General features: G+C 32.9%; 2 protein-coding genes across 2 annotated transcripts; both read left to right on the top strand.

Moving 5' to 3' along the window:
- The first annotated feature begins 5,710 nt into the window (after window positions 1–5,710).
- Window positions 5,711–16,511, top strand: LOC123526773 (uncharacterized). Its single transcript, XM_045306021.2, has 7 exons — window positions 5,711–5,877; window positions 6,747–6,903; window positions 10,489–10,703; window positions 13,092–13,389; window positions 14,445–14,636; window positions 15,727–15,942; window positions 16,450–16,511. Exons 1-7 carry the CDS (start codon window positions 5,857–5,859, stop codon window positions 16,509–16,511), a joined length of 1,161 nt encoding a protein of 386 aa, XP_045161956.2. The 5' UTR covers window positions 5,711–5,856.
- Window positions 16,512–19,822: 3,311 nt separating this feature from the next.
- Window positions 19,823–48,880, top strand: LOC123528169 (G-protein coupled receptor GRL101-like). The gene is made up of 18 exons (XM_045307907.2): window positions 19,823–19,985; window positions 20,218–20,481; window positions 21,782–21,916; window positions 23,598–23,711; window positions 23,831–23,950; window positions 24,612–24,800; window positions 27,743–27,915; window positions 31,879–31,988; window positions 32,679–32,782; window positions 34,620–34,751; window positions 35,587–35,721; window positions 37,000–37,116; window positions 38,794–39,333; window positions 39,776–40,820; window positions 43,183–43,712; window positions 44,930–44,978; window positions 46,648–46,886; window positions 47,228–48,880. The coding sequence occupies exons 1-16, from the start codon at window positions 19,856–19,858 to the stop codon at window positions 44,941–44,943; spliced, it is 3,852 nt and encodes a 1,283-aa protein (XP_045163842.2). The 5' UTR covers window positions 19,823–19,855; the 3' UTR covers window positions 44,944–44,978; window positions 46,648–46,886; window positions 47,228–48,880.
- Window positions 48,881–72,089: the final 23,209 nt, after the last annotated feature.

Below are 72,089 nucleotides of genomic sequence, written 5' to 3' on the forward strand. Positions count from 1 at the left end.
ATTATCATTTTTTTATCCCCCGCCGATGAAATCGGGAGGGGGGTATTGAAATGGCGTTGTCCGTCCGTCAGTCCGTCCGTCCGTCCGCAGCCATTTCTCAGTAACTACTTGGTAGAATTTCATGAAACTTGAAATAAACATGAACCAACATACTGCGATGATGCCCGTCAAGTTTTTTTTTTTGATTGGTCAATTTCCCTCAGAGTTTAAATGCCCTTGATTTAATAAAAAATGTCCGTCTGCAGCCATTTCTCAGTAACTAACAGGTAGAATTTCATCAAATTTGAAATAGACATGAACCAAGATACTGCGCTGATGCCCGTCAAGTTTTATTTTTGATAGGTCAATTTCCCTCAGAGTTATTGCCCTTGATTTAATGAAAAATGTCCGTCTGCAGCCATTTCTCAGTAACTAGCAGGTAGAATTTCATCAAACTTGAAATAGACATTAACCAAGATACTGCGACGATGCCCTTCAAGTTTTTTTTTGATTGGTCAATTTTCCATATAGTTATTGCCCTTTAATTGTTTAAAAATCCACAGATCTGTACATAACAAACCAACCAATTGGAAGAATTTCATTAAACTTCTTTCATTCTTTTCCATGAACATTTATTATAAACATGTGATGTTGTGTACCTACACCTGGTCACCCCCCTCACCCTCCCCCCCCCCCCCCCCCCCCCACAATTTTTTTTTTTTTTTTTTCATTTTCGTTTTCTATCAATATTTATAATCAACATGTAAACTGTTGTATATCCTCACCCACCCCCCCCCCCCGCCCCCACCCAAACAAACCATTCATTTTCTTTTAATTTGATTTTGACTAATGAAATTATTTGCTTCTTGGTAACATTCTTAACTTTTTGCTGGATATATTTTTTTGCCGTTCCTCAACTTTGACCCTTTCGGCGGGGGATTCCAATTCATCGAATTTGCTTGTTTAGATTAGATACTTGTACATGCTTCTGTTTCCTTAAATATACTTATAATGGAACATATGTGTCATATATATATATATATATATAGAGAGAGAGAGAGAGAGAGAGAGAGAGAGAGAGAGAGAGAGAGAGAGAGTTTCAAACTTGATAAGTTAGAGGGTCATTTTTATATCTGAGAGTCAAAAGTTGGTTCCGAAGTCGATTGTTGGGTCGAAAGCCGATTATCGGGTGTTTAGGACCCAACAACATATTTACCACTTTCCCAATGGTCTAGGGGGGTTACCCCTATTAAACTGACCTAATATGTTAGGAACTGATAAGTGGGTCTCTTTGATTTTAACCGATAGGTGGGTCAAAATTTTATATAGTAACTTAATGGGGACCCTTTAACTCACCAAGTATGAGTATATATATATATGGCACGTGCGTGTTCGTTTGTACTGCTAGGCGCTATGCCGTAATTGGTCTGGTATATTGTGGTGGTGATTTAGTTCGTATAAATTCTCTCTACTATATGATAATTTATAATGCGAACTTGTATCCTAGCGGATCTCACGTATTGGAAAGTCAACTGTTCTGAATATATATATATATCCCTTAATGCAAATTATCTATATATATATTCAATGTATCCTCGAGATCCAGTTAACTTTCAGAGAGAGAAAATATAGCTTCCCTGGTCTCAATCAGTTAAAAAGACTGAAATGTCACTACTGATTTGTGAGACATGAAAACAGAGATTTGAGTATATATATGCAAATGTTGAACCAGTACGAATGTGTAGTACAATTCGGGCTCGTATATAAAGCAGCATCGAAACGAATCTTATTGGGTTAGTGGACTTGCTGTGGCATGTGCGTGTTTGTTTGTACTGCTAGACGCTATGCCGTAATTGGTCTGGTTTATTGTGGTGGTGATTTAGTTCGTATAAATTCTCTCTCTCTCTCTCTCTCTCTCTCTCTCTATATATATATATATCATCTACGATTGAGTTTACATTAGCAACAGCATAGTTTTTTCCTATTGATAACATTAATGCCCATCAAAGATATATTTTCAAATACTCACAAAAAAGCTAGAATGAACCTTTCCATCTTTCCAACCCTTGTCTTGCAATCAGACTAGACTATCTTGTAGAGATCATCATGTTACTGTACTACCATACTAGTATATATAGTAATATAATGAGATTTTTAAAATACTTAGCTGTTAATACAAGCGTATGAAAGATTAAAATTTAGCAATTGATATTATGGCGGAATGGATTCTTTGGTTGGCTGTCAGACGTGTTCCTGATTATGTTAAACTCCTACTTAAATGCTGTGATTTTGTTTACAATTTTGTCAGGACTTGACGAGGAGGTAGAAAGTTGGGTTCTTATAGACGTAAGAGAAACACGTATAGTATCTGCGATTTTATTACAAACGTTTGGTCTGGACAAACCAGCAGTTCTACACAATGGTAAATTTATGCCTTGTAATGGTCTGGTATCGTCATCGTCTATTTCTGAGAACAAACGCTCAGCATGGTTATAATTTTACGTAAGAATTGAAACTGACGCAAAACGTGAAATGCCCTTACCTATACATATTGCTTACTCTCATTGATAACAAAGGGTACTCGCCTTTTTACCTTTTTCTAGTGATTTTGATTTTAATCCATAAATATAAAGGTGTAAAATGTCAGGTAAGAAATATTGCATTATTACTCCAATGTTGTTTTAATATACAGTGTCTTTATTTTAATCATTTAACCTTGTATTGAGCATAGTAATCAAACAATTTTTAAAGACAGCCCAGCAGTAAAAATGTCCACATATTTGGAAGAAAGAAATATGAGATATACTTACTTGATTATATTATGCACGCAAATATTTTATTTCATACCAAGTCCTGGCATGTGCTACTTATTACAGATACTGTTGCAAGAGTGACTCGAATTTATGTTGGACATGAACGCTGGAGTTTTCTATATGGAGGTGCCTTGCGATGTAGATTTTCTCTGTTTAAGACGAACAAAAGATGGACCTTACTGACACATTCTGATCAAGAGATATATTCCTGCTATAGGTGTGTCTTTGAAAACAGTTATTTTCGTTTGTTTTTGTTTTTTTTTTTTTGTTTTGTTTTTTTGTTGTTTTTTTTTGTTTGTTTGTTTTCGATTCTTTCTCCCGTCATCTCTCTGGGCAAACAGCCAGATTTTGAATTTTGAATAGCTTCATTATCAAATAAAAGGTCGTTGGTTCTTAATCGTGCCTAAACACCGACAATGAAAAAGCTCCAAGAACAAGTTATCTCCGAAATAATTAAAAGGTTCTTCCTATTATAATCTAAATTTGTGTTGGAGTGACGTAGGATATGTTTTAAGGGGCGTAGCTATATGAAATGGATATTTTACCTTGTAAAAAAACCCACCGAAACAAATAAATCTTTGAGTTGATGAATTTTGTTATAAAATAAACACCTGAAAACTGTAATCACTTGCTCATATTTGATAGTCAATGTTAGAAAATGATAGAATTCTATGCGATATCAATTTGATAACTTTCAATTGTGTACCATCATTTGCAGGTCTCAGTATGGAAGATATTTGACGATGGTATTCACTTCAAATAAAGCTCTTTATCGTCATTTATACAAAGATACATACATCCTAGTTCTCACGAACGAGAGAGAAGGTAATTATATACATAGTGAAACAACGAAGAAGGTAATTGGATACTGTGCTATTTCATTAAATACTTGAAAATTTCAGTTTCGGGTATGGAACTTGCGGAATAGTTAATCGCAGTGAAATTTAACTTGCAGATGACACATGGGAGTTTGTTAACCTTTATAAATAAAATCTGAAAAATAGATCCCTCGAAAACACCGAGAACAAGGCAAACATTGAAAATTGCAGACTCGGTTTGACTGAGTCTGTTCATGAGCAGTAATGGAAAATGCAACACTGCCCACGTCCCTAGCACTGGCTTAAGCAGTAAAACTGTTTTGTAAAATATTTCGACATGGCCATCCATAAAAGATAAACAGACAAACTCCAGATATGTTCCTAGAAGCATTTACATACGTTGATCTGAAAGCTTTTCCTGCTTTTTAGGGTTTGGGTCTTCGACTAGAAGTTATGGAATAAAAATAATGCTTCTGACCGTGAAAAGAACTTCTGATTTTCTTTTGCATTAATTTAGATATTTCTAATAATGCTGTACATAGATTTACTCCATAACGTACGTCAATGTTAATCCATTTTGTACAGGCATACCGTAAGTGGTATTTTCACGAACATTGAAGACTGTTATTTTTTGTACATGTAAACGAAATCTAACAAATGAGAAATAACTATTCAGCTGTCTTTCACGGTATATGTACTTGTATACTGTACATAAATTTCAATGTTTTCAAATTATATATACAGTTATATTCATATGTTTCCATAACATGTATTTCTCCTCAGTTAAGGATATAAAGAACTGTAACGAGGAACTGGGAATGGCCAATTTTGATATCGAAAATTCCCAGCTGACTGCATCAACATGGCAAGCCACGTTTCCACCAACACAGGCGCGTCCTTCGCTCTCTGGATGGTGTGCTGAGAACATAGATAAATGGCCATTCATACAAGTAACCGAACATTAACTTCTGATATTTGATACGTTGATATATTTAAGACTGAATAAGATTTTTTAATATTCACTTTTAAGTTTCAAATATTCAATGCAGATGTATTATTTTTCCATAATTATCTATATATCATTTTGACAGTGTTCCTTTCATCTGAATTTATCACTTTCTATGTTCAAACTATCTAAATTCCATAAATTAACATGGGCGGTGTTAATTAATGTGGGTTTCCATAGTAACATGAAGAAAATTAGTTATCAATGTCTAGAAACAAAACAATTTACAAGATTATATTTCATGACTTGAACATTTTACATGAGTATTTAGAAAACATAAATGTTTAAGATTGCGTCCCTATTAAATGGAAATAAACTATGATCATTTTGTCAAACGTGTGATTTTCTTTAGGTTCTGATTTTTCGAACCAGTCTATACTAGTAGCAAAAAAGAAGAAGCAAATGACCTTATGTTTTATTTACAGCATTTTGTAATTTAATTTTGAAGTTTCGAAAAATCAGGGTTTAATTAAATTAGAACAGTGTAGGAGATATTTTTGACACGAACATGCAGAACCATACCATAACACATTAAATATCTTATATCGATGTCATTAGGGTGTGTATTAACCCTTAGCCTGCTGGCGGCAGATGATTCTGCCTTTGCGACCAGTGCAGACCAAGATCAGCCTGCACATCCGTGCAGTCTGATCATGGTCTGCACTGTTCGCTATTCAGTCAGTAAATTTTCAATGAAAACCCCTTTGAGCAATAAGTGGTACTGTCTAAATTGAAAGATGGACCAGTCCATTATAGAAATATAGCAGGTTAAGGGTTAATTAAAAAAAAGTGACTGTAACCAGACTCTGAACAGCGTATTACTAATTCCAGCAAACGCAATAAATACAGTATTTATCAAACACAAATTTAATATTTTATATATCCAAAGATAATCAAACAAATTTAGTCATGATTACCAAGATAAATAATTGCAATAAAATGATTATATAAATTAATAGCCTCTAGAATCTCTGGCAAACATTTTATGGATAAATATTCTGTGTTAATGAATTCATTTGTTTCGAAGTTTGTTAATTTGTACGGAACGTAGTAAAATATCTAACCGTAATGGTTATTTATCTTGCAGATTGAATTCGAACGTCTTACAACAGTGAATGGCGTTATATTAACAAACTGGCATGGCGTGACCGAGACAATCGTTGATAATACATATTTGAAGACCGCAACTTCGGAAGGCACTTACTCTTTCAAACTGGAATTTGGTATCTCGCTAAATGATATGAAGGTTTATAATCAAAAGGTAAGCAGCAACAAAAACATAATATTTATCTATATTTTCCTGTATGTTTTGAAAAGTGAATACCGATTCATTTTCAGACCATTTTAAAATGTATACAAATATCGAGTTGTTCTAACTCTTGTTGTATATTTCTTTTCAACAAAAATGGCATGCATTTCATCTGTGTGACATGCCGATTACAGATATAGAGGATATTTGTTTGTTTCAGTGTAAGAATGTACTATGTAATATCTTTCACCTGTGAACACCAGAGGCAATATGTTTAAGTGTAGCATAACCACGCGTGAAAATGTAAGATAAGGTCTTCATGAGTGAAAGATAGTTTTGTTTTGCATGTAAAAGAAAAAATTTTCTTTTTATTTCATGTTTTGATTAAATTTACCCATTTTATAGTTTATTACCAATGACAAATATATTTGATATTTTTCACTGTGAATTCCAGATATATACGACAATTCAATTGAAAAAACATGTACGAAAATAGATCATACAACCGAACACATATACATAATTATAATTCCCAGAATTGCATGCGTTCAGTATTTTTGTTGTCATGACACCATTTTTAATGAAACCCTTATATGATGGAGCCCTTTACATCATGGAGATATCTTGAAATACAGGCTGCTGATCTCGTACTCTAAGTTCAAGTATACTTTTAATGTTTATTTATTTCTTGTAGGTCACAAGTATCTATTACCATCCTAAAGCGCAACGGTCTGTGTGGCAATGGTAAAATGCATAAAAAGGCGTGAATGACTACATAAATTTAACAATTTATATTGGAACAAACTGATACTTTAGACTTTCCACATAATTTTTATTGACAAAATAGTAATTGCTCGTATATTTTCATATTGTCTTTTTAGGCGTTTGTTATTGACAAATCAACGGATTTAGAAATACCACAGACATTTCTATTGAGTGAACCTATCACAGCGAGATATATTCGTTTATATCCTACATCGTTTGTGAACACGAGTGCCCCTTGCATGAGGTTTGAATTGCTAGGCTGCAGAACGACTGGTATGTACAATACACATCGTATTATGACTTGCATGTTAAAACATATATATTATCATTCATTATACTAGTATATATTGTTTAATCATGCTTTTAAAAGAATACACTCATGTATAATCTTAAAAGAAAAGAATTTTGAAAGTACGAGAAGTATTCCATAAGTAATGCAGCTTTCAAGTAACAGACAGAGGGTATTAAATCTCGGGTGGAAAAAAACTATACTTCGATATTGTGAGGTAATCGCTCGAAAACTGCTTAAGGAGGCAATACACTGGTGTAGTAGCGAATTGATACGTTGTTTTTGGTGCATTTTCTTAAACAGATTTTGAAAACATATTTATCATTCAAAATATTTTAAGAATAGAATAGTGTTGACACACACTTAATATAGAATAACTCACTGGACGTCTAGGCACACATAATTCCTCGGGACGTGTTACTCCCGTTTTAACGCCATTATAACATTGATACATTGATCTCACGTAGACCTACTTTATTTGGCACCATACGTGTGTGTGCCATGAAACCATACTCCTTAGGATGGCAATAGAATATAGCAGGACCATGTTTTAATATATCTAAATACTCTGGATCAGTTATACGCCACAGACGTATACTCTCTTTGTGAGGATTAAATACTTTATGATATGGGTCTACTATATATTATTTCTAAATTGATTATAGTGATCTAAAGGTGATATACTACAGACGCAAATTTATCAACAAACGTCACAGCATCATATGAAAAGTATACATTTTGTCAGACTTTGTCCCTACAGATGCGATCTTGGAACATCCACTGTTTCAATATTCCTAGCCGCTAGAGCCGATTAATTCATTTTTTAGAACTTTCCAATTAGATCAACTTAAATTAGAGAGAAAATACGTCTTTTCTTTTACGAATGTGAGCTTTTGTGACCGCTTGATGTCCGTCGTCCGTCGTGCGTCGTCAGTTGTGCGTCGTCCGTCGTGCGTCCCGTCAACAATTTTTAAGAAAATCTTCTTCTTGAAAACCACTGGGTACATTTACACCACACTTCGCCTAAATGATCCTTGCATTGCCCCCTTTCAAAGTTGTTCAAAGAATTGAATTCTACAAAGAACTCTGATTGCCTACTTGCCGTGGCAACCAAAACTGAAAAACCTTGAAATATCTTCTTGTCTAAAACCGCAAGGCGTAGTGCCTCCATATTTGGCATGTGACATCATCTAATGGTTTTCTATGAAGATTTTTCAAATTATGTTCCTGGAGTGAAAAGAGACTCCGCCCCGTGGGGTCCAAAGTTTTAAATAGAATTATATAGGGAAAAAAGCTTTAAAATCTTCTTGTCTGAACTACAAGACCTAGGCCTTTGATATTTGGTATGTAGCATTGCCCTGTGGTCCTCCACCAAGATCGTTCGAGTTATTACCCTGGGGTGAAAAGAGGACCTGCCCCGAGGGTCCCAAGTTTTACATAGACATATATAGGAAAAAAAACTTAAAACTCTTCTTGTCTGAAATTGCAAGGCCTATGCTTTTAATATTGCTATGTTGCATTGCCTAGTGGTCCTCTACCAAGATTGTTCAAATTATGTCACTGAGGTAAAAAGAGGCCCCACCCAGGGGTATTAAAATTTACATAGACTGATATAGGATTTTTTTTTTAGAAAAGCTCCTTGCCTGAAACTGCAAGGCCTAGGCCTTTGATATTTGGTATGTTGTCCTCTACCAAGATTGTTCAAGTTATACCGCTGGGTTGAAAAGAGTTTAAAAAAAAGAGAACAGACCTGGGGTCAATTACTTTAAAATGTAATTAATTAAATTACAATTACATTGAGGAATGTCCAATTGAATTACAATTACCATTACATGAAAATTAGCAATGTAATTAATTAAACTACAGTTGCATTGCAAAATGTAATTAATTACATTCAAGTACAATACCAAATGTGGTGCTTCTTACATGAACACTGTAGCAAAGTTCTTTACTTCGTACTACATATACACGATAATTCACCTGTTAACTGATTTCAGTTATTTTAAAATTGAATTTAAGCTCTAAATAAAATCTGTGTTTGGGGAGAACATCACTAAGTCTTTAATATTATTGCAAATGGAGCTAAAAGTCAGCCCTAATTAATAGTTAATACATTTTCAAGCAATTTGGTCAGAGAAGATGCATGTAAAGTCAGGTGTTTCTCTGAGGTCTGAATTTCTCAAAAGTTTATAGGATCATGGTTCTGCAATATGTTTCAAATTTAACTAGTATAGTTCAGTATTTAATCATTTACATTCTAAACATATATTTAAAGTTTTTATCCTTGAAACTACTTGTTATCCAAAGGACCACATTGAAAATAAGTTGTAAAACATTCATGAGCCATCCTTGAATAACTATGTCACTAAAACTGTAGAATACTCATAATGTCTGCAATAATAATTATGTTTTATATCTTGTTAGAACTGTGGTGTCATATGCTATATAGTTTGTATCATTTAATACAATGAATTTTATTACAGATAAAAATGATTAAACTAAATGCTTAGCATTTCAGTTTTTGCTCCCATAAAAATCTAAATAATAATGATGAAAAAACAATTTCAAATCATAATTTGATCTTTTTCTCCAAAAACATAGTGACAAACATCGTCAAAGATTACCAGTTGGTTCTAATAAAACAAATATATCAGAACAAAAAAGCTATGTCTAAGGGATTAACACCTACCATAATATTCTATTGTTATTTTTCACAGCTATGAAATGCAAAAATTTAATTTAGCATGTTTAAGTGAAGTGTCACTGGTAATAAACATATATATACTATTTACTATTTTATATATACTATTTGTTTTAACAAACTGGATTAGCATGTGCCATGTAATTGGAAAGTAATTGAAATGTAATTGTCAATTACACCCTAAAACTGCTCTGTAATTAATTAAATTATGATTACATGTAATTGATAAATGACCCAATTAATAATTACATTCAGATACTTAGGAAATGTAATTTAATTTCGCAGTTAATTACAATTACATTTTTAATTACACCAGGTCTGAAAGAGAAAAATACTTCAAAATTTATCTGATCATACTTCCTATACTGTTTAATTATCATTACTTAATGACCGCAAGTAATTAGGGGTCATATGACCGTGACCTTGACCTACTGACCCTCGTGATACAGCATTGAAATTTTGATGACATACACATTTTTGCACACCGATCTTAAAACTGACTTTTCGTGACCATACATGCGACCCATTGACCTACTACATCAGTTTGACATTTTAATTAGTTCACACAACTGGGAAAAGATTTCAACGCTTACTTGTATTTGACTTTCTTGCCTTATCTCTTACACTTTCACGCAATCCAGGATCATCATGACCTGCTTGTTTGAATGTATTACACGTGATGATTCGGCGTGCACTCACAGTTCAAATGCGTTTCAGTACTTCATACCCCATGATACATGCTTTCTTAAATGAAAGCGTATGAAAACTGCTGAGTTGGCATAAGGGTTTATTTCTCTTCATATTTTGAAAATTTTATGAATTGAGGAATTGTTTATTAATTGTTTTGCTAATGTTATGTTTATTCTAGAAAAAGAGAACTTAGCAAACTATGAAGTAACACTTGACCAAGACTGGACTATTTTGTTTGATGTTCCAAACATACAAGTTAACCATCCACAAGTGATCAGCAGTTTTGGATATCCGAAAACCTATGCTCAAAATACATTTTACAAATGGAATATAACTTTGATTGATGGACCTGTCTTTTTACAATTTGTGGATATATCTCTACGCGTTTATGAGGTGAGTAATCATTGGTTTTCGTGCCTTTTTCGATTAAGTGTACATATGCGACGGGATTTGCAAATTTATATACTGCTTAGAGATGGCACCTAAAAATTCAAATTGCATCTGATATTACTTTCTGTTGAAAACTTAATACCGAAGTACCTCAAATATATTATGGTTTAACTTTCAAACCTCACTTTTCTTTGCTGAATCCGAAAAATTTGGACCTACTTGGAAAAGTGAAGCCAGTGACAGATAACTCTTCTAGGATTATTTAGTTATCTGAACAAAGTATGCATAGATTCGGATGTGTTTCCCTAAAATATAGTTTACTTCAAGATCTATTAATAATCATTCAATCAAAAAAGTTGAGCATTATCTTTTATTTTCAAATGAACTAATTCAAAGACATTGTTTTATTAATTTCTGCCGATAATTTATAGGTATGGTATGATGATAGGAAAGAAAACTTTATTCATGAGAAAAAATATAAAAAGACTGTATGAATTTTACCACATTGAATCCTGCAACATTTTACAAAATTCGTTTGCCAAGAATAGTCAAGGCCGCAAAATGTATGAATTGAAAACAGAGCGATATAAAACTGTATATTCTATCTGATGGTCATACCAAAACCATACCAAAACTGTGCTGAATGAAGTTATTTCACTTTTTTGACACGCACCTTGTGCTTACATTTTTTTAATGTACCTAATTTGCATATTGACCGAGGCGTGCGGAAGCGCATTTAACCTTGCGGAATCGGCCGTTACAGAAACTGCTGTTAATATAATGCAAATGTTCTTTAGTATAAATAAAATGGTTGTGTTAGTTAAAAATAAATGACAATCACATTTCTTTAGCTAATCTGCCAAAAAAACAACAACGAAGCCGGTGTCGTTGTCAAAAGTTCCCGTACTTACTGCACGTGCTATGTTTAAATATTGCTAGTATGCGATAAGCGATATGCGCTTCAGATTTTGTACTTGATTTGTTGTTGCTGTCGTTGAATACGTAGCCTAAGCTACCATCTCTATACTGCTTAAAGTGTGTAAGTTTTTATCAAAGATTCATTTTTATCGTATATGAGTAAATTAACACAAATATAAATATATACCACAGGACGTTTAACATGTACATTTGTTGCAATACTGAAAATAACCTTAAACTTACTAAAAGAAATATCAATACAAATATATTCTACATATTTGCATAGTGGCTTACCTTAGAATCAAATTCATAACATGTTAAGTATGTTAAATAAGACATTGTAATGATCAAAGCCTTGAAATGTCTGATGGTTGCGGGTTTTTGATAGATTTATTTTCTGTTTAAATGCCAGTCTATGAATATACATGAATGAGAAACAAATACAAATTTAATTGGTCTCATAATCTAAGATGAACTCTGCCTGACCCTGTTTGTGATGTAACCATGGGTTGGAGTACCTTATCAGTGATAGATCTTATATAATCTAAATGGCCAGTGCGAGTGGATATAGGCTGAATAAGAACTGCTTGTTCGTTGATAATTCATCCGCATTGTTAATGAATGGGACTGTTTTGTGTAGCACATGAACATCCTTTGGATGTGATTCGGAATCAAATAAAGATGCTATGATTGTCAGAAATACACTTTAACTTTGGTAGCGGGATAAACCCGCAACCAAAAATTGCTTTTTAAACATTCCCGTGTGTCTTTGTAGTCTTAAACCTAAAGATCAAAGTTTAAACCAATCAGAAAGTGAGACTGAAGAAAATATAGCAGTAAATGCTTAGACTTTAAGAAAGCTTCATAAAGTCTGTAAATTTTTCGCAGGCCATTAAATCTACTCCAAAATAGTGATTTGTCGTTAAATGAAGTCTTGTTTAGAGTTCAAATGCGAGGAAATCATATCATGAGGGCGCAATCAAAGTGATATAAAAATACGCATCTTAATATGACTAATAATAAATGTTAATAAAAGACAATTAAGCAGTGTTTGAGATGCATTTTACTTTGATTCATATAACATATCAATTATAATTATCTTCATCGTTGGCGCCATACACTAAAGACAGTAGACTGTTTCGTTCTGTTTTCTTTCCAAGCCTGCCGCTATGACAAATGATACTATGACGTACTTATTATGATAGATAAATAGTTATCTTGTTTCTAATAGCACATGGTTTATGTCTTCTTTTTTAATAGGAAACAAATCAAGTCGTTTGGGAGTAAATCATAAAATCCATAAAACGATCGTTAAAGATGAGCATTATATGCAATCAAATGGCAGGGTAGTTTTGACTGAGTCTGTTCATGAGAGCAATGAAAAAATTCACCATCCCTCACTAATGTACATTAAATATCAGCTGTCTACATATTGCTGTATGAAATTGGCAAAACTTTGTACTCGTATTTCAGGAGTCAGAATTTCAAAACAACATGGGTTGCCGAGATACTATCATCGTTTCAGACTTTGATATCATTAACCCACTAACACATATCAAGGAGTATTTTATGAATGTAAATAAACACACACAAACGTACTTTGGAATCCGAAGAATCTATGTGTTATTAAATAGTGATGATAATGGTAGAATTGTCGGAGTACCTCAAGCCGACGATGAGGTCACTCCTCTATATCTCGGACTGTTGTCATGTTCTGATGGTAAACTGGCTGAGCGAGGACGCGGATTTCGTGCATATGTTGCATTATCAGGTATGTGTATATGTTATTTCGGTAATTAAAACTCTGTTTATGCTGATATATATAAAAACTCTGTTTCCATGATTCCATCGAGCAAACATAGCATATTTTCTTCCAGCTTGACCTGATTCCGAGTGCATCAACTTGTATACCTCTGTACACGTTGACAGTTAGTGTAAAAGAGATTTGTCAGTAACTGATAAGACCTCAAAAGTAAATACACTTAAAAGATATTCACTAAATACAACACTTGAAATAATTTCCATAAATACAACATAATTAAGAAGACACTTGAAAAATATCCATATATACAACATAATTAAGAAGGCATTTGAAATAATTTCCTTAAATACAACAGAATTTTGAAGACACTTGAAATAATTTCCATAAATACAACATTATAAAGGAGTCATTTCAAATATTTTCTTAACTAAGGAGGCACTTGATACATTTATTATTACGAGTAAGCAGACACATGAACGATATTCCCTAAATACAGTTAAAATAATTTCCATAAAGACAGCATTATTAAGAAGACACCTAAGGTTAAATGATTCAAGAAATTGTAGCAGACGGAATTAGCATAAGAACGACATTGCCTTTCACTTTAAAAACACCACTAGTAAACATCTGCCATGTATTAAGCGTCCATAGAACATCAAGAAGTGTAAATGATTAGATGATAAAGCATGAAACAAATCCATTTCATGGTCAGAATCTAATTGACCACATCCACGAGCATTAAGATGACATAATTGATTGAATAAGTCAGATACAAACAAAAAATAAATATTTTGAATGAAATAATCATTATGGATGAAAATGAAATCTCTGTTTCATACATTCACGTGTAAAAAGACATTATTATGTTCAATCTCCTATGCAACCAAATATCATAATTAAGTTACATTCATTTTTTTATTTATACCAGTCATATCATTGTATGAAGGATTCTCATGAGGATGTCTTACAATGCGTGCCAAAACGTTTATTGTGTTTACATAAAATGAGTGTTATACACAACACATAGTCGATGAAACTTAATTTCATTGATTTCATTGTTTCAGAATTACCGGTATGTTGGTCGGGGTCATCAGACTCCACGTCATGTAAAGGTTCTTCGATGGAACTTATTTCGCCTGCATTTCTTGGGATGTATGACATCAGTCCAGAATACAGATATACATTCTTGTTTGAATCCCCTCATCATGATGTTATTATGATCAAGATCACAGATTTTGATATCAGTTGTTATGCAGGTTTGAAAAAGATTTTATACCTCGTTTTAAATCTTAAATTTCAATCTTATCCGTTTTTTCTCAGATTTCTTTCATACATTTTTATTCTTTAATCTCCAAACAATAAATAGACTCGCCAACATTAGAATATTAACATAACATTTATAAGATAATTCTGTTGATAGGTTTACTACGTTTACACGGTATGTGTTAACGCCTTATAAAAAGTCTTTTCAAAAGTAAAACATAACTATATGATAAATATCGGAACGATTTACAATGTACTCGTATATCTTAAATCGGGATTTTTTGGAGAGATGAAGCTAATGATGTTAAGAGTTTGTAGCACTAAATACACATTAAATATAATAATATAATCTTATGCTTCATGTAATTTTACTTAATGATTGCAGTTAAGGAAAACATGGTGTAATAGGCCTTAATTTCACCAAAAAAGCGTACATACAACTTGACAATGTAAGTTTTAAAGCTGTCAAACGATAGAAATAAGGTGCATATTGACAAGTTATATAGTGACAGAAGTTCTCAAAAATTTCTTAAAGATTACCTCCCATGATAATTTTAGTTTTTCATGAGTTATCTCCCCTGAAAACTAGAAAAAAAGATTTTCTTCTTTTTCTTATGGGGAATTTTAGATTTCTTTTTGATATTTGTATTAGAATCATATAATGCAGCTTCCTACCACAAAATATTCTTGAAACTCAAGTTCAGATTCTCATAATCAAAGAAATTATATATTTCCCATAGGCGTCAATGTTAACTTCAATACCGATTATCTCCCCCAAAATGATAAAATTTTAAAATCTCTCGGTGAAAAGTTTTTAATTTTGAATGTCTTTAAAGTGATCAAATTTCATTTAAATATTACCATCCAGTTACAAGATATGAAATTTGGCTATTACACCATGTTATCCTTAAAAAACACTAAATTATTTCCAGTAAAAGCGTCCCAGAGTTAATACAATTACCCATTCTTTGATATGGCCGTTATTTGGTTTTATTACCTTTGCTTACTTAGGGCTTATACATGTACATTTGGCTCATGTTTTCATTTGGCCTTGAACCCTGTACTTACGCTGTTTCTTTTCAGACTCTGTATTTCAAATGGTTGCTGAACCTGGCGATATACAATACTGTAACAAAAATGTTGTCTACGAGGAACAGTTTTACATGGCAAAGCTCTTTCATATCCACTATTCCAAGTATACCCTCGAAAATTGTGAAAATTCGGTTTTTCCCGAAGGTTTCGGACTGGTATATAAAATGATACCAGATACAAATTTAAATCCAACATTTGTTGAAGAAGGTATATATGTAGGGTTTTTTCTACTATTGTAACGTTTTTTACAATGAAGTATAGGACAATAGGACCCTCATGGTTTTTAATGTGGTATGAGTTAAATGACTGTTCAATGTCAAAAGAAAATGGCGTATTTAAACTTAAGCTTAGATATATGAAATACTAAGACCACCGTATTGTTTCAACTCGTCCTTTAATATTTTGGAACTTGAAAATGATGGCGGGAAATAGGTTAACTAATATATATCAAAAAGGAAAGATGGCAGTAAATAAGTAATGTTATCAGTATTGATGGTGAAAGTGATGTTATAAATGTTAAAATGAGTTTGTTTCTGTCGAAAGAATTTTGAACTCACCGCCAGAAGCTGCGCGTAGAAACAAAAGTGTACTTTCCTTGAAATTGTTTATAGATATACTGTCTGTTGTAAGCTTCAAGAGTTAATGATATTATTATCAGTCCTTCCTTCCCTGGAAAGAAACAGTATGTCAGGCTAATATTGTTTTTCGTTTCAGATAGCCATGGTCATACAAAAAAGGAAGGTAATATCTTTGTATATAGTTTAATGCATTTTTAGCTCAGTAATAAATTGTTATTTCCGGGAGTTCTTTACATTTAAATCAAAAGTTTCTATAAACGTATCTTGCATATCAAATACAAACAATATTTCATATAGAAATAAATGTTTACCATTGTTTAGTGGAATGTACTCTTTAAATCTATGGTTACTGTTGGAATAACGTCAAGTGTGGAAATGCTTTGAAATCCCATTTAACTCACAGATAGAATTTATAATATAAAAAGTATCAACTATAAACCGAATCAAGCAAAAATGAAATCTCACAATAATTTGATACATTTTAACATACAGGTGCTATTTGCTTAAAATTTAAATCAAAATAAGAAAAAATAAACAAATGCATTCTTTTGCACATACCTTATGGTGATGAATATTTTTCATTTTACCATCATACTGGTAGTTGCATTTGAAACGTTTTTAAGTTCCTTGTTACTCTCTTAGTTGATATATGACCTTTCTTTGTCGATTCGCCGTAAAATCCAACTCACTTAGTTTTTACCAGATTATTACTTACAGCCGTAGCTTTTTCACCTATATATGGAAAGAAGAAGAAAGTGAATGCGGTCCACTTAGTTTATACCTTCGGTTTATTCAGGTTCTGTAATGACAAATGTAAAATGTAAAAACATAATTATACCGGTTTCAGTGCTTGTATCATATAGGTGGTGTGTATAGCATATGCATATTTATCTAATACCTTTTGATTATTGATTACCCTGCTACTGCACAGAGACAGTAAGTGGGCGGTTCTTGTGAGAAGTATGTTTCAGTATCACAAGAAAATGTAGCTGATCTCTCTTGTATGATATTTTTATTTATAGTCCGGTAACTTTATTTTTATTTTTTTTAATCAACGCAGGGTTTTGGATTTAAAATGTATAAAATAAAATATGGTCTTGAAGTAAACCACAGAGATATTTGGTGAACAAGGAACATCTATATAATCAACAATTTACCGTACTGTCCCGTACGACTGGGTACTTAGAATATTCTCAAATTGTTATCCTTTAAACACTGGTCATTTGTAAAGGAATAAAATAAACAATGGCTGCAAACTATGTTAAAACGAACGAAAATATGTAATAGTTATTTGAAAATGGTGAGTTTTATTGGCGTTGAACTGTCCGAAAGTGTGACCTTTTATGCAACCCTTTTCCGAAATTCAGTAAGAGAATTGACAATCGTTTTGTAGAGTAATATACATGTTTAATATGCTGTTCATGAAAAACAACTCTTTCTTTCTACAATATGTTGCTTTTGATTTTTTTTTGGATTTAACCGTTCACAAACAGTTTGCTCAGACGATTTCCAGAAATGTTACAGTCTACAATTTTTATTTACGAAAAACTCTTGGATGACGTCTGCACATCTCTGCAGGGAATCTCACATGAGAATGGTCACTATTAACTCTCGGAAGGAACTGAGTTATATAAGACAGTTAATTAGAGGCATTTATAATGACAATTATGAGACAATAAATGGTTATGACAATACCTACAATCACATAGTTGAAAGCTTCATAGGTAAGTATTGAATACATTTTTACATTTGCGACAGTAGTTCTAACGATTATAAGAATATATAATGTGAAAAGTGGATCAGAAGTAATCCGCACTTTGGTATAGAAATTTACATAGATCAGAAGTAATCATAAGTTTATGCTCCGCACTTTGGTACAGAAATTTACATAGATCAAAAGTAATCATAAGTTTATGCACCGCATTTTGTTATAGAAATTTACATAGATCAGAAGTAATCATAAATTTATGCACCGCACTTTGGTACAGAAATGTACATAGATCAGAAGTAATCATAAATTTATGCACCGCACTTTGTTATAGAAATTTACATAGATCAGAAGTAACCATAAGTTCATGCACCGCACTTTGTTATAGAAATTTACATAGATCAGAAGTAATCATAAATTTATGCACCGCACTTTGTTATAGAAATTTACATAGATCAGAAGTAATAAGTTTATGCACTGTACTTTGCTATAGAAATTTACATAGATCAGAAGTAATCATAAGTTTATGCACTGAACCTTTGTATAGAAATTTACATAGATCATAAGTAATCATAAGTTTATGCACTGACCTTTGTATAGAAATTTACATAGATCAGAAGTAATCATAAATTTATGCACCGCACTTTGTTATAGAAATTTACATAGATCAGAAGTAATCATAAGTTTATGCACTGTACTTTGCTATAGAAATTTACATAGATCAGAAGTAATCATAAGTCTATGCACTGAACCTTTGTATAGAAATTTACATAGATCAAAAGTAATCATAAGTTTATGCACTGGACCTTTGTATAGAAATTTACATAGATCATAAGTAATCATAAGTTTTGCACTGTACTTTGCTATAGAAATTTGCATAGAACGGTAATTCTTCTATGCAACCAACTGAATGCTAGCCATATATTGTCCATTCCATTAAGGTTAGCGACTTTTTCCAGAGACAAACTAAGGGAAGATTAAATTACAGAAGAGCGAACAGTTTATGTTTTTAAATTTTTGATAAACCTAAATTTAATACTCTTTTTTAATATATGATAAATCAAACAATTAATGTTATATTTTCCTTCTTCCGTATTGTTTGCATAAGAATTTGCGAGATCTTAACCATAAGAAGCTAGCTGTCATTTGTCAGTATGTCAGTATAAAGGATATCCATTGACAAATTGAAGCAAAATTGGATTTTTCGATTAATGGTTAGTAAATTTTAAATATGATCGAAATATATTCTAAATATCGATTTTAATCGAAGATAAATCTAAAAGCAAATATATTATTGGATATATCGTACTGGCGGATTTCTCGATATAGAATAAACGGAAAGTATATCATGCCACTATTATAAGCGTTAGTTCTGGCAAATATATGAGGAAAATATGCTTGTGATAACAATTCAGTTTTAATTAAGGTTTACGGCGGTATATGGATTCATCAGGAGTGCACCACGAACACTGGATAGATGGTACACCACTTACATTCACTGCATGGTATTGTTGATATTAACGTCAGTTTACTGTCTTTACGACATACTTAATAGATATTATTTGTCTATTGTCTTTTTAATATTTATAACTTTATATAAAACAAAGTAATACGTAATGCAACGACACAAACAATCTGTGTCATTTCAGCACCTGATTTCAGGACATTATATAAAGTTCACGCTGATACCCTGAAAATTTCTGATATATTGTATTTCAACAAAATTGTACAGGACAGGAAACAAACATTTCAGTGATAGAGTAGTTGAATATCTTTATCATTTCCGAACAGGGACAAGAATGAACCATCAGATACACGTTTCAAACAATGTTCAATGATGTGGCTAACCGCAGGTAAACTTGAAATTGAGAACACGTGGCAGACAGTAACATGTGATCGAAAAAAAGAACTAATGTTGCACATTTGCGAACAAAGAAAAGACGGCTCTCAGGAAAAACGGAAAGGTTACACTTTATTTTATCATTTGATGCACTATATTACAATGGTAATTTATTTGAGTACATACTATTTTGATATAATATGTGGAGAAACGAAAAACAAAAATAAATTTAATTTTGTAATATAGTCTTAGCTATTTTCGTTTATTTCATTATACTAGTAGATTGGCAGATGTTTTGTATTAACTGCACCGAATACATATGAGCACTCATATAATTATTTTGCTCTTATTTTCAGTCCATTTAGCGGATTGTTTTGAATCTAGTGCAAGTCACTACAAGGGTAACGTATCTATAACCAGATATGGCCATACCTGTCAAAGATGGGACTCTCAGTTGCCAAACGAGCATAATTTCACTGACCATGCTGACTTTCCGGATGAAACACTCACTGACGCTTCTAATCATTGTCGTTCTCCTGACAACGATCACACACCTTGGTGTTTCGTGATGGATTCTATGATAGTCTGGGATTATTGCGAAGTCAAATTATGTACCTCTGGTATATATATTAAAGAGTACATACTCCTGTAGCTAAATTGAACACAAAATGGTATTACGGTTGTCAATTTTTAAATGTCCCTTTAAATTACTTTTATCCCATATTTTGCTGAATAATGTATGTCGAAAGTATTTACAGCGTGAAAAATTGTACTTGCAAGGCGTCGATAAAGGTCATAAATATGTAAAATCCCATATGTATCTCTTTCGGGGACCGTGTTTGAAAGAAGTATTACGTCGTCAAATAATGGATACTTTTTGATGTAATTTTTCAAAAATAAAATGATGATCTATTTAGAATATTCACTGACACCATTACCTTTGTTTTAAGTATTTCTAAACTAATTATTATCATGGTTGTTGGTACATTTTGTTTTAACTAATAATTGTAATAATTGTTGATACATTTTCTCTACCCCTACCGGGTCGTTTAGTCATGCTTTGACAGAAAAATATCTAAACATTTGGAAATTCACATTGATTTTATTAACTTAAAGTGTATTAACCGGCTTTAGTATATAAATAAGAGTACAATGTCCATTAGGTAAAATTTTGCTAACAGATGTGGTCTACATCCGTCTTAACATTCTGTAAATATACGTTATTTCTGTAGTCATATTTGTCCAGACAGTCGAGAGCAAAAAATTATGATCTGCTGAGATGCTATTATTTTCTGTACCATGGTTAAGAATTTGAACAACAATAAAAATGCACTGATCAAACCTGCTTTTATTCCATTCTTTTTGTTTATGTTGATTGTTGTTGTTGTTGTTTTGTTCTTGTGTGTTGTTTTTCTGCCATACTGAAAGTTACTTGAACTACTTGAATTACTTGAACTTGCAAAGTTGTTCATAAAATTTCAAAATTTCAACAAAATCAAACTATGTCATCTTAAAGATTTGTTAATTTTACTGTCCATCCAATTTCCTAAAAACTTACAAAAATACGAAAACAAAAATTAAGAAGAAGAAACAGTTATGTCGTTTTGTGTAATTTTTAACCATTTTCAAGAAAAAAATCTGTGCCTATACCTCTGTCTCCTTGATAACGATATTCACTCGTTTACTAAAACACAAACTTTATGCCCGTTTTTTTTCCAAACATGCGATATGTGAAATTTTGTGTAGGAGTAAGTTATGTGTAATCTGGTATTTCTTAAAACGACGTATGCTTACGAATATGTTAATCAAAATGTATGTTTAATTATGAAAAAAACATACTTTAAGTAATTCCTAAGATATTGACCAAATATCAAATAGCTGTTTATTTAGTGTTTAATGATTTACTTTTATGATGTTTAGACGAAGATATTCAACCACCAAAAGATCCGGTGACACTGTTTAGATGTAAGAGTGGAGAATGGATGTCTCATACAGTTGAATGTAATGGTATCGCTGAATGTTTGGATAAATCTGATGAGGCTAACTGCACCACTGGTGAGTAGAGAGTCTAGTACATGTACAGTGAAAAAGTAAAACTGAACTGCTTCCGACCAAACTGTATAGCAATATATGTAAGAAGATCCACAAGAAAATTATAAAATACAGCCGAACATAATTTAAAGCAGAATTTGTTTGAGTCCGTTCAATAGATGTGATGAAATATAAAACACCCTTTGTAAGTCGGTTTGAAGAGACTTCCATATTTTGAGAGGCCAGTCGATTGTTCAGTCAATACAGAAGGACATGATTTGATTGTTAGTTGTTTATTGATCATTTTAATATGCAAACTTATCAAATTGAATCGACGAATAACTAAGAAATTGGTAAATTTGTACGTAATATAAGATACCTAAGCGGTTTGTGAAGGCATTCCGTACCTTTGTTTTCAATCAGAACTAGTTTACCTGCTTCTTTTAAAACAAGCAGTAAACAGTTTACACAAAAGTTGTAGAGGCATTAGTGTCAGCACCTGTAAGGCTCGCTATAGGTTCTGCTTTTTAGGAATTAAGGAAGGTTTGATACTATTTTTTGACAATAGCTCTAACGATTATATAGTATATATTTAATATATGTAATGAGTCTAAAATAAAATTTTCTTAAATATAATATCATTGTTTAAAAGAAAACTATTAATGATAGAAAATTGCAATCTGCAATACGTTTCAACAAAAATTGGAAGGTTATTGTTAAAGGCAGCATGAACATCTTGCATATATATATATAAAAAAAATTCTTAAAAACACTGAAGGAACAATCGACCATCCATAGAGCTACGTTTCCATTTGACCTGGGAAAGGTTAAACGCTTCCAGGATATATAAAATGCAAAAGTCTGTACCAGATCAAGAAAATTATAAAGAAAAAATAAACAACATTACATGAGTTACATTATATTTGCCTACCGGTTTCGTTGTTACTTATCAGTGCAAATAATGTATTGTGGCGCAGGTTACCCTTTGGACAACGGATCACCTGGTAATCTTCAGGACGCTGCCTGTTTGTATCGTCACATTTGTTGTGTTAATAAAAGTAAATGTGGCGAGAAAACCCTATGTCGTTTAAAAATAAAACTCACTCAAAATGTACTGGAGGAAAACATACAGAAAGACTTAGTTGTTTAACCAGCAATCAATATGAAATATAAACTCGAACTTGGACAGCTGTCCTCGAGGCTCTACAATCGGTACAAAACAAAATGTAAAAAGGGGGAAAAGGACATGATTAATTGTTCAATCTAATGTTTTAAAAGAACCATAGGTTCTGAGTCCGCCACTAAAATAATGGAATGGTGAATAACCTTAATAGTTACTTAAAACAATTCAATGAAAGCTTCCGAAAAGTCGAATTATAGTAAGTAATATAGACGACATTCGGTCTGCTGACTTAGTTGATATTTAATGGTTTTCTAGGAACAATAAAGGTATAAAGTACTAAATAACTGTGACTAATGTTTAAGGAAGCATGCTTTGGCTTTTCCAGTAAAAGGTAAAACTGGAAAGTATGCTATACTGAAACATGTGTATCGCTTTTACTACCTACCATCTGCGAAATGCCTGACACATATCAGCGTAAATAACCGGACAATAATTTATTCTGTGGACAAAACATGCATGTGTTCTTTTTTTTTTATTTATCTATTTATTTGTACAAATAGTTGCCTATTATTTCTGTTCCAGGCGATACCACATGTAAAGATGACGAATTTACATGCACTGACGGGCGATGTATACACGTTTTTCAAATTTGCGATTTCAATGCTGACTGTAATGATGCTTCCGATGAATTCTGTGGTAAGAAAATTGATGTTAAAATAATTCAGATATCCTTTGACTGCTTAGAGGCTGTTTTAGTACCATAAAATAGGAACAATTAATGTACATACACATAAAGCTCTATATCCATGTTTCAGTCTTCCCTGCCTGTGATTATGAAACAGAATATAGATGTGACAGTGGACAGTGTATATCAAACGAAGATAGATGTGACTCGATCAAACAATGTACAGATGGTAGCGACGAGAACTTCTGTGGTAAGATAAATGGTAGAATTGTCATATCTGATATTTAATGGATTATCAGAGTGACTTTAAGTCAATTGACGTTCATTGATATTATTATGTGTCGTGTCCTTTTCTTAATTCATTCATTTTGCTTGCTTACTTGTGTCTGTCCAGAACAAGATATGTTCCAAAAAGCATTTCAGAAAGATCACCCACACCGTTTATCTGTCATTCGAATAATGCATCCAATTCATTTTACTTGATGTGTGCAGAAAAGTCTGTTTAAATATTTTAAAGCTAGAAAATTAATATATCAGATTCCAGCTGGAGTAGTAATATTTAACTTCAGGCGTACTGACGTGACCAGGGATATGCTTTTCTTTATTTTATTATAACATGAAGCTGATTTAAGACAGATCGAAGAAATTAATAGGGAACAAAACAAAGCCGCAGTAGCATGGTCGGAAACCGTAATATACGTGAACGAAATATGTTGATACTACAGAAGAGGGGCATACACTGAATTCATTAAATTAGAATTTGACTGAAGCAAGCATTTACAAAATGTCTTGCCTGAAAATAGTTTAAACCACTTGCCCAAGGTAAAGAAACTGTAGGTATTGTGAACTATGGACCGGCGATTAATAGGTTGAGCCATGCAATGATTTTATTCATAATATCCTTTATACAGAAAAGTGCAACACCGACCGAGCATTCCAATGCGATGATAAAACATGCATTTCAAAACGGTTAAAATGTGATTTACATACCGATTGTTTGGACGGCGCAGACGAAGATTCAGCTATGTGTACACACATATACACAACATGTGACGATGTCTGGCAAGACGGATTAACTGAAGATGGAATATATCCAATAGGTAGACAATATCCAAAAAGACTTTGTGTATGAATGTTGTTCGTGAAAATATCCCTAACGGTACATCTGGTAGTTTCGTCTAATAGTCAGGTTTTTCATATAATTTCTGTAAATATTACATTTTCTTGTCAGAGTCAAATATCGTAGGCTCCGGTACAAAATATCTGAGATATTAGGATTAAAAGGGAAACGACCGACTTGGAAAAATAGAACCAGTAATAGTTTTCAATCAAAACATGAAAGATACAAAATATTGTAAGAATCAGTGCTTGTTTTATTGTGATGGGTGCCAATAAAATATTTGAACACATTTTGACCCAAAAATATATCATCTTGTAAAGGAACCATGTTTTGATTTCAGATAAATACTCCGGTTTTTTCGTATACAAATTGACTAAAAACAGATTTTCTGGAATAAGGAATATTCTTATATACAAAATATGTTTCCATTTCTTGTGTATAAGTAGCTTAACACATGAGCCACGCCATAAGAAAACTAACATAGTGGCTTTGCGACCAGCATGGATCCAGACCAGCCTACGCATCCACGCAGTCTGGTCAGGATCCATGCTGTTCGCTAACGGTTACTATAATTGCAATAGGCTTTGAGGCTGGTCTGGATCCATGCTGGTCGCAAAGCCACTATGTTGGTTTTCTCATGGCACGGCTCACATATTTTTCAAACGAGACAAACATTGCAATACCTTACCGCGCATAATTTTGCGTTGCATAGTAAATTCTTATTATCTCCCTTTTATACAATTATTCATAAGCTTGTTTTTTTTTCAACTATATATAATTCAAAGATAGCAAGTCATATTTCTTCATATTGCAGAAACAATTAAAACTGTATCAATTTAAGCAACAATGCATATGTAGTTTTATTATGCCCCCGAAGGGAGGCATATAGTTTTTGAACCGTCTGTCCGTCTGTCAGTCTGTCGGTCTGTCGGTCTGTCAGTCTGTCGGTCTGTCAGTCTGTCAGTCTGTCCGCAATTTTCGTGTCCGGTCCATATCTTTGTCATCGATGGATGGATTTTCAAATAACTTGGCATGAATGTGTACCACAGTAAGACGACGTGTCGCGCGCAAGACCCAGGTCCGTAGCTCAAAGGTCAAGGTCACACTTAGACATTAAAGGAGAGTGCATTGATTGGCGTGTCCGGTCCATATCTTTGTCATCGATAGATGGATTTTCAAATAACTTGGCATGAATGTGTACCGCAGTAAGACGACGTGTCGCGCGCAAGACCCAGGTCCGTAGCTCAAAGGTCAAGGTCACACTTAGACATTAAAGGATAGTGCATTGATGGGCGTGTCCGGTCCATATCTTTGTCATCGATGGATGGATTTTCAAATAACTTGGCATGAATGTGTACCACAGTAAGACGACGTGTCGCGCGCAAGACCCAGGTCCGTAGCTTAAAGGTCAAGGTCACACTTAGACATTAAAGGATAGTGCATTGATGGGCGTGTCCGGTCCATATCTTTGTCAACCATGGATGAATTTTCAAATAACTTGGCATGAATGTGTACCACAGTAAGACGACGTGTCGCGCGCAAGACCCAGGTCCGTAGCTCAAAGGTCAAGGTCACACTTAGACGTTAAAGGTCATTTTTCATGATAGTGCATTGATGGGCGTGTCCGGTCCATATCTTTGTCATTCATGCATGGATTTTAAAATAACTACGCATGAATGTGTGGCACAGTAAGACGATGTGTCGCGCGCAAGACCCAGCTCCGTAGGTCAAAGGTCCTAAACTCTAACATCGGCCATAACTACTCATTCAAAGTGCCATCGGGGGCATATGTCATCCTATGGAGACAGCTCTTGTTTGGTATTTAACCAGTGATTATTCAAGCGAAACAAATAACACTACAGGATGAAATACACATGGCGTACAATGATTTGAATATATTAATTACTCACACTGTCAAAGGTTGTGATCGCTCATATTCTCAATTGGCATCTGACTGAACTACTGAACTATGGTATCGGTTTATATTTGTTGATAAAATGTTTTGTGATCATTTTACTTATACCGTTGAAGGAAATGCCAAAAGGCATAAATTCGTACAAAATGATATAGATTTTGTTAAAAACAATTGTCACCGGAACGGATTGATGACTATCTTTTTTTAATGATTTCCATGGGCAAATAGAAGACGGTCACGGTGTTTAATTATTTCTCCGACGACTCTCGCTTCTTTAACTCGCACTTACAGCTAGACACCTTGATTTCACTATATTAGAATATGGATCAAAAAAAATGATTTGGTCATGTAGTGACTTTAATAAGCATCTGTTTTAAGCACGTTAAGGATTCTGGTATGCGTTAGGCAGGGTATTTAAAACTATTGTGTATCCAAATTAAGTGTTACTGTTTTTGTGGGATTTGTTGATTTCAAGTATGTCTATATACATTGTGTGAGGTTTCCTGTGATTTTCTGATTTTGAATTCAATGATGTTTAGTTTTAGCATGTTTTTACGTAAACGGAATTCAAAAAGATTTTTTTCACAGCTGAAAAGCATTAGAAGTTTCCACAACATTTCTTCACTAGCGACGCCCGTATGTTTGATTTGGAAACAGAGATTATAGAGACAAACGACGATATGTAATCTCAGCGTGGATAATACTTACGTAAAATGCAGTTAGGTTGATGTTCTACTGTCATAGCGAATTATATTTATCCTTTCATTCGATTTCTTTTATGTGTGCACGTGTCTCGGGCTGGATAGTCCCAGACTGAACAGTCCGACAATTGGTAACAGATTCTTTAAAGAATGTTTATTTTCTTATTAAGGCAAAATATTCGTTCAGCTATTTTACTTGACGAGAATTAAAACCGTCGTTCGTTAAAACGTTCGAACAGTCATTATTAAACTTACTGGATAGAAACAATATTATATTAATGGAATTCAGTTGTTGATAACAAACAGGTGACGCCGGTTACAGAGCTCGATGCAGTCTAAATAGAACATCTGGGTTCTTGTCTATGGAATTTTTAAACAACGACTGGAGGAGACTAGGAGAGAGGAATTTTCATATAGACATACCAGATAGATCCGTTCTGGATGGTCCAAACGCTCATGGATATCTTTGTACACAACAGGTAAATTTAAAATCGAGTGGAGAAAGCAAACAGTTCCAACACTTCATTTTTGGCATGCACTTCTAATACTTTCATCCCACTTTTCGAAATAATAAATGAAACAATAACATGTAAAACAAGTAAAATATTAAAATCAAAGGTCCAAAATGAAACAACAGTTTGAACTTTCTTCTCATGTTGCTCTGCATTCTGTGAAAACAAGTATACACTTTATGGTTCGCTCGATTATCTTTATATCCTTTCCGTGCCTGTAACATAAAAACCCGTAAAAGCGACTTGCGACTCTTTCAAGTTTCCGTAAAATAAATATTCATTTTGAAAAAAAATGTCTTTATGAGTAGCTCTACACTGCAGCTACATCAGGTACCTGAGGCAAAAGCTGGCACTTTCAGACAACATCAAAAACCACCTGAAGGATGTACGAGCATTTTTTTCGGGATATCCGCCATTTTGAAAAATGTTTCTTCGAATATTGCTTTCTAACAAAAGTTTTGCCAAAAAATAAAGATAAATAATTTGAATATGGCTAATAATGTACCATTCAACAAAATAGATTTTACTTTTTGCGAAATAAAAAAAAACACCTTTATTTTTGGTTGGCATTTGCCTAAAATTGACGTATGATTTACAATGGGGTAGTGGTGGGTGATTTCAAATATCTCTTAAAGTAGATCAGGTTTGGTTTTGATATTTTCCTGACTGATACATATAATAATAAGCTACAACTGAGATAAAAGTTTTTAAGATAGCACTTTATATTATCTAGAAAGTATATATTAAGTATTTATTTAAATAGCTAAAAGTCCAGAAACAAACAACATGTTTTAAGGCTGTTTTATTGTAGGCTATTTATAGTTTGCCACCTGCCCGTCCGTTAGTCAGTCCGTCATTGCGTCAGTCACACAAAGTGAGTTAATTTGAATGAGATACCTAAATGTCTTTTTTCAAGAACAGATAATGATTTATTCATTTTTTTATATTAAGGTATGGCCCATGTAACAGAGTACCTCTTTTTGAAGAGTATTTAATTCCTACAAAAAACCCACTTTGACTTAATTTTTTAGAGGACTTAGATTTTAGAGCACAGTTTTAGTATATAAGTATCAAATCATCAACGGAAACGGAAAAAGTAGGTATTACAAACCAAACAGCCCAATTTTTATTTGAAAATGGTATTCCCAAAAACATCAGTTACCATCATTCATGTTCTTACATTTCGCATAACATTTCAATATAACTACATAAAAGCCACAAAATGTTAATCATTTTTCGGAGCGAAAGACTCATAAAAAATATTTCGGCAAATAATGGCTGTTTGAAAACAAAGTTCAGATAAAAAATGCTCAGAATCACCAAATTTCAAGACAAAAGCTATTAATTTTGCGCGGTAACTGATACGTAACGTCATGACGTCAATGATCTCATTTTAAAACAACCATGTTTTGTAGCGTTTCTGCGATAATTTATTCATTGTTTCCGCATTATTAATCCATTATGTATAAGATCATCAGACACAAGTTAATGGATTTTTCCTAGAAAAAATAAATATACAATTGGTTTGCCGAAAACGTTTGTCGTAAATCGTCACGTAAACTTCCGGTTTGGCATGTGCACATACAAATGTTAAGGCATACTACCTCTGTAATTAAATGAAAAAGAAAGAGGTTAATTTGCCGCATTAAATCTACCATAGTAGATGCGACCTGCTAGTATGTGAAATCAAGAAAAAAAATGACAAATCGTCGACACGGGAATCCAACCACTTGTATAATTATCTTACCTTCTTCAGGTTAAAAATGAGTCATTTTGAAGAAGAAAAGCGAAATGTAACGTGTTATAGCAAGTTTAAGTATTATTATAACCTTGCGAACGTAAGCAAAGTTTGCAGAAACATGACACTTGGGCACCAACAACGTCAAAGTAAGAAACATTTCTATACTTAAGGTAATTCTGCACGTTTGATAAACCGGAAGTGATCGCGTAAAGTCATTTATCCGGAAAACGTAGAATAAAGCCTGGATTTGGCGTACGGAAATGAAATCAGTTTATGAAATAATGGCAAGCGAGTTAATTTATTAAAATAGCACGATTTCTATCTTTTTGAAAATAATGTATCATATGAAAACATGTCAGACGTTAAATAATTCAAAATAATGTCCTAAATATAGCTTGAAATGGGCGGTGCACTTTACTTATGACCAGATATCACAAAAATAAGTAAACGGACCTATATATTTTATGTCACCATGTTATAGGCCATATGTCTATTTACCACTGTGAGAAGTTTCATTAAAATCTACATTTTAGAAAAATTTCTATTTGCGAAAATGTTATGAAGGTTGTGATTTTCCCATAGACTCCCATTATGAAAAATAACGCTAGGTCCAAATTTTTCAAATCAGTCTAGCAAAAACTCAAGTATACGACCCTGTCATTTTATTTGCTGAATTGTCTTAGTATATTCCAAAGTTTTGAAAAATCAGATTTTAATCAAAGTCTACTTTGTAGAAAAAAAAACGATCCAAAAGTGCAGAACTACCTTAAACTACGCGTTAATAAAATGTGAGCAATAACGTTTCTACAATAATTTTAAAGATTTTTTTTTTTTTTGCCCACAGTTTTATATGTCTGTCCTTTTAAAAGTAACCGATATTTTCTTACAAAACTAGTTCGACGGATTGATGGCAATATGGATAATACGCATTTTTTTTTTTTTTGTTTTTTTTTTTTTTGTTTCTTTGTTTGTTTTTTGTTAATATGGCTAACTTAAAAATGCAAGGATTGTTTCATGAAACATAACTTATAGTTGATAACTTATGAGGAGAATGTTCAGCTGTTTCAATTAAATTTCATTCTAACACGATCCGCAGCAGTTGCTATGTAAACATATTGCGAAATCGCCTATACACGAATCCACGATAAAATATAGCGCTCTTCCATTCCACCCTACGATTGTAACACAACTGTGAGATTCTACTCTGCTTCTGTTATATACCGACTAAATACTCGACTTTTTCAGTGCTATGTAGTAGTATTAAAAAGTACATCAAATTTTCTGAAACAAACAATTTCTAACTGATGAATTTTTTTTGTTTATATTTTTACCGTAAGAAAATGTTTAAGCCCGGTAAGTTTCAACTTCAACACCAGTGCATCTATGTCTGGTCGTGTGTGTAGTTTACAATTTCTGCGTTGTAGGCACCACAAATGTCAACTAGATTCTACTTTGACAGTAAATAAATTATAATTCATGTTCCAATCTTCCAGACTCAAGTGTTTACGTGTTTATATGCCACCTCAATGTTCTGGCGTGTATGTTTCAGTGCCATCATGTAGGTGACGTGCACTATTTTTTTGAAACTGCATATATAAACTTTGAATGAAGTATTTACTTCTGATCTCTATATCCGACCTTAGATGTTATTGAAAATAACACTTTTACAGCAGTAACTACTTAATACTTTAATTAAAATTTGCTGAATATCGGAAAATTCCGTTTTATACAACGCTTTCCATTCGCGAGGAGGTTTTTATAATAGCATATGGCCAGCCGAATGACATATCGAGCTAAAATATAGTGCTGTTAAATGCGAAGAATTTGCGTGGTTAGAATCGAAATAATAAATATGTGCCTATATTTTATCAGTTAATAAAATATGGGCAGGAGTTCGGATGCGTAATAATTAAATCACGAGTGCGTAGCACGAGTGATTTAATATTCGCATCCGAACGACTGATAAAATATAGGCACATATTTATTATTTCTTAAATACTAAATGTGATTCCTATAGCAGCAAAAATGACACAGGCCCATTCAGGTAGGGGACATTAATTGCTTGGAAATAGTCTCAAATAAATTGTTAATTAAAGAAATGCAAGGACAAATTTAAAGGACTAAAATGTACTAGACAGTCCAGTCTTGAAGCTGTTCAAAATGACAAATACAGATACTAATATTTTCAGTATGATAACGTCCCTCATCGGGATGTGCAGAGGACAATGATGATAGAAAACTCTACCTTAGAGGCGATTTCACACATTTATGAATTAAACTTTGGAAGAAGAACGTACAGGTATGTATTTTACAAATGTTTTTATCACTACAAATAATACAGCCGTTGTATATACATGAGGCACGTGCATAACTGATACAGTTTCAAACGGTTTAGACCACAAGTTATACGAATACCATTCTGTTGCAGCGGACCAAGTTAGGTAAAGAATGACCTAAACATCCATTTCATTTTCTGTCTCGCTTAAGTAATCTAAACTTTTCCACCAGTCAGAATATTACTCCGACTGAAATGGTCGCTCACGAAAAACTCCTTGAGAACCACAGATTGAATAATGTTATATTGCAGATATTGACCTAGGTAGAAACTATTAGAACTGTATTGTATGAATTCAAAACGATTTAGCAGACTTTTCTGTCGAAATTAGGATGACTGATCTTATCTTAGCATGACTAGTAACTAAATACAAACATCGCATATGAGGAGCAAGGAAAGTTTACAGCCTTTTTTGCATAATGCCTAGCCTAGCATAAGCTCTGCATTATTGATTCACGCCAAATATACTTCCTCGACAAGATTTGCTCTCCATTTTTGAGCTTCCGAACAGTCAAAACTAACCGAGCAGCTTCCGAACTGTCAAAATTAACCGAGCAGCTCCCGAACTGTCAAAACTAACCGAGCAGCGAATTATTTGATGTATGAACTTGCACTTTTTATTAATGTTGCATCTTTAAATATATTATATTACAGGCCATTGTATTACAATTTTACTGTGATACTAAGGAGTATGACGCTGCGTTTACACGATGGTTTTGAAAATAGAATTAAGATCCACAACCTGAAGTGCAAGAAGGGTAAGAATATAACGCTTTTCAAACAATTGGATACTGTTCTCATAAAAAGTTTACTCCTGAAATGATGATAGTTAGGAATATTAATTATCCGCGCCTATAGGCGCTTCGTTTTTTTCAAGCTTTTTATAAGTGCAGTGCAATGAATGTCGTAAAAAAACGAGTTTTCCTTTCGATTTGCAAATTTCAAATTTTTATTTTTAATGTCTGATCTGGTCTATAATAATAGCATCAGATAAAACAAGTTCAATCCATAAGTTCTACTATTTCAAAACAAAAGAAGAAGCAAAGAAAGCAAAGAACAGGAAAGAAAGCAATTTGTGTCGTGGAATATTCCTTTCGTTTTCAGTTTGGTGAATGCGCCAAAAAGAAGGTTACCGTTTTCTTGTGTAATAATTTTTTTATTTTGTTTTAAATATTGATTTATTGTATTGTAGGCATTGTTATTTTCAACATTTATTTCATATGACAGGGGATATAGGCTTTTAATAGCAACCGATATTCCGCATACTGCATTGTAAAGTTAATTTATGCTAATTTTTAAAGAGACTAGTCATAAATACTCACTAGTCGAACAGTAAATAAGTTACATTGTAAACAAACAATCAAAAGTGAATCTGTTCTTTTTTCATGCTTTTAAAGGGATTGACCACCAGATCATTCGACGATACAAAAAAATAATAGTTTTATAGATATCTGGAAATAAATGCTATATTTGTTAGGATTTTTTTGTTTTGGGTTTAACGCCGTTTTTCAACAGCATTTCAGTCATGTAACGGCGGGCAGTTAACCTAACCAGTGTTCCTGGATTCTGTACCAGTACAAACCTGTTCTCCGCAAGTAACTGCCAACTTCCCCACATGAATCAGAGGTGGAGGACTAATGATATCAGACACAATGTCGTTTATCAAATAGTCACGGAGAACATACGCCCCGCCCGAGGATCGAATTCGCGACCCCGAGATCCGTAGACCAACGCTCTTACCTACTGAGCTAAGCGGACGGGCTATATTTGTTAAGAAGGCTTTAAAACTTAACTAAATTAAATGATAAAGTGCTACGGAAACACATGAAAATTTGCTGTTTTTACTACTTTTTACTGTGAAAATTGAAAAGCGTTTGAAACGCTTTTATTCCAGGTAAATCTTTCGATTATAAATATCTATATTTTGAGGTCATAATTCACTAATTCCGCTACAGTTCTATTGTATACGACGACGGGAAAATGTGTTTATTGTCGCGGTGGTCCGGAGTTCGATTCCCGACGAGGTCATATTTTTTTTCTTGATTAAGAATTTTTATAATATTTCAGAAACAAAAGCTCATATTCTTATGTTCATAATATGACCAAACTTCAATTTGAAGGAGAATATTTTTAGCCAGATCTGGAGGTCGGTGCCTTTAACAGCTTTGATTGTATGGGACTAAGACTTACATTGTCAAAACACGAAACGTAAATTGCGTTTAATCAAATATATTTGTTAAAACGTAAATTTACGGAATTTATTTAGAATAGCCGGAAGGTAACAATACTAAAGATGTGCCTATAGAGATGTTCGTTTATCAATAAATATTACTTATGAAACCACTGTAAGATGTTGTTACAGATAACAATACCTGTGTAATTGTACTTATTTCTTAGGCGTATTGAATAAGAAAGAGTGCAACCAGGTGTACACGTCATATTTCTACGCAACTAGTTGTTTTTAATTTAGTGATGCCGAAATAACGTACTACAATGTATTATATGTTAAATAACGGTTGTCATTGTTTGTCTATTACCTTTACTACAAGTTGCGTCTGCTACATATATTGTACTGATATAACGTGATATTCTCAGGTTTGGGTTTGTGGGATACTACATCATTTTGTGAGAAAGGCCAGAAATCAAGTAAACAATATCGTTGGTGTGAGTATGGTATTGATGAATTATTTTACATCGGCGACTCGTGTGACCAGATGAATGGATGTGGTAAGATTTCTCATTAGCACATTTCCTAGAATTATTTTATCTTATTATCTTTATTTCATGTTTTTGAAATCTTGCGCAGATATACTGCAATATCTTCTTTATCAATTTCGGCGATCATAAGGCTCTGTTTTAAGTTACAGTCAAAATAAAAGAATGACAATCTAAAAAATGGTATTAAAAGAAGAGAACCAAGAACAGAAGGATACTATGAATTCAATTTCTTGACAAATGATATTAACTGTCAAAATGGCTACATTTTTAACTTCTATTATATGATATTACATTGCTAATGATACAACTGATTTTTTAAATTCTAAATTAGATATCTAATTTGAAATAACTTTTTGTAAAGATTTTCTTCCGAGATAATTCCTCTTGTAATGTAGTAAAATATACCAAAAAATATACATTCTCATCACAATTATTTTTTTCTATAGACAACTTTTTTTTACTGTAAAACGGACTTGCATCATACAGAATAGAACGAAAACATAAAAAGCATGGGTGTTCATGTTTTGTCTTAGTTATTTAGGAAAACATTATCGCATTAGGACTGATTTTAACACAAAAAAACTCATTTCTACATAAAATATCTAAACAAAAATCTTTTGCTTATTTGATTTACTCGGATAGTCTGATACAGTCCGTGACTATTTAACTTCATATCCAGTGCAAAAAGGAGAAACATAGGCAATTGCGCGAAAGTTTGCGCAGTAACAACAAAATGTACTCAATTCTTCAGTTAAAATGTCTCTAATAATTTTGAAGCTGAGACATTTGTTTAATAGCCACGTTTTTAACAACGCTACAATGTAGCTAATGTCTTTAATTTCAGGTTTAAACAGATGGAATGAAAATATATATTGTTCAGTGGGAAAGTCTACTGAATCTACAAAAGAGTGCCTATATGATCTTGATGAAAACGGCATAACCACTGGGTGCCGATCACTGAACCATTTACAAAATTGCGGTTAGTGATAACACTGTTTTTGTATAAATCTTGAGACGCCTCAAAATGTTAGAGTCGCTTATTTCCCTCAGCAGTCGGCCTTTTCAAAAATATATGTTTTAAATTAATTCTTTATTAAACGGAATTTGTGTTGAATGTGTTGAAAATATATCACGAAGAGGCAATCATTTTACTGCTGTATCAGAGGTCACCGCTGGCCACAATTCCTTTTCTACGTTTAAGGTAGTTCTGCATGTTTGGGTCGAAACTTTTTCTGCAATTTAGAATTTGATTACACGCTGATTTTTCAAAACTTCAGAATATACCTAGAAAATTCAGCAAATAAAAAAGATAGAGTCGTGTGCTTAATTTTTTGCTACTAAGTAGACTGATCTGAAAACAAAATAGACCTCGCGCAATTTTTCATAATGGAAGTCTTTGGGAAAATCATAACTTATATAACACTTTCGCGAATAGAAATTTTTCTACGATGTAGAATTTAATGAAACTTTCCACGGTTATAAATAAGCATATGGCCTATAATGTGGTGAAATAAAATGTATAGGTCCGTGTGCTTAATTTTGAGATATTTGACCATGACTAAAGTAAACCGCACTTTTCAGGCTAATTTTAAGACATTATTTTGAAGTTTTAACGTGTCAGATGTTTTAATATCAAATTTTAACTTTAGAAAGACAGTAACCGTGTCATTGTAATAAATTTACTCATAGGTTGCTATTAATTCATAAAATGATTTTCATTTGCGTACGCCGAATCCAGGCTTTATTCGTCGTTTTCCGGATAAATGACGTTACGTCATCACTTCCGGTTTATCAAACGTGCAGAACTACCTTAAAAGAACTTTTATGGAAAATAATCTGCTTCTTAAGATGTCAAGTAATGTAGATTAGTTTTGTTTGTTTGTTTTGGGGTTGACGCCGTTTTTCAACAGTATTTCAGTCATGTAACGGCGAGCAGTTAACCTAACCAGTGTTCCTGGATTCTGTACAAACCTGTTTTCTGCAAGTAACTGCCAACTTCCCCACATGAATCAGAGGTAGAGGACTAGTGATTTCAGACACAATGTCGTTTATCAAATAGTCACAGAGAACATACGCCCAGCCCGAGGATCGAACTCGCGACCCCGCGATCCGTAGACCGACGCTCCACCTACTGATCAAAGCGGGCGGGTCGCAAAGGTAAACTAAGAAAATGAATAATTGTATTATTGTTTAGTATATTGAACACTATTGATTTTGCCCAGGTTACAGCGGAGAAGTATACTCTTTCACCTTTCAGAAAACGTGTCCTGTCCTGCTCAACACTTTAAATGTCCGGAGAGTTACTGTGTACCTTTGATGTATGTATGCAATGGTCGTATCGATTGTCCTGGAGGACAAGATGAAACATATTGCGGTAAGAGAAAAATAATGTGATAAAAAACTTACGTTTCTCTCGTATCTAACCAGCAGTTTTAAAAAGTCTGGCTGCGTTTTGACTGCCGATCTGAAAAAAATATTTAAATAAATGACATGTTAAATAGTTTTAACTTAACTACATGTATTACTTCATTTCATTTCAAATCTCCCGAGGATTTATGAGAACAAAGATATGATCGTAGAATGTTTTCAGCAGTTTACTTTAGAAATAATTAATACCAAACAGAGATTTGTCGTTTAATAAAGTCATTGTTTCGAGTTTAGGTATGAGGGAATTAAATCACGAGTGCGCATCTAAATGACAATGATTTTATTTTTAAGACAATATTATTGTTTGAGACATATCATTTCGATTCTATCATAAAATCGAGGATAATTAAGTACATCCGGGACGACATCCACCAAATATTTGCCAAGTTTGTGTATGTCTTTTTTTTCTTTTCCGACTCACCACTATGACGTTTTGACGGTCTGACGTTATAGTTGTTACGTACAAACAGTGATTAATCGGGAAAGTTGAAATAAATTAGTTGAATTATTTTTCGATTTTCACAGAAACAAAACAACCGCATCCTTTATTAATTCATATATCTGTTGGCATAAACTACAGCTAAAGTAAATAATAGCAGACTTAGTTTCATACGGATTTGTGAAATGTGCAACCCGTATCGGTATCAAATAAATACAAAATACTTGGTACTAAAGACGTGTTATAACCTCGCTTTTGATCAGAATTTGGTTATGAATCTTTAACATCTTATTAATTATTTACACTTGTTTGAGTTTATTTTGTACTTAATACAAGTCAGGTTTTCATCGGAGGTATTTTTGAAATTTTCCTATCCTGGTTGCCCAATCAAGGTTGAGCTATTTTAGGTAACGTATTTTGATAAACATTCTTCACCTGAGATATAATATAGATATAGCACACTCTCATTATGATTGCCAAAGACTTACATTGACCAATATATATCTTCATGAAATTCAATAGAAATGCCTAATTTGAAAAATTATTTTAAATCCTATTGTCTATTGTGCAATCTTAAAGTAACAGAGCGGAAACTGCGCTAAATGTTGCGTGGTAATGTGGTAATGACTGTCCTAAATGTATTTTATGCGGTATTTGTCCCTTGATACACTTATGAACATTCACACAAATAAAACAATTCTCCATCATGTTGTAACTGATCTGTTGCGTACAGAAATTTGTTTACTTCTTTGAATCAATGAATCTTTTTTTCTACAAATGCGGATTATGACAAAGTAATCGTAAGGCGGTTTTGAAAATAGGCAGTCTATAAGCGCCTTGTAGCAGCGCTAATATGTTTCCCCGCACTGAGATTCAGTGTTGTTATATTTTCTGTTCATTTGTGATCATGAAGTTCACTCAATTATACCATAATAAAATCCCGTTCCAGTAGATCAGAGTGAGTATTAGGAGTGTAAATTCATTAGCTGTAGTGAAAAGTCTGTATCGAAACCAACTTGTTATTATTCTGCTTGGTTGCATTCTGTGCATATCTGCAAATGATCTTCTGACAAATTGTATGGATATTGATGCATATATCATAGGCGGAGTCTTTATTGACCGTTCATAGGGCCACACTCAATGTCATAAAAATGTTTGTATACAATAAGTTTATACCTTTTCCAGAATGCAAAAGTACGGATCGGAAAAATGTCTTCATAATTGTGCCAAGTTCCGATTTCATTCCTTTTGATCGAGCAAATATTTTGTTTGAAACTGCTACAAGACTTGGCGGGACTCTTTTCTCCAAAAACAGCAAAATCAGAGTTCTTAAAATGAGCATATCTCCAGATCCAGATGAAAGTCCATATAGGTTTGACAGTTCAGATATTGAAAGTAACAGCGAACATCCTAATTATATATTTGAAAGATATGTTCTAAATGAGACCGACAACCCTTTTCCTGGAACTTTTCAAGACGAAACATCTGTCATTCTCTGGCTGTCGGATACTCTAGATGCCACGGAGAGCGAAAATTACATCTTCAAAATTTTAGAAAGTTCAAAGCGATCTGGACCGTTGTTTAAGTATCGGGTCGTTATTGCACCTTTTGCACAAAAAGCGGTGTCAGTCAGGAACCAGGCGGCTGTTACAGAGTTGCTGATTAGAGACTACAATGTGCTCGGGACTTTGGCGGGAGCAAAATTATTTCCAGATATTTGCACAGGTATATTGTTACGTCAGTTTTTTTGTATACGTATTTTTAACATTGACGTGAACATTGCCCATCAGTTGTATTCAATTTTGGATGTATTTACTTCTGGACAAAATAGCCTGATAGGTATATAATTGATCCATCCACAAGAAACATTTCAAAGATAATATGTAACAAGTTCAAATACACCACTCGCTAAAACAGTATGAAATATGTACGCATTTCAAATTAGATAATGTGAAACAGTAGCTGTTTTTCAAAATAGCGTTTGTCAATAATTATCAGGTTCTGAATTTAGGAATTAATACGAAAGTTATAGCATGTGCGCATTGAATTTCACCCTAATATGGTCTCTCGCTGTAAATTATATTTGCCAAAACCTGTAAATAGAAGTGCACTCTTTATACAATCATGTAAATGCGGGGAGTTATGCTGTATTCTTTTCATTATTTAGGCCTGCCTGTTCAATGTGCGAACAGATACCGATGCAGTCTGAGCATGGTTTGCATCCCGCATGAACAAGTTTGTGACGGAAGACCACATTGCCCATACGGTGATGACGAAGAACTTTGCAATTTCACATGCCCGGATCAATGTTTATGTAATCCATATATCGTCAGTTGCACTAACGTTCACGTCAGTGGCGGGGCAATTGAAATTCCAGTGACAACTCGTGTTTTAGACGCTAGTAACACAACTTTGCTCGGCGTTGACATTTTGACAAAACCGGGTCGCTATAGATTCCCCCTTCTTGTAATGCTGAATCTGTCAAGATGTGGAATCATGAACTTAACAAAATCTTCTTTCGAACATTTCTTAAATTTGTTGAAATTGGATATAAGCTTCAATAGATTCACAAAACTGCCTCGTGATGTATTTGTAAATTTACAGCTCCTTCAAGAATTGCACCTTTCTGGAAACAAAGAGCTAACTGTTATTGAACCAGGCGCATTCAATGGTCTTAATATTAAGTCACTATCTATAAAATATGCAGATTTAGAAATGTTATACGCAGGAACATTTGCTGGCCTAGCCCTGAATGTGCTAGATTTATCATCAAATAACATCAAGCGCGTTGAAGATTTAGCATTCAGTTCATTGACTAGCCAGGAAATAAACATTAAAGATAATCCATTGACAGATTTCAGTAAGAGAATGTTTGATGGTGTGACTGGTGTTGAAAGTCTATATACGCCCGCTTATAAGTATTGCTGCGTTCGGCCTGTTTATCTCAACGAGGAAAAATGCCTTCCCTACAAAGACGAATTTTCTTCTTGTAATCTCCTCATGAGGAACACGACACTACAAGTGATGATGTGGACAATAAGTTCTATGGCTCTGATTGGTAACCTACTGTCAATTGCGTATCGACTTGTCTACGATAAGAAGAGATTAAAAATTGGATATGGAATATTTGTTACAAATTTAGCCATTTCAGACTTGTTGATGGGGATGTATATGCTTATAATTGTTGTGGCTGACAAGGTATTTATGGACAGGTAAGTTTTTCACTTAAGGTAGTTCTTCACGTTTGAATCGAATTTTTTCTACAATGTAGAATTTGATTTAACTCTGATTTTTAAAAACTTCAGAATATACTAGAAAATTCAGCAAATAAAAATGATATAGCTTGATTTTTTGCAAGACTGATTTGAAAAATTTGGATCTCACGCAATATTTTATAATAGGAGACTATGAGAAAAACATAACTTTAATAACATTTTCGCGAATAGAAAGTTTTCTACAATGTAGATTTTGATTAAACTTTTCACAATTGTAAATAAACGTATGGCCTATAATTTGGTGAAATAAAATGCATAGGTCCGTGTGCTTATTTTTGATACAGATCTATTTGGCCATGATTAAAGTGAACTGGGCATTTCATGCTAAATTAAGACATTATTTTGAAAATTTTAACGTCTCATATATTTAATATCATATTTTGACTTTAGAAATATAGCAACTGTGTCACTGTAATAAATTTACTCACAGGTTTCGATTAATTCTAGAAAAGATTTTCATTTCCGTACGCCGAATCCAGGCTTTATTCTACATTTTCCGGATAAATGACGTTACGCAATCACTTCCGGTTTATCAGACGTGCAGAACTTCCTTAAAGGTGGTTAGTCAGATTTTGGTCAACTAATGGATTTTTTTCGAAACTTAACTTACTTATCATTTACACTAATTTGTGTCCACTGAGTTCTTAAAACACGTTAGATTTTCACTGAAAGTATTCTTAAAATTTGTTTTTCCTCTCCTGGTTGCCCAACAAAGAAAGCGTTGTTTTAGCACAAATAGAAATTTAACAAACGCAGTTTGCTTAATGAATAATATAAATGTAAGCACGCTTTATTAAAGTTGTCAAACATTTGCACTGACAAGTGCATAGTTTGCCAAAGTGTATTAGAAGTACAAGTTAATGAAATTATTATAGCCTCCCTTTGTCTATTTCGGTTGTGCAACCAAGATAAGTTGAAAATAGATGAATTCGAAAGCTACATGCTATTGTAAAATTTGCCTTTTGATCAGGTAGTTGAAATATCCCAATATTTATCCAGTGCAAATGTAAAACTAAACATCATATTGAAATCAAAAGAAAGAGTCTTCTTTTTGAACATTCTTCTATCAAAGGGAGGTAATAAAAGTAATAAAATTTACATTTCCAGTAGGGATCTAACTTTAATTTATGGGTCTATTGGTTCCTTAAATAAATCTCAAACAGAATATATAAACACTGAAAAATGTCATAAAATGTTATTCAAATGTGATTGACCACCCGTATAATAACGGGTTTTTGTACGATACTCTCTGTAGTTACAATAGCTTTGTCTTCTTCTGACAAGTTATTAAAATGTTAGGTTAGTTGCAGGAGATCCATTCTACTATTCAGAGAGAAAAGGTTCGTCCGCATACAATAACATGGTCAGGTAACTGCAAATGTGTAGGATAAGCGGGATTCTAAACTACGCCGTAGTTGATAATCGTATGAAAATAATGTGTCATGATACAAGTCGCCAGAAATTGATTGTTGAAACATCGTGATAAAACAAAGGAGCAACTTTTTGTCATAAAAAAGATAGATATACAGTCAGTTCGGGTAGGGATGAAATTTGAGACCCCTCGCTAGAATTGCGAGTGATGTAAACTTACCGGACGCCTGCACATATTTTCCCTATATTACATAAGTCATATACCGTGAAATATTCCCCCGATATACTGAAATTCGTGTTGAATTTGTATGGGTCAGAAATCAAGGTGAACGTAATCTCGGAGCATTAACACCACTTTTGGCGTGAGATGTCACCGGCTGCGAAAATGTGTAATCAGTCTGAGGTTCCACTTGATCTCCTCGCTTAATTGGCGAATGCTCTTCAGACTGAGCATATCGGATGCCTATACATTTTCTCAGCTTTAGAAATCATGTCCAATACCATGACATGGTCTATTTTTCAGTCTTAGAAGTCCCAATCTGCAATTAAGACATGATCATACTATCAAACCATGAAATAAATCTTTATTCCTAAAATCTGCGTTTGAAAATAGCTTTATATACTGCAATATGATTAAGTAACTTAGGGATTGCAATTCACCCGACGAAAACTTACAGAGGCCATTTGAATAAATATGGGTCAGCATTTTCTTTTCTTTTTGTAAGCGCGTTATAACATTTGAAAATATCAGCTTGTACTAAATAACTTAAAAATGCAAGTTTTAATATTGGGTTACTGCTTTGAATATCCTTCATTTCCCGATGTAGCATCGAACCGTTATGAACACTTTTTAAAATATGGTCAAGAAAATTTTGGCAACCTGTATTTCATATCTATATTCACTTTTTTGTTTTGTTTTATTTCATAGGTATATTGATGTAGACGAATACTGGAGGAACAGTGCGTGGTGCAAGTTTGCAGGTGTAATATCTACTCTATCCTCAGAAGCAAGTGTACTATTTGTGTGTCTCATAACCATAGATAGAGTACTTGTTATAAAGTTTCCCTTTGGCGAGTATCGTTTGACGACGTTTTACACAGTGGTCGCTGTACTTATTGTTTGGGCATTATCTTTCCTCATTACTTTGTTACCTGTTCTGTCTGTGAATTTCTTCCAAAACAAGGTCTACAGCGACTCCGGCGTATGTCTCGCATTACCACTGACACGTGACGGACGACCAGGTTGGCTGTGTGCAATTTCAGTTTTCGTTGGATTCAACCTGATCACTTTTATACTCATTGCCGTTGGACAAATACTAATTTACACTCAAGGTCGGAAACACCCTTTGAAAAAGAAAATTGGGAATGTATCACGTAGCAACGACTTGGAAATAGCAAGAAATCTCCTACTTCTTGTGACAACTGACTTCTTGTGCTGGGTTCCTGTCGGACTAATAGGTTAGTAGCTAGCTGAGACTTGACTACTTGCAAATACAAAGTAGTTTTATTTTATAGATAAATAGAAGAAGGTTTCTAAACTTGCGGCGAATTTCCGTTAGGTTTGTAGCGGCATTGTCATTTTTCAGACAGCTAACATATAATAGATGCATCGTCAATAAAATTGCATGTATAATGCATAGTTTGCAAACTCTGTATGAACTTTATTTTATAAAAGTTGTAAGTTAACAGTTGTCAATGCATACACATATACTACTGATACTCTAAGTAACGTGTCTTTGCAAAAAGTGAAATGAAATATATTTTCAGAATAAAACTAAATTACGTTATACTTAAATAAAATTACACTATACCAGACACTTGCAGATTAGATATTACGAGGACATACAATTATGTTACTTACGTTACTATGTTTTTTCCTGTTTGTTTGTTTTTCTTTTGTTTTCGTAGTTGTTTTTTATTTGCTTTGTCCATGTGCTTTTGTGTTCATATTTATCATGTACATATCCATGTATTCAATGCTGCGAGGTTGAGTTTGACGGAACGACTCCGTTCTTGGAATATGACGTAAAATAATTTCTATAAGTCTTTCGTTAAGTGCTTTTTTACTTTATTTTACCAAGGTGTCCTTACTTTGGCTGGAAATGTTATATCTGGCGAGATGTATGCCTGGACTGCGGTATTTCTTTTACCACTCAACTCTGCGCTAAATCCATTCATGTACACTTTTTCAGCTATACTTTCTGCAAAGGTACTTTATTTTCAACGTATTAAATCTAATATAAAATGTCTCGTAGATAAACAAGTCAGCATTGTTATGAATGTATAAGTCTTATAGAATCAGATACAAATTAAAGCAAGTGCATACTCAACAGATCGCTCAATATGATAATACGACAAAAATGAAAATATTGCAGGCTCAGTTTGATAAAACCTGTTCCGTCGCAGGCATATAAAATGTAAAATAGAAACAAAATTGATTGTGGTAGAAATCAGAGGGGCCGTGAGGGTAAAGTTGATAGTCTACTCTGGAATAAGATTATTCAAGAGGAGACTATTACATTTCAAGTAAAATGAAGGTTAAATCACCAATGTCGATGTTATAAATTGGAGTAAAATACTCAAGAAAAAAAGCTTTAAAACTGGCATGACGCTGTGCTTTGAAAGAATTACTTGCTCAAACTAAAATGCTTTCAATTGCTTTTATCTTTTCTCAGATGTTCTCACCTAACACACAGGAGCAATCATATTCGGATTCTTCAGATGGTATATTATTTTTATTTATCCCGTAATTTACTTGTGAATTTACTTTAAATTGTTACGATTTCTTAACATTTTACTTTCAAATGTTTTATACTCATCTTAACTCGGTGAGAGCTGTGTATATTAAGGATATTAAGAACTATTTTAAGCAATGACATGCGTTTGAAGAATATTTTACTATTTTTAGATAATTGTGTAAAACTTTGACTGCAGGCTGTTTTGAATCTTGAAACACTGCAGAAGTTTCTTTCATTCCATCACGTATGCGCCAAAACAATGCGTGAACGTTTCCTCTGATGAAACTATATACAAGTCTTGCATTCTAATTCAGACGAAAATTTATTGACCCTGAAAGTTAACTATTCAAGATGTATTGTGCGTTTTATTCGACCTGGCGGGGCGGAGCTAATCTCTGACTTATGCAAATAATGGTAATTTCAAAATACGAGCAAAATAGGTAGAGCAATATAATTGTTTAATTCTGTAATCTTTCGGTAACCAACGCAAAAATTTAACGCTACATTGGTTAAAATATATAGTAGATGGCCACTGAATAAGAAATCAGTTTGCCGAAAATATACTATATATCCTACACAATAATGCAGTGGAACGTTGCGAAACCCCGACCGCCAGGTCGATTAAAACGCACAACAACATTAGGTTGCTTTAATAAACACGTCACGTCGCCATGTTGTTCATTATGCAATGCAATTTTGATAAACATTCCAGATTTAAGGGCGTACCGTAATCAAGACGCTGTCTAAGAAGATTTTTTTTTTCAATTTTATACATAGACCTCGTTGCGGTACCACCTTTTGGTGATTAAAATAATTGCATAGATTATTTTCTTACACTTGTGATCATTTCAGCTACACAAGAAACATATACCGTTTTATCACCCGGTATCAAATTAGAACATACCCCTTAGTTTTATTGAGGATAGAGTTTTGGCAATTTACAGGTTGTCACAAAACTTTCGATTCTGCTTGACTGTCAAGATATGGGGATTCAGTCTGGCAGAAACCCTCCCTTCAATATGATAATTTTGTTTTAAAGGGTTTTTGAGACGTAATATATGCATGCATGTCTAGTAATATTTCTATTTGTTTATCAGGCATCCTGTGACAAGTAACCATTCACTTTCTGTTTCAGTTTAGTTCCTGTCAAATTTGTAATGTAATTTTATCGATATTACATTTAGTTTTACATAAACATTTTAGAATTATCAAACGAAGTATGGATAATTTTATTTAAGTTTATCACATCCACACTCATGCACGAAGCATCGCCACAATCAGGCAATTCATTTTAGCGGTCGCTGCCTTAGCTAAACATTAGTTGTGATGTAAAGTTCCAACACTTGCCGATTATTGTAATTCCAGAGATTTATAACTTCGGCAGCGCGCATAATATATGAATGAAATCAATTCGAGTGAAAGAGAATATAAAATACGAATCATTATTACCGTAAATTACCAATTTTGGACGTGCCTCTATTTTAACATAGAGTCCTTTGGCTTTCAAAACCTTTTAAAGAGATCCATGTATTTTATAAATAAAACTCGAAGTACAGAACCGCGATGTTCATTCCTTGGTACATATGAATTAAGCAGTAAATTGCATCACCCCTAATTACATTAAGCATAATAAGCACAGACTGTAATCTTTTCAGAAAATGCAAAGATTATTCTGGGTATTCTACCATACGTCATATCGGAAAACAGCTTACATTCCAACAGAAGCTGTAGTTTGAACAAAGCACTGAAGATAAAGACATTCTCAGCGGACGAAGTTGCTTACATCACCCATGTCGTCGTCAGTTACTTGGCTTTACTGCATGAAAACGGACTGGTTCTCGACAACAATATAGATGAGAAAAATATAATACTGCAATTTTCACCTGGTCTGCAGGTACTCCTTAAAGTATTCTTTATGACAATTTTGAAAGCAGGCTTTTTATGATTAGAAGTGTAGAATTGCCCTTTATGATATTTCCTGGTCCAGTCATAATACTTTAAAACATTCATCAGGTCTTGCACTGTCCTCTAAAACGGATACCAATTTTACATTAACATATGCGCGCATGAATATACATATATCAACGAGACATACAAGTTGTCTGTAAATGATGTAGAACTTAATTATTACATGTAATAATAATCATTGGATTCAATATTTCCCGCAATAATAATAAATAACTCACTGATTAAAATACCAGTGCATTACAAACATGACATGTACATTTTTTTCAGATTACAAATAAAGTGAAGATTACAGGATTTCCTAAGGGAACAAAACGAGGTGATAAAGGAAACGATATACTCAAGATTGGACTACTTACTAACAGACTTTTAAGGACTATCGAAATCAAGTAGAAACCATTTGTGTTTAGAATGCTGTATTCCTAAAAATTGATGATTCAGAACCTCTCGAAGTCAAACTTTTATCCCAGTAATCAATCCAGTGACTATGTGACATACTGGTACTGAATTTAAGTGTTACGTTTCGTCTGTATACTGAAAGAAATCTCTAAATGGCATCATTCGTTTTCAAAGTATAAAGTAAAATACTAAACATTATCAATATTGATTACATTTTTATATTTTATTGGTTCTCTTGTATGATATTTGAGCATCGTGTGGCTCACTTCAACTTTCAAACAATGACTGTCACAGTTACCTGGTTGTTCAAAATGTACCAGCGTTAAATATGTTCAAAGTCTTTTAAACGTTTTTTGCTGTACACATTTTTAACAAAGGCGTTTGATACAAATATCTAATCTTTTACCGTGTTTGATTTGGCATGACAAGAAGTATATTCTAAAAGAAAAAACGTGCGTGGATTTGAATTGAACGGCCATTATCACTGGAGACAACAGTTATTATATTTGAACTACCATTAGTGTGATATCGCATAACATCTTGAAATGTTTAAAATTCAATTAATTAAAATTTAATTGCTGTAAGAAATTTGCACTTTTAACTTTTAATTAAATTCGATTGGTTTTGAGTTTTCTTTCTCAAGTTTTTATATGGCATTGTTTATTTTAAGTTTTGAACGTTGTGGTGTTAATTTGATGTTTCATAATAGTTTTGTCGTTGATATTTTCATTTTTCTTTAAATTGATTTTTTCACCTTCTATTTACCGGGATACCTAATGGCCATAAAGAACACTTATTGACCTGATATAGTCCATATCAGGTTAGTAATTCAATATCAGGTTAGAATTAATCCAATAAGGATATTGTAGTTTTAGCATTTATTCCAGTTTTGATAAATTCATCGCATACAGCATTAAAGTAATCGGCAAGGCAAATTTATTACTTGGTTTCTAGTGGTCTTATATTGGTTATATTCATATCACTTACGCCTGATATCGATTTCTTTTGGTGGCGTATATCCCGCGTCCATCCATTACCAGACTATGTAACCTAGCCAGTTATGTGTGCAACGATTGAAAAACATTGCTTAAATACATTTAGCAAAACTCCTAACTGGTCACCTAACGGTTACAAATATATTTTATAGGGATTTCCCGATGTCAAAGGTTCTTCATTATACTTTGTAATATACATATGGTGAATTTTTTGTCCAGTAAATAACGTTTAAAGAGTCCAACAACATAGAAATTAGGTTTTCCAATAAAAGATGTTAATGTAAACCGTGTATTATCCTAGAAATAGCACGTATGTATGAAAAAGCATACATTTGACAATGAAAAAGAAACAATATTTTTTAAAATTACATTTCTGTAAGTTACAAATATCATGACTTTTTCTAGATATCTAGGTTTCATCTTATTTTGCAAATTTCTTTATTGTTCCAGACGTTAATATGCTTTTTATTTAAAACGTTTTATGCGCTTACAAAATTAGGCAGATTTTTTATATGTAACAGTGTCAAAGGTTTTTTTTACAACACTTTATTATATTAAGAATGTACTTTCTTCTTCTCATTAAATATTTATCTTACTCTGTTCTATTGTGTTGATTGTTTTCTAAGCCATCCCTTCATCCCCTTTTTATGTTTTTATCATATACAATCCAACGATAGAATTATAATAAAGAATTATACGGACATAGTATGTCAAACTAGTGGAAAGTATATTACTAAATGAAGCAAACCTATAGAAAACTCGTATTGACTAAGTATATTCATGCCATGAAATAAAACTGACGTTTTATTACTAGTACTATACCCAGGCAAGTATTGTTTTCTATTGTACATGAATACTAGATATAATTTCGGGAAACTTATAGAATTCATTCTTAGCCTTTAATTTGAAACAATGTGGAAAAAAAAACATATGTGATCACACTATCTTATTGTTTCCTTAAGTATCAGTCAATATCTATAATGTTTAAGACATATACAGTCGAATACCGTTACCTCGATATTCAAGGGACTATAAAAATTGCATCGACGTATCCGAAGTTCGACGTAACGATATCGGCTATCTGGGACTACTTTGTACTTGTGTCGGACGTCTATATTGTCATTATATCCAATGCTTTGTTTCAGAGGGTTAGAAAGGGGGAAATAAATAATATAAAACGTAAATACGATTTAATTTTTTTTTGACAAATAAAACATCTGAATTAAATACATACATACAACTTTTTATTTTTTTAAAATATACATTTAAACATTAGCACTTTTATTCCTTCCCGAAACAAATCTGAATGCAGCGGTAATCTTCCTAGTTGGGTAGTCATTTTGACTGTGCTTCGATAACTAAAATTTGCCAGTTAATACGCATATTGCTACTCAATCCTAAATGGCAGATTTTTACTCTATCAAACAGAAAATGTTTCATCCAAATTAGTTGTTATATTGGAAAACAGCTTTGCTGCTTGCACGGTGTTTTATAAGACTAATTATTGAGAATTAAATTCAAACTCGCTAACATTTAAATTGGAGTAAAGGCTAAATAACAAACAAAACAAACGCACAAACTAGCCAAATTATACATGTAATTAATAAATCGCCGGACAACAATAGGTTGATTTTCACACCTCACAAATAACAAGGATATTTTTTTGGGATCCGGACATCTGCCCCCCAGGACATTGCCCCCCAAAGAAAAAGTGGACTGCTGGACATTTGCCCCCCAGTTGAATTGATAGATAGGACATTTGCCCCCCAGTGCTTATTTTTGAAAGGGATATTTGCCCCCCCCCCCCCCCCCCCCCTCAATATTTTTGTCCACCAGTGACTTTTTAGGAACTTCGTACAAGACATTCATCATATTTTAGGGTACAATATCTTTGTTTTTATACAATTTTGTAGTAGATAATAGCCCAATTAACAAGTTTGAGTGCTAAAAATATTGCACTAATTAAGAAATTATGACGCTGTTATGAGCACTTTTATTACTCAATAATATGCTATTATTTACCTTAACACCTAAAAGTTATTAACATATTTATCAAATTATTATTAATAAAACATTTTTTTTTACTGAAAATTGCCTTTTAGAGTAATTTTGATAATAAAACAACAAAAAATACAGTTATATATACTGGCATATTGGACAAAAATATTGGGGGGGGGGCAAATGTCCATTCCAAAAATAAGCCATGGGGGGAGCCAAATGTCCTATCTGCAATTTCAACTGGGGGGCAAATGTCCAGCAGTTCATTTTTTCATTGGGGTGGGGGGGGGGCAAATGTCCTACAATCATATTTTTTGACAAGCTGTTATATCGAAGAAACCAGGTGTAAAAACAGTAGAAGTAAGTTGACGGGACTGAAAAATCTCATCGAGCTAAACAAAATATCGAGCTAATCATATCGAGATAATGATAAATAATTACATTAAGATAAATAGGGAAAAGTCGGGACCTACTCAACCACATCGTGCTAACCGGAGTATCGAGCTAAACGATATCGAGGTAACGATATTCAACTGTATTTAGTAAAAATATATGTTAAAACAATGTGAATATGATAGTAACTATAACTGTCATATACTGAATGACCAACTCAGACAACATATTTTTGTCCTAGATATCTACATGTAGGCATGAAATATTGCAATATAATCTGCAAAAATATACTTGCTTATTACATTATTTCTGTAATTAAAAAAATGCATTTAATGCTTGACCAGAGTGAATGGTCTAGTGGCTTTAGAGTAAACCACAGCTTGTTAAATGTACCCGCAAAAAAAAAACAAACAAAGAACCAAAACAACTTTACCAAATACCATTGCTAAGCACGAGAATGGAACCGAACAAGTGGAAAGATTGCGACTATATCACAAGTAACTTTAACCTATAGCGGGATCCTAAAGGTGATAATTAATTCTGGATGACTCCAAGCATAGAATATGGCTGGTCCCCAGAAGGTAGTAAGACTCTTGAGGTAGCAGAACTCTATGTCCTGGATGAAGGCAAATATTTAAAAGGTTTCTAGAAGTGGGCATAAAAGTTGTCACATTAAACGATGCAGGATTTTTTTTTCAAATTACAATTACAAACCATCAAATAAACAAACATGAAGCTATTTTGGACCCAAGTTTGATACGAACAAAAGAAACGATATAGAACGAAATTTATCTCAACGACAAGGTATAGTCAACAAAGGTTCAAATCATATGGCTTATGTCACAAAATAGAACAAACAAGATCACCGCCTGTGGGTGCCAACACTCGTCTGCAAGTACTGGCCAATATGTTTAAAAAGAGTTCCGTTCTTGGCATTCTTACTCATCTTTACTGACGACAAAAAATGTATGAGGTTTCAAAGCTATAGTATGTATTCAAGAAAAGTGCTCTAAAACAAATAACAACCAAGAATAACTGACTTTCTAGGTTAAAAAGACCCATAATTCTGACAAAATACAAGACCTACATACTAACCTATTGATAATGAATAAGTGTACAAAGTTTCAAAGTTACAGCTTTTAAAGAAATCAAGAAAAATGACCTTAATAAAAAGAAAAGCAATTTTTTTTAAAAATACATAAAGGGCCATAATTCAGATAAAAGGCATAGCAGACTTATGGTTCTTGACCCATTTACTCACCTAATGATGATAAACAAGTCTGCAAAAAAGTTTCAAAGCTAGTATTCTTGAAGTATTCAAGTGAAGACGACCTTACAAAAAATTTACCAAGAAATTCAAATTTTCTAAGTAAAAATGGGCCATAATTCTGACAAAATGCAGGTTAGAGTTATAGTTATTGGCCTAATTATTTATCGCAAAATTATAAACAAGTGTGCAAAGATTTTTAGAAAAGATGGACCTAAACAAAAATGTTAACCAACGCCGACGTTCAAGTGACGACAACACCTCGTAGACTTTTTTCAAAAATCAAACGAGCTAAAAATACAGAAATGGGATATTTCCTTAAATAATCAAAGTTTACACTTGGATGGTGATTAAGTGCAATGTGCATGTCTAAAGTTAATCTGTACTAGTATTTTAGAATAATCAAAAGTCAGATAATTTTTATTTTAAGGGAACAAAAGTCTGAATATTTAATTTTAGCTAATTTTGCGAGAACGAGATATACAAGGAAAATCAGATAGAATACAGAGTCTTGAATGTCTGAGCGAATTACACTCATTATCTTTTGTGTCTTTATATATTAATATCTTCATATTTTATGGAAAATTATTCAAATACCATCGAAGCATTAGGACTTATCGAGGATATCTAGGAAAGACATACGTACAAAAAATATGAAACAAAATGAAACAAAAACAATTGTCCGAAATGTCTTATTAAAGCAGCTGTGCTATAATCAATTTTTAATATAAAATTAAATACCTCCCTTACTGATGTAGTTATAGAAAAGAAGTTAATAGAAAAGAAAACCAGTGTATAAAGGCAAAAACGATATATTTTTCTAACAGTGAAATGGTACATTTCTCAGACCAACAGAGAACAGAGAACAGAAAACAAAGCCTGCAAAGATACAAAATAGAGAATGGGTAGAGAAAGTGGTAGAGGTGTTGTGGGGGCGAAGTGGAAATGATAGATATTTAACAAGAAAGGCCACGCTCAAAACACGCAGTCACCCTAGACCACAAACCAAAGTAATGTAAGCAAGAACGCGCACAAGAAAAAAACACAAAACACGCAGGCAGGCAGGCAGGCACGCACGCACGCACACACACAGAGCAAAACAAATACACAAGAACTGAGCTACTTTATTTGCATGTACAGTTTAGCACACACGCTAAATGTTTTATTAAAGGGAAATTTTAAATAGAAATTAAAATTATGTTTTGTCCATCCATACGGAGATGATATGTTAAAACAGCTGTGCTATTTATGTTGCATGTAGAGTTAAACACATATTTTGTGCTTTAATAAAGGGAAATAAAAAATAGGTATGAATTTCATCAGTGTGATTTCATATTAAAGAAGCTCAGCATAGAGTTAAACACCTCTTAAAGCGTTTTATAGAAGAAACATGATGTATAATTTAAATTGTCTTCTTTTAAATAATTTACCCGCCCTGACAACGCAGTTGCTATAACTTTCTCATCAAGGTACTGGGATAAATTATTAGCTGAAACAGAAATTGCAGAAAATGTAGCAGAATTTCAACTATAATTACAGCAATGGTAGCATAAAAAGGGAGTCAAACAGTATCTGTGATTATGTGTTACGTTATCAATATATCAAATATACAAATTATTCTGACAATAATTAAATTTGTGATTTTAATTTTTTGATCATATCATCTCACAAACACGATTCGAACCATATATATGTCTTACACAATATGTTCACTTTATATCGGAGGTATTGCAGATCATAAGAAAAAAGAGGTTCTTGCTGGTTTAAAGCAAGCCGCTACAATTGTTATGCTACAGGAAAAAAACATTTAACTCCAGAGAAAATTGATCAATTCAGGACAGATTGACAGGGAGAAGTGTTCCTTAGAAGCATAAACTCAATAGGTAGTTTTATCAACCTTATCAAGTTGCATTCACAGAAGCTACATATATCGTCAAAGCAATGTTATATTGGACCCAAATAAGGATGAATTATCCATAATTCAATATTAGAATCATATAAATAAATAATGATACATAACTTATAATTTGCGGACACTTTAATATAGTTTTAGATAATTAAATTGAAGAACGAAAGAGACACAAATGCAGAACAAGATAAATTACTTAGTATACTAAAAATATTCCCTTACTTAACATTTTAAGATAATTAGACCTCAGAAAATTGCAAATTACATCTGTTCAAAGAGTAAACCACCCATTATTTCTTGGTAACCGACACCTTTCGGAGCATATTTAAATGTACTAAAATTTGAAGTCAGCGACCTTAACCACTCGGCCACGGAAGTTCCCTTTATCTTTTTTGTTTGTATACTATGCTTCCAAAATCTGTTTACATATTTCATAAACAGATACCACTTTAAATTTGAATGTTCTTTTTTTCTGCGATTAAAAATGCAAAACAGTTCAAGAAAAGAAATTGTTATTTAATATGTTGAAATATGTTTATCTTCTTTGGAAAAGGAAATAACTTTTAGAAAAGAAAATCTTAACCTCTTCAAACAAAAATGGCAAAATTCCTTTGACATCTTCTTTTTCCAAATCGTTCAAATCTTTTCATTATCTGCAATCAGTGTAAAAGATGATACGATCAAACTTTCTCCCTCCACCCTCTATCTCCCCATCCCCACCCCACATCCCCTTTTCATTTCTTTTTTTTTTTTTTGGTCTTTAGTTATCATTGTTACCTTTCCATTTTTGCTTCTTTTTCTCCAAGTGGGCCACTGACAAAAATATCATCATTTATCTTCACATTATATGTTTTTCAATAAAATTAATTATACTTTAAAATTTTAAAATAGTAACGGATGAACTTCACCGTAAATATTGTTAAGTTTACGTTTATATATGAACTACATGTTTATGTGAAAAAAAAGACAAAAATGTCAAATTAACCACATTATTTACAGCCTGTTCATTCAACGTTTGATACGTTCTTTTCGCACGACATCTTGAAGCATTATTTCAAGGAATAACGCTGTCTTATCATCCTAGGTGATTTGGACGGATGCATTGTAACCCTGCATTGTAGAAATGCAAATAAAAGAATGCTATATGTAAACATTCAGGAAAAGTGCGCATATATTAGAACTTGTAGTCCAAAAAAAAAAAAAAATAAACAAAGTGTATATAGATAAGTGGGTTGATTTTAAGGTTAGAACAATGCAAAATGATTTTACATCGATATTTGTTTCAATGTGTTCCTCTTTTATTATAGAAGTACATTCTTAACGCTAGAAGAGATGACTTTAAACTTTCGATATTTGAACTTTAAACTAGATATCTGTCCTTATGTCATTGGTGCCTTCCTGTCATACATTGAGATATGTGCGTCAAAATTCTTAGGCCCTTAATGCATATTTGACTACGTCAAGTGTCATATTAACTCGAGTCTTGAAGAGTGAAATCCCAACGAAACCACAAGTGTACCTATATGTAAATTATATTCCTTTATGGTTTCATGATTATATGACAAATAAAAGGAGAATCATATCCCCGATACACATAAGCAGTACAAAGTGACACTGATAGAAAGGATAATGCTGTTGAGAATGAAATGGAAAAAAACTAAATTTTAGTTAAGAAAAAACCGAGAAATAATCTATTAATTTGGTTAATATTTCAATTCAAATATGTAATTTATCCAAAAATATATCCCCGGGAGATCCAAAAAAAAGGAAATTTAACTGTCCGGTTACTATTGCATATGTTTTTAACTTACACTACTCTATATATGTCAATATTATTCAATCTCTTTGAAAATAGAAGGTGGGTGTAGATTTCGGGAAAGACAGGGCACCCCAATCACATCCATAGAATACGCAGATGATTTCAATTTTACCAATGTAAACTTCTTATGGATTAGATATTAAATATGATATACCAGAGAGCATACTAGTCATGAAAAGGACATCAGACGTGAAAATAAAAGATATAAGAATTTTTATCAGGACTGCTGTTTTTACAAGCTGTATGAATATATGTTCACTATGAGTAATTTGCTTTAAAATGCAGTAGCAACCCCTGCAGATACTTTTTCCAAATGAGATATTACCTAAGACGCCTATACAATCATAAATAAAGCTTTCTGTGTTCGGACTACTAGCAATTCGTTTTAATAAAACGGTGTTATGGCAATTGTCCAGCTGCTATGACAGTTCAAATTAGGTTATATCTCCTGACATATTGCACGTAACTATGGTTATATTTTGCAGTTTGTATACAAACTATACCATAATATTTTCAAAAATGATTACTACTTTAGAAATAACCGGGGCTTGTTTCATTAAACCGTTTTCTCTTTAAATATTTACTTTCACGTTGACTTCTTTTAGAAAGAAAATAACGTCTATTTTCATATAAAAACTAGTCAAGTGATCTTGGTTCTCATATTTCCTCCTCGGCATTTGTTAGGCAAAAGAAGTTCCAGCAATTAAACTAATCCCTTTCCTTATGAAATTCAGTCTGTCATAGCATAGTGTTTGCGCACATCTGGCTTATACATGAACAAATTTCTAAACATTAATTTTTATACTGATCACTGTAACAAAATGAGAAATTTTTACTTTATTTAGAAACCTGACGGTAATGAGCTTAATATTGACAAAGTCGATTTCATGCCTGTTCCGTTCAAATGTCAATACATGTAATCAGTCCATATGTTATCAATTCACCTAGCATGAATAGCTGATCATATGATACAGGTATTCGATGAACCAAAGTGTTTCTGATATATACGATGTCATCTGGGTGTCTTTTAGAAGTTTATTCTGGCAGTAAGGTGCGCTCATGTAGAAGGTTACGCTTCGTATAAACACATGATGCCGTCATCGACGGTATCATGTTTGTTAAAAGGTAGGTGTATTATAATGGACTTGGAATAATAAACCAGAAGCAATCGATAGCCTTATAATTATAGTTACGTTTGAAAGGTTCCACGTATTCTTAATCGAATTCTCGTTATGTAACAATATATTCGACAGTTATTCGTTAGACCTTCATTGCGAAATGATATACGATTTGTTTGATATTAATACTCATTTTTTATATTAAAGGTACCCGTATAATCAAACCGGATATATTATGACATTGCTACCTAAATCCGTCCGTCTGAAAGTGTGATTGTCCGTTCGTCAGAAACCTTTCCTTTATGAACACCAATGCTGGACTGATATTTAGTGCGTACATATGTAGTGGAGGTCTAAAGATTGATGCTTAAGTTTGAGTGCATTTTGACCCGCTCACTTTTGTTTTCCTTACACTTTCTTTGCCAATAACGCCAACACTGATTTTCGATATAAAGAACATCCAGATAATTAATTCAAAATTTAGCAAAATGCATTTTCGCTAATGAAAATAGGTCCCATTTGTATTGGTGCTTTTAGATTATGTTAGTTTTAATATGTTCCCCATTGAATTTCTTTGAACAACTTTTATACCTAAGCAATTTGGTATAATTATTTTCACCTAACAAGGAGTTTTAAAACTGTTTCTACTTTCTATAGTATCGTTTGTGATGAAATAATAAGACTCACGAGTGTTTATATTATTATTATTATTATTATTATTATTATTGATGTTTGAAGTATTGAGTCATTTTGTAAAAGAATTTCACTTGAAGCGGTGTAAGGAGGGAAGGAGGGTTGGATGATTGGTGCTGTATAATTCATAGGTTCAATTAAATCGAGCATTTTATTAACAAAATTTTGTCAATTTTAATCCTTAATCCTTTCTAGAATTTCATTACAAAGCATCAAACACAGCCAATTGTTTCCTATTTTCCTATTTATTTTATAATTTGTATAATTCCTTGTCTTTGTATTAACAGGAACTTTATGCAATATACCTGAAGAATGCGGACTGAATGACAGATGCAAATATGTATTCTTAACGGTTGTTTAATTCATCTCATATAGTCAAAATGTAAGTAAAGTAATTTCATAGGGGAAATTATAAAAAATGATGCAATGTTTCTGAACAGTTGTAATAACAGTATGTTGTCATGCTTTAACCATTAATTCAATTAAAGCTTTTATATTTTATCATTTAAAATCGTTTAGCAGAACAATATATGGTGTTAGCGATGCAGTTTAGTTTTTTTTAGCCTGGGTGATTGCATTTCTGCCGCTTTCATAGCTTTGAGTATTGTTTAATCACCCGTTGAAGATAATGCCTGTTTTTTATTATTAGTAATATCTTGTGCAATTTTTGAGATAGGCAGGGCAGGTACCTCTCTAAAGTCCAGTTTGTTCATTTTCATTTTTGCCCATTGTTTTCTCGCTCGGAACCATACGTCGCTTTTCATGTAATTGCATTTTGTATATAATATTATAAGGTTCAATATATACCGCCGTACAAAAGATATGCATAAGCAGATGTCTCTAATTTGTTATTTGTACTTCTAACAATTGAAATAGTAAGTAACCCGACGCTAGAGTTGCATGCATTTCTACTTTCGTCTTTGAACAGGTTCAATAAAACCGAAACTGCAACATTTTCATTTTGTCGTGTTGGACGACCTGTGGAGCTTCCACTTTGTCTATTCCAATGCAAGTAAATAAGACGATAATCACGACAATCAATGACGTATGCAAATGTAGAAGTCGGTGCCACCCACGCCCGTCCCTTCCCCTCCCCTACTCCTAGTGTTTCTGTTTTTTATGTATAAATTGCATCTCCAGCTGTATTGATTATGTGAATCATTAAAGAAAAAGCTGTTAGGATGCGTTGACCCTGCCAAGTTGTTATACACACATATTACTCTAGGGACAATATGATGTGTTAGCAGTTACTTTGTAAATTAGATATATTCTAATAAGTTTAAACCTCCCTCAGGGAAAATTAGACAGCAGTCATCGCTGGAATAATAGTTACTGACATATTACATTCTATATTGTTGACTGAAATAAAATATATCAAAGTAAGATAATAAGAATGTCACCTGGTTTGGCCAGCAAATTAATACATTCAAGGCTTGCGTCTTTGACTATACTAATGCGTGGAGGGTAATTGTTCTTTGTTGCAATGTTAAAAGTATTTATTTCTACACAATGTTAAAAACTATGAAAACAGTTCTTTTTCTATACTTTAATATCAAGAAAGTATGCAGATGTACGTTTATTAAAATTAATAACTAATGTCAGAACGCAACAAAAAATATTGTTATTTGGTATAATTTGCTTAATTATTTCTCAACCAAAACTTGTCCATATTTCATATGAATATCAGTTTATATTTAAAACAGTGAAGCAAAAAATGCCAAAATTACATAAACAATTTAAAACGCCAATAATAAATACCAAAACCGCGTTAAAATGCTGATATCCACAACTACATTCTCTTGAACATGGGAAAGGTCAAGACTTCTATTGTTTTACGATGGTTAAAATCATTTGCGAACAATGTGAGTAATTATGATACAGATTGTTTTTTACAGATCTCCCATAATTGCACGAGGTCTTGACATTATTTTTGACGTAATGGGGTTTAGAATGAGCATTAGATATTGCATTAAAGGTCCATTACTAAGGGAAAGTGAGTTGGCAATTTTTTTCATAGCCAGTGCATAGACTTCTGCAAGACACTAAATAATGAAGATTGGCAGGTCAAAATTTACAGAAGATCTTTGGAACTCAAAGAAATGTATGTGTATTATGTTGAAATTTCAATGAATCGACAGAATGACCCCCCCCCCCCCCCAGGTCTTTTTAACTTTCTTCATACTTCATAGAAAAATAATTGTACATATACTGCGATTTATTTCGAATTTCTACATACCAACTTTCATTTTCCAATAAAATGAAATAGTTTCTGTGCTTTTTAAAAGAAATTAAAATGTTCACTTTCCTTAGTATTGGACCTTTAAACTAAACATGTCAATCAGTTTCTTTAAACACTCCCTTTATAAGGTAGTCTCTCCTTTACCATATCCAATACAGTAAATCGACTGAATTATTGGCTAATACTTATACATTTTGCTGCCGGTTGATGAAAAATTAAAATCATGTTTTCGTGTAAAATAAATGCTTCATAATAACATTAATCATGAGAATAAGAAGAGGCATGTTCATGCCAAAACGCAACTTGATGCTGATATGGTTTTTCGCTTTAGTGTTTGGGGTTAAGGACAGTAAAACAAAAGGTTTGTTTCATTTTTTTATCACTTGATTTGACGTCGTGGGAATGTAATAGTTTGAAAATATAATAATCGTATGTTTTGTGTCACACGAATGTAATAAAGCTTTGACGCTGACGAAGTATAAGTGTCGTTCCTCGAATTAACTTAGTAAAGAAAAAGAAACGTTGATGTTTCTGCAGGAAAAACTAACATATGATAAAATGATATATATATATTACATTTCGCATTTAATTTAACAAACTCAAATACTTTTAAGATGATTGGCAACGCCTCACATATCTATTATTTTTTTACTCTACTGGTTTATAAATTCAAGAGGAAAAGGAACTCGTGTAATATCCTTTATGAATTATACAGAAATAAATGGATTTTTACGAACATAATTTACGAATGAAACGAGGAGGTCATCACAAAATAAGAACATTTTACTTTTACAATAATCAGTTTAAATTTTGACACGTTTGTCTTGCTTTGCAGTTGTTTCTTCCATTAAACAAAGTAATTATAGCATCAGCTAAACGTTTCTACAAGTAAGCAAACTGGGGGTACAGTAGCACTGTTTCTTTTATCGCAAAAATAATTTATTAGTTAAGTGAGGATTTTTAGCTCTAAACGTGGAATTTTAGCGGGGTTGAACATAAATGTGCATGAACACATCAACGTAGCCGGTTCCAAACGAGAACACTTGGAATATTCAAAAACTGTTGACTGACTGATGATATGAAGCAAACAGATAAAGGTATTCTCGAGTTTGAAAAACATGTCAGGGAGAAATAAAATAATGTTTACCAAACATAAAGACACCTTGCCCACGATTAAGTGTTCACCAAGTCTCCTGTGGGTATGTTCAGATTTATATTACTTCCTACACATGGCATGCTTACTTCATTTTATAGGAATGTTTCTATATTTTTGTTCAGATGTAGAAGAGGGTGTGTTTCCCCCAGGACCGTTTGTGTTGCTTATGTCATCTGATGGATGTCCAGGTGGGCCGGAGGAAGGGTGGCATATAGGTTACATTAACATCACAACACGTATACCATTTAACCAGTCAGAAACGTTTTTACATTCTTGCGGAAATCAGTTCATGGAAACGTCGTTTAATATTGGTTTTAATGCAAGCACATCAAATTCGATACCAAATATCTTACGAACATTTGACGATTATACTCTGCAGTTGAATTTGTGTTTCAAGTCCGGTAAACATCAAAACGAAACTGAATTGGGTTGGCCTCGAGGGATTTATGGCGTCTATGGAACTGTAGAAGGATGCCCTAAAGGTATTTGATACTTTATCTGTCAAAGTTACATAAATAAACGAATGGTGTCAAAACCACTAAAGAAATAAGTATCAAAATCGGTTTACATTTCTTGTGATGCAGTAAAGGTATCTCAATACTTCCTTCAAGAAGGCAATACAGATATAAATATCCCAAGCAGAAAATGCAGATATAAATTAATGCTACATCCGATGTAAACATACTTGCAAGCTTAAACCATCTATTGTAAAATATCATTACTTTTATTATGTTATGCAAATGAAATCTGTATAACAAACATTTGGGAACATAGAGTACGGCCAAGCAAAACATTGGCGGATTCAGCTTGAAAGTTCATAAGAGGAAGTACAGTGTGCAAAACCATTTAATATGTTGAAATACATATGCACATTAACAAGCATTTTTAGCAATTCGGATTAAATTCATGTTTTTATTTTTAAATCCTAAATGCTAAGTGAAAAACAATGACTTTCAGATCTATGTAACATCCTGTAAAAATGACATGGAACAAATTCCATAACACAGAGTCGAATACAATCTATGCTTCGAAAATTATCAATCTCCTTTTACATTCATGTTGGTTTGTAAAAGGAATATACCGTGACTCCAACATAGACATAAGGTTATAAATGTGCCTTTAAGCAGTCCGTCACTGTATATCATTTTCAGCTTTGTAGTATTAGATAAGGGAGTCTGTGGTGGTTACAAATAATGTTGAACCTATGTTTTGGATATACATTGTATATAAATAATATAGAGTCATATTTCTGCCAAACATATATCCACTTATTTATGTCGATATTTTAGAAACCTGATTAATATTCAGCTATTATCTGGCCAGTGGGTACGGTTGGCATCTTAACAAGAACAAAACTGAAAAGATATCTTGATTTTTTTTTCAGATAGTCAGCTAAGTTATATGGATAGCAATATTTTTAGGTACATGTAACATTTAAATACATATTGGAAGCGTCTATTCGTCTCGCACTTCCGTCTTTAAAATAATACATTTTAAAAAAAAACTTATGCGATAGATCTATACACATATTTATGCTTAATACATGTGTATGTTCGACAGAAATATGTCTCCACAATAAATGAATTCTTATAATCTTTACACAGGATTTACGGCACACAATCTGACGTCTTGTTTGCCACCTATATTACGTCACAATAGCGACGGCTATCTTCCATATTACACTGTAGAAGAGGCTCAGGATAGTACAGGTGAGGTTTTAATTACAAATTGTCCTTAAATTCCTGGAATTTTATGTATTGCCAAAATTCACAAGTAATATATGCTACAGAGGAATGATTACCGCTTTATGTTATACCAAATTTATAAAGCGTCCTTTTCATGATAAAGACGTTCAAAGGCGCTTTACATAGTACAAAAGCAGCCACTCAGTACGCCAAATTCATTCTCTACTGGTACAGACACAGAGCGACCATACCAGAGGGACAGGGCGAGAGGAAACACTGAGAACAGAGAGAGAAAAATTCTTCAGATACAGGTCTTTCCGGCTAGCTCTTTGTGAATAGACAGTCTGTCACTTTTACATGTCCGGTGTATAGCATCGCTACACGCGAAGCCGTCTTTCTAGGAAATATCCAGAACTTGTTTCTTAGTTAGGCGGGAGACACTGAAGAGTATCTCAGAAATATCCAGTTCTTGGACAGGGACTGACATTCAGGCATGTTACCATTAGACCACCGGGCCATTCTGTGTCCAGACTTGCTATCGTGGCAAAATCTTAAAACTTACTATAATATGTTTTAAATTTAAACTGCTTTGAATGTTGTTAAAAACTTATTAAATCTAAATTATGCAACGATGCAGTTTTATTTTACTACCCCTCAACTCCTTGTAAAATAAAAAAAAACAAATTCACAAAACAGTTATAATTCTTTTTTTTACTTGAAAATGATTAAATATCGGACATACCGTCCCCGCACCCCCTCCCCCACCCCTGTATCTCTTGCAAAATGAACATAAATTCACAAAACATTTATAATTTTTTATTGCTTTTTACTTGAAAATGATTGAATAGCGGGCATATATCATCTTTGACGTCGTCGGATTAAATCAAGCCATTCTATAATTTTGGTATTACACTGATATTATAACGTTTTGACGGTGACGTCGTTTTAGGTATCCGGTCCTAATTTAAGCAAGTTCTATATAACAGTACTAATAAAATATAACAAATATTGATGCCTAGTAAGCTCATATAATTTTGGTATCATTTGAAAGTGTATAGTCTACTAAAAAGAAAATATAAATTACATGATAAAAATATGTTACAGGATACTTTTTTACTTTATAGTTTCCCATGATACTTCAGCAGAAATCCAGTTATTTCTGTGTCCCAGTCAAAAACATGCAACTTTCCACGTACACTTGTCGCTAAAAGGTGAAAGAACCAAGATTAAGATGATCTAAATACAGTTTTCAAAATGATAGAATTTTTTCTCGTACTTGAAAAGTAAAGTTGCGTAAAAACAAAGATCAAAATGCTTGCCAAGCTGTCACTCATGCACGATAAACTTTGTATTTAAAACAAATGTAGTGTCATGAAGGTTTATCGTCTCGCTAGACATTAAATAATGCTTATATCAATATTTACGAACTCGTCGTCAACTTCAGACCCGAGGGATCTACTTTCATACAGAGATATTAGTCTTACGCTTTCAGTGTTTTCTTTATTTACTTTTGTATACTAAGTTTACTGTTATGCTTTAAATGAAATGAAGATCTTCTTCATGATGAGCAAAATGGTTTTAATAATATAGAAGAACGATAGTTCATATACTAACAAGTATCGCTTAGGAGAAAATTATCGACAAAGCTACAAGAATGTAACCTGAATGACAAAATTTTAAATTGCGGTTTGAAGAAAGGCTGTCCACTACGGCAGATACTTTTTAATGTATACCTCAATAACTTTATTCCTGCGCTTCGAGGAATAAATATTGGAATTTCAGTAAATGACAAGTTGATAGGGATTCTTTAGTTCAGAAGATTTACAAAAACTACTAGATAATTAAACGGATTGTGTGTAAAAAAATGATAGCAAAATTCAACTGTGCTGTGTTGTATTGTTCATAATTTATAATGTTATTTATTTTTTTCCTGTTTCACACACAAAGTATAATGAAAGATATTTCAGAAGTTAACACATCAAGAAAAAGGACAATTAACGGCATAATGAATAATTTATGGAAATTTTGCTTTTAAAATTCAATAGAATGCAATTTATTTCATCCAAAAGCGTTCAAATCACTTGAAATTTTCTGTATGTCAGTTTCTTTCTCATACCTGTCTAGAAAATAGCAAACATTATATCATTTGATAACTTTAAGGCAAGAAAGGAGAATTTGAGAAATGGTATAGATAACTAAAAAGAATATTAATTAAAAAGCAAAATATAATCGACAAATTAAAAAAATACTAGCATTAAATAGAAATACTCAATGCCAATATTGCACTAAAATATTTTATCTTTAGATACTTATTTCAAAATGTAGAAACTCCTTATCAGAAGCAAGTAGTTTAATCAAATATATATTAAGATTATTGTGTATGTAGAGCTACACATACCATTCGTAATTAAATGTCATGCAGTGACAGTCTTTTGCACACATGCAGTATTTGTTGATATGCTCAAATATAAAACGAGGATATAGTATACATTCAAATAGTAAAAATATGCACAAGTCATAACTAAAATATACAAATTAACAAAATGCCAATTAAAACGTATAATGATACCGAAGTCAGTAGTATTTGAATAGATCATTTATCAAAATGGTAAAGAAGAAGCTGTAAATGTTGAATAGATTTAAGATAAGGTTAAGAATGTTGATACAGAGCAATGTCGGCAGTTATCGACACCTTAAGCATTATCATATGATAACTGATTGTTTACTTATGATAATTTTAGTTGAAACCAATTTTCAGCGTTATTAATTATTCATCCGTATCATCAAATAGTCCATATAGCAACAGATGTAAGGCAATACGAGTATAAGACAACCAAACATACAAATACAAAAAGTAATGGAGGCAGTTATCGACACCATTCGGCAGTTATGGACACCCTCACATTTTTTGGAAAAGAAGTCAATTAAGTATGTTGACAAACGTTGAGTAAGCTACAAGATGAAGAGAAGTTAGTAATTACACTTAAATATATATATATATATATATATAATATATATATATATATATATATATATATATATATATAAATGATAATAAGTTGCAAGATGTTTCCATCATTTTGGCTAGAGCTATATTGTATATTTGCTGTGTGTATAAGGCCGATGCTTTTTCCTTGATGTTATACACACGTGCAAGTAGACCTAGACTAGCTCTAAACTTAGTATAAAGTAGAACTTTTTAAAGCCAATACAGGACGTAACACAACAATTTTCAATGTCTAGAATATACAACTGTAGAGAATATAATGAGAACTGTCCAAGCTCCTTAGTTTCGTAGCATTTTTTTTCGAGTAGGCAGGGTTAAGTTTTCGTAAACAGATACATGTCTGTAAACCTAGCCAAATCATCTACCTACTGTTTTAGTAACAGAACTAGTTTATATCAGAGTCTAGATCTGATAATGTATACAGGCAACTGAAAATGTTTTCTCACACTGACAAACGAACGGACACATTAATAAACAGACAGACAAACAGTATCCCTGCTACTTTTTCTAAGAAACTAGGTCGAGCGCTCAGTAGCACTTATGTTTCGTATAAGAGAAGCTCTAAAAGTTTCAATCTAATAGGACTATTATAATAGTAGCTCGATCTTGGATGCTGTATTCGGCTCAGGTGGATTTTTGCCAGATAAGACCTCGCAAGGCACGCAAGAACAGAGTGTGACTCCCAGATCGATCTACTGTTATAATGATCTTTTTATTACCGGTATATTCCTCCGCCTGTTTTGTTTTTTAACAAAATCTTCAATGTTTATCGATATTAAAACGGAACTTAGTGAGGTTTTATATACGCTATTTATAGAACCGTGTCAGTTCATCCACGTTAATGAAAGTAGTCCGGTAGCATACAGTACAAAAGGTTACACCTTACGAATTCCAGTAACTCTTCCAAATATTGCTGTGGGAGATACGTCCTGTCAGTAAGAACAATATCTTGAGGTAAAACGATAGTGCGCAGGAGTTTCGCTTGGACTCACAGGCATTAAGGAAGAACTTGTGACGTCATAAAAACGTCAAAGACTGTGGCATTAACATAAATGAACACTTACAATTAGGGTGTCGATAACTGAAGACTGTTGGTATTACCCGACATTTAGGTTGCTAATACTTATACTAAACAAACGGATAATAATAAAATTGATTATAACTTAATGTTTGTTCTTTTTAATGCGACATTTTTAATAAGATATTTTATTTACATTTTAGTAATGCATAAAAGACTATACAACTTGAGAGAATTCTTGTTGTGTGTCCACAATCCACGTCGAAATAAGCTGAAAATCTCTATAAACAGGGTTTATGTGTTTGTTTTACGTTTCTGTATCCTCATTAAGATGGCGGGTATCAAATGATATTTGTGTTTCCGTTTCTGCAACGTCATAACGTCAGGGGCGGTTATCAAAAATGTTCATTGTAGTGATTAATAGTAGCCGTTTGTAACCGAACAAATAACTTAATTTCTTTTTTTTTTTCAGTGGTTACGTTTCTTTACTGCAGACGTTCTCAGGCTGAAGAAGTAATATCCAATGATATTCAAAGCTTTTATCCTTTCTTCCTTATAAAGGTATAGTATATGTTTCTCTTGTACAAGCAACAAAACAAAATGTTATAATGCTGACACATTAAATATCACGCGTTTGTAATTAAGAGCATGTATTCAATTGTATTCATTTCCGATAATTAAAGGTACCCGATCCAAGTTCTATATAAATGTGCTATTAAAATATATCAAATATTGATGCCTAGCAAGCTTATATAATTTTGGTAACATTTGAAAGTGTTTTGTCTACTGAAAAAGAAAATATAAATTACATGACAAAAATATGTTAAATAGAATTTTTTTTATTTTATAGTCTTCAATGATACTTCAGCAGAAATCTATTTTTACAGTGTAAGAATTATCATTTCGCAGTCAAAAGCATGACTGCAAGATTCTTGCATATTATATATGGTCATCGCATTTACTAATTCTTGTTCAGCAGACACAACTCTTTCAAATGATACCAGGTATGGGGTCACCAGGCATTGAAATGTTTGCTATTTGTGGATCGGATACCTCACGAAAATGTTCCTCAAGAGTAGGCTTAGGCTTAATACATACCACCATAATTAATCATTCTTTTGATAAAGTGTTATGAAACAAGGACAAAGCTCCATGATGAATAACTGTACGTTCCATGCACGCAGATTCAAGGAATTGAATAACAGTGTACATAGGTGTGTGGTTGCTTGACAACTGCACAAACATGCATATACGCAGTAAAACAATTAAGTCTCCAAGGACAAAAGAGTAAATAAAGCAACACACTGGGGCACCGCCTTGGAAGGGCCAGCGGAAAAAATAAACCTGTCGAAAGGTAATGGTGCGGAACCTCACACGTAGCTTCCACCATGTTCTAGATACACGTGACCCCATACCACTCCCAATTTTATGTAAAACACAAGGCACATGTGTTATTCATTACAGTACGTTTTGTATTCATATTAACTTTTAGCCTGCTGGTGGCAAGCGATTTTGCATTTGCGTCCTGTGCAGACCAAGATCAGCCTGTACAAACGTGCAGGCTGATCATGGTCTGCACTGTTTGCTATTCAATCAGTAAATTTTTAGTGAGCACCGCTTCTAATAATAAATGGCATTGACCAAAATGAATGATGGACCAGTTCGTTTTAGAAATGTAGCAGGCTATGGGTTAATAGTAAACAAATATTATGTTCCCATTTGACTCGTGTAAATATCATTCAAATGCGATGAATAGCGAGTAATTGTTATTTCAATGGGATTATATATCTTTTATTTCTTTAGGATCCAAAGAGCGTTGACTGTGCTGTTATGCAAGGATTTGAAGTAACAGACGAAGTCTTGCCTGGACTAATATATTCAGTGATATCTGATTTAGATAAACCATTTGCACTGACATACTGCTACTATGTCAACATGGACTTCAAGGACGCGATACTCACATGTACGTTGTCACCATAATACTTCTCTAGATATTTTTATTTGTTCGTTTCAAGATACACCATTGCCACCAGAGGGCGTATGTTGTACGTATGTTGTAAATGGATATTTTATTTTCTCAAAATATAACGCCGTCTAGTGATTTCAGAGATAACAATATATACATATACTAGAGTAACTGAGAAACCAAATCAATCATTGAACAGTAAATTAATTACATCTTACAATAACATCGGTTTTTGTCATACTTACTCATTTTACTTGCAGATAATTATGCCGACATTTGGGGTAAGTAGAACAATTTATCAGTGTTTTGTATGAACAGCAAATTGTACTTTTCACACTATGCCTATAATGAAATGTATAATTATTCTTATAAGTTATGTTTAACACCACTTACCTGGAACATTATATGCATGAAAACCCTGTTAAAATGTCCCTTCAACCTAAAATTGTATATATTTGTGCAATGAAGATTCTCGCTGACGAGTCAGTTTTACATTGTATATTAAACAAAGTTATTACGAAAATATTGAAGCACACAGGAATAAGACAGAGTTAAGTTTTCACAATCATGCCTACAATAAGTCGTTTCAGTGAAAATATATGTATGTTTTCAGCTTTGTAAAAAGTGGAAACAATGGATACAGTATATTTTTTTTAAATGATATTAATAAGCCGATAACATAGCCCTAAAACTTAAGAGCTTCATGTACATACACAGAAAGGCTCACTGGAATATTTACGTGTATTTATTTATTCATTTATTTATTTAAGTCTCAATCACATGCATACAAACACATATAAAACATATAAACAACTTTAAAAATGCATATGACCATTCTTGACATAGAATTATATGAGACTATCTAATCAAACATTAAATGACAACCATAACATTTCTAGTTAATAACTAAAACACTATATTGTAAACAACAATAAGATAAACAGGGCTAAATGATTTTGTTGTAGTTATAGCTTTTAGTACAATCTGCAAGGAGATCCTTTGGAAGCATAAAACTTTACCAAGAAAAATAATAAACTCGATATGATTAAGTCCATGGTACCAGCTTAGGCGGAAATTTATTATTATTTTATTATTATTATTATTATTATTATTATTATTATCTTTCATGATCCAAAAGGACCAGAAAATATAACCTCACCGTATAATCAATTGTTAATTTGTTCATCCATTCGGTATGCCAAAATCAGAGATAGGTATCAATATGTATTTAGTTCATGAATGTGACGATTTAATTATAATTAATTACGTTTCAGAGCGAGAAGGATTCGATGGAATAGGGACTGCTTTTGTGGACAGCAAGATTCTTATACCTTCTTTTGAAATTTCCTTGCTTGGTGAGATATGTGATATAGAGTTTGTTTGAAGTACATTTTCGATTAAGCTTATATAGATTACCATGCTTCTTTAAGATAATTATACTGCAATATAATTGTCATTTATATATATGATCATTATCTTCTGTTTACGATTTGAGTTTACAACAGCAACAACAAAATTTTCTGTTATAATTGATGGCACTATACATATATACCACATATTCATATATAATGAAATCTACACAAATTTTCTAATTTGAGTTCAGGAAAGATATGGTCTGTTTTGTGGGCATTTGATAATATTGCGGAATAGATTCTTGCGTTGGCGGTTCAACGTAATGATCCAGATTATGTTTAACTCCTACTTATATGCTGTAAATTTGTTTACAATTTTGTCAGGACTTGTCGAGGAGGTAGAAAGTTGGGTCCTCATAGACGTAAGAGAAACACGTATGATGTCTGCGATTTTATTACAAACATTTGGTCTGGACAAGCCAGCAGTTCTACACAATGGTAAATTTATGCCTTGTAATAGTGTAGAATCGTCATTATCTATTTCGGAGAATGAAAAATTTTAAACAAACGCTCAGCATGGTTGCATATTACGTAAGAAACTGCGACCAAACTTGAAATGTCCCTACCTGTATTATACCTCTAAAAGTGATTTTAATAACAAAAGGTTTGTGCTTGTTTACATTCTTTTGGTACTTATAACTTTAATCTATGAAATAAAGATGTAAACGAGTCGGGTAAAATGTAAAAAATACTTCATTGCATTTTCCAATATTGCTTTAAAGTAAGCTGACTATATTTTGAAAGTTTTACTCTGTATTGTGCACAATAATCAAACAATTTTAAGGCATCGCCACAATCACAACTCAACAGCAATTCATATTTTCAGGCCGAGTATTTTTCTCTTGAAAATTGCACCAAAGCCTTAACAGTTGGTCAAATTATCATCAACATTATGATTTATAGTATATACGCCGCTTGTAAAATGTTTGAGTCTCGTTTAGACCGAAAGTTTACCCCAAAATATTGAAATCTTATTGACAGTCAAACTCTATTAAAACACATATTACAAAGACAAAATTCAGTTCGTTTTGAAGTACAATATGTATACTACAAAATCTTACGGAATTTTTGTCGAAATTGTTCCTGGTTATTGCATTAGACACAAAAAGACAACCTCATGCAAATTTAATTTAAAATGTTGTTTGTACATGCATTACTGACCACAGCTAGCCAGGAAAACCAGTACACATAGATTGTTCATTGAAAACTACACTAACTGTATTGATTTATATAGGGAGATAAGATAGTTTTTCATTGAACAATAAACCTATTTTATCATCTGTTTATATGCATGTAAATTATGTGTAAACTGATAAAACAAATTGGAAAAATTGGTGTTTGGATTTTTGTGTATAATTCAGTAACCAGGTAACATTTCAAAATGATTTTCCTACGACTTAGATCTTCACGGTCTGCTTTACAATTGGCTGTAATTATCTTTTACATGTTGAGTTTGACTGCAGTACAATTGCAAAATTTTGTCATTTTGGCCAGAGAAAAATATCAAATAAAGGCATAATACAGGTAGTGAAATGCACATCCTGTTACTTGCATATGTTCAAATAGATATTTTGAACGTAATTATGACAAAAATACTGACTTCTATTTTTATGAAAATTTGCATGTAAAATTTTGAGTAAAATGGTCGCCACTGGGGCGACGCCTTAATGACGGCTTGGCAGTAAAAAGTTAATTTGAAATTTTGAAGAGAGGATAGATGAGATATATACTTATTTGAATATATTTACCGTTTGTTTAAATAATTTCTGATTTGGAATGATGCGCAAGCAAATATTATGTAATACCAAACTCTGGCACGTGCTAATTATTACAGATACTGATGCAAGAGTGACTCGAATTTATGTAGGACATGAACGCTGGGGTTTTCTGCATGGCGGTGCTTTGCGATGTAGGTTTTCTCTGTTTAAGACGAACAAAAAGTGGAGCTGGTTTGTTTGGTCTGACCAAGAGATATATTCCTGCTTCAGGTTTAGCTTATGCTGTTAATTTTGTTATTTTTTGTTCAGATAATTTAATGCAACTATTATGTAACTTGCT

The sequence above is a fragment of the Mercenaria mercenaria genome, chromosome 14 (assembly GCF_021730395.1).
Source record: "Mercenaria mercenaria strain notata chromosome 14, MADL_Memer_1, whole genome shotgun sequence".
NCBI lineage: Eukaryota > Metazoa > Mollusca > Bivalvia > Venerida > Veneridae > Mercenaria > Mercenaria mercenaria.

Coding starts and splice junctions, on each gene's coding strand:
- LOC123528169 (XM_045307907.2), top strand. CDS start 19,856: ATGATGTGGCTAACCGCAGGTAAACTTGAAATTGAGAACACGTGGCAG. Junction 27,916..31,878: donor GATATCTTTGTACACAACAG/GTAAATTTAAAA, acceptor TAATATTTTCAG/TATGATAACGTCCCTCATCG. Junction 37,117..38,793: donor ACAAGATGAAACATATTGCG/GTAAGAGAAAAA, acceptor TACCTTTTCCAG/AATGCAAAAGTACGGATCGG.
- LOC123526773 (XM_045306021.2), top strand. CDS start 5,857: ATGAAGGTTTATAATCAAAAG. Junction 5,878..6,746: donor TGAAGGTTTATAATCAAAAG/GTAAGCAGCAAC, acceptor TTGTCTTTTTAG/GCGTTTGTTATTGACAAATC. Junction 15,943..16,449: donor TCCAACATTTGTTGAAGAAG/GTATATATGTAG, acceptor TTTTCGTTTCAG/ATAGCCATGGTCATACAAAA.